Consider the following 72089-nt stretch of genomic DNA (forward strand, 5'->3'; position numbering starts at 1 on the left):
ATTCCTTGTGGCTAGCAGCCCCTGGGTGGTGCAGATGGTAGTAGGATTAGTGGAACCCACAGCCACGGAAACGCTGAAACTTTCCCTGCCAAGTGGGTCGTTCAGGCAGATAATGGGCTAGGAGCAATGCTTAGCCTGCAGATCAGGAATGTAACAGCACCTGGAGAGTGGTGCTGGCTGAGTGTCTGACAGCAGGACAGGAAACCCACCCATGGAATAGGTGCCTAACCCTGTGAAGATGAACCTGTGGCCCTTCCAGAATGGAAGTGTCTAAATGTAGTCACCTTGTTACTCAGTGGCTAGTTAGTCACCTAAAGAAATAGTGCCCCACTAGAGCACATCATGGGCCTCAAATGCTGATGAATTGGACATTCAGAGGTGGCAGCAGCTGGGTCTGCCTTGGCAGGGGGAAGTCAGTGCTTCTGGTCCCATATGTAGCCCCATGCCTGCCACTGTGCTTGCTCCATTCATGAGTCCATCCTACCAGGCCTGGGCTGACCCACGGTGAGGGCCGGCTAACTTCCATTGTCTGTTTGGTTGTTCAGTGCCGCTTCAGACTTGGATGTTTTCTGAAGGTGTCAACATGGGATTCAATTCAACCCAGGTGGGCCATTTTCACCTCATGATGGATGCTGTTGGGCCTGTGCAATCTGTGATTTTGTGGTTCACAAAGGCACTTGGAACCACATAGTTGCCTGGTGTCCTGTGGTCAAGTAGTCTATGAAATCAGGACCAGTATTGTTAAAAGTTGCTTGTAACAGGGTGCTGTGTCTCTGCTGCGGATATTATGATCTTACTCTAGAATTCAGGACCTCCACTGTGACTCTCCCACTGGTGCCTGGCTCAGCTCCATTCTCCGTTTTTCCCCACCACTGGCACCACCAGCACCAGCGGGTCTGAGGGAAGGTGGCTGCTTGCACCATGGCCTGGATCTGCTGCAGGGTCCTTTCCTGTGTAGGCCCCACTTGAAGGTGGCCTCCTCCTATGTCACTTAGAGTGTGGGCCAAGGCAACATACCTAGATGTGGAATGTGGTGTCAGAACTCAAAGATCCTCTTCAGGGGGTGTGCTTCCTTCCTTCTGGTGAGGATGCAAGCTAAGACAGTTTGTATTTTCCCTTGGAGGGAACACATCAGCTTTCCCCTAAACACTCGGCACTTGTTCACCCATAAATGTCACTTCAGTGGCCACTCCTGAAGCTCTGTAAGGTTTATCTTCACCTGCATGTTTTCCAGGAAGTCCTTGCAATGCACTTCATGGACTCCAGTGCACTTTCTAACTGCTGCTCATCTACCACAATCAACATGAAGTTGTCAATGAAATGAGCTGATTTAATATCCTACAGGATACCCAGTATGGCTAATATAGTCTTAAGACTATATTATAGAGGGCAGGGGAGTTATACTAGCACTGAGGCAGACTATAAACACATGTGTTGTGGATCCCACATGAATGTGAATCACTCCATATCCACTTTCTAATTGGAGAGGAAAGAATGCACTCACCAAATCCACAGCTGCATGCTGTGTGCCCAAGGCTTCGTTAGTCCACTCTACCAGTGATTTCAGACAACATAAAAGTTGCAATTATAACTCCTATTTGGCCAAATCTGGAATAATAGAATTCATTCTGTAGGCCTCATCCGGCTTTCTCAGGGACAGTTTGCTGGATTACATAGAGATAATAGAAAGCTCTAACACCACCCCACATCCTTCAGTCCTTCAGCTCTCTAACGGTGGTGTGACCCCCACAATACTTTCAGTATCTTCCACAAGACCCACCCTGGGACACACTATGATTTTGATTTGGCCAGGATGTGGGTAGTGTCAAAGGTTTCCCTTTCTCTTTCAGCACAATGAGAGACCTTATGCCACAGACTAGGGACCCAGTGTGGGGGTGACTCCACTTAGCAGGGCATCAGTGTCAACTAAGCACTCAGAGAATTAGGAGATAACCAGGTTTGGGTCTATGGGTCCAGTGGTTCCATGTGGGAACCACTGAGGTCTAGGCGTTGAGGTCTAGACATTGAGGGTGGGGTCATGACTTTGCATTGGGTCAAACACCTTCACCCAAATGCCGCTCGGTTCTTGCTTTCTTATCACAGATATCAAGCAGTGCCCTTGTTGGCTGCCTGTCCTAATTCTGGGACACCACCTTCCATTAACCTTTTCCACGCTACCTGCAGCTTGAGCCCTCCTAGCTGCTCCTCTGAGGTTGCCATAGTAACCGTGCCCTCTGGCTTTTGCAAGTCACTGCCAATACTTGTTCTTTGTCTCAGCAGGGCCGCCTTATCCCCAGAGATATTAATAAATGCAACTCTGGGACCATCTTTACTACCATCACCCCCAGTCTGCAGAGGACAACACCCGACACTTGTTAGTGATGCAGGTCCCTCTCACCAGCACGTTCCTGAGGCTCTGGTGGAAGGTGTGCCCTCTGGGTCCTCCTGCGGAGCATGGTCCTGGTGGGCCTTAACCACGCCCACTTCCCTCAGCCTTGTTATTCCATCCTCTACACGTTCCACAAACTAAGCCAAAGGATTTTTATTCATCCAGGCAGAAATTCTGGTTCCTTGATCAAGTGACCTCAAATTCCAATCCCTGAAGTGCTCCTCTGGCTCCTATGGGGTCGTGCCGGCTACTTCCTGCAAAACTCCTGAGTGGGATTCCCGCTGCATCCTAGGAGTGAGGCTTCTGCAGCATCTTCCAGCATAGGAAGTGGGAACCATTACTAGAGAAGGGTGGGCTTCCTCTGCATGCCCAGAGGGTCCTGGAGGACACCCATTGGATAACCCTGTTCCAGTTTGCAGAATCTCAGGTTTCCCCACCAGGGCCCTGACTTTCCTGTAACAGGCCTGCCTTGGCTGAGTGTCAAACATCTCTGGAGCACTGTGGCCCTCGTAATGATGTTTTCAACTACAATGTCACACTATCTTTCTCTACAGGAGATAAAAGCCTCTCCATGAGACACTGCAAAGGTTGTCACATGTAGCCAGTGATGGTTCTTAACAATCCTGGGGTTTTCATGATCCTTTTATAGGGCATCAGCACAGCCGAGCAGTAACCAGCCAACTCCACTGTCTTTGTAGGTTTCCTTCCTACCCCATCATTACTGTGCAGGGCATTCTATCACCGCACCTGCCATGGATTCCCCTAACCAGGGCATCTTCTCAGCTCAGCACTGGGGAGACCCACAACAGCTCAGCTGCACCCTGTGCTGTGGACTTTCTGTGTCCCCCACCAACCCATGTGGCATCCTGTTGGCCTGGCAGACAAATTCCAGGGAGTCAGACCCTGGGATCTCAGAGAAGGGGCCACTAGGACCTCAGGTCCAGGAAAGGGATAAACAGTGAGGCTCCTGGGGAAGTGAAGACAGAGGGGGAAGAGGGACATAAGGTGGGTAGAGGGCACCAGGAGAGGAGAAGAAGGAACCAAGGAGAGGGTGGCAGGGGAAGGGCTGGCCTAGGGCATCCCTGGAGGGTTGTGTTTGGAGAGTATTTTCCAGGTCCTGGACCATAGAGAAGGAAGGGCAGGTGTCTGTGCCACACCTGTAGGGACCAAGCCTGCTCCAAAATTTTCAGGGTTTCTGGGGTCCCACTCCCTGCACTAGGACCTAATGGTCATATGTGAGCTTAGCACTGATCAATAAACTGTCATAGACTTCAGCCGTCCCTTTCTTCCCTATGATAATGGGAGCCTTTGTGCCAGGCTGAGGAGCCCTGGACAACTGTACACTGGATATGCAGGGGGGCCAGGTGACATCGTGGGACACAAGGACCTCACGGCAGGACCCAGACAACCAACTACCCATTTCCAAGATTTCCAGGTGCAGCCCCTGCCCTCTTTGCAATTCACTGTCCACAGGCCCAGGGATGCTGTCTCTGTCTTCTTTGGTGACCCAAGCACCTATGACCTCAGTCCAGACCCCTCAGGCCTTCTTTCTGCCACCCCCAACTCTGGAACTCAGAAAATCTGCAACCTCAATCCAAAATTTTATTTCTACCTTGATGACTCATCCAGGGCATTTAGGATCCAGAGGCCTGGGGAGAGTTCCCCAGAGTTCCCCACACTGCAGCTGATCAAAGGCTGCCATCTGGACAGCAGCTGCCCAGGACCCTGCAACCTAGATGCCCCCTTCCTGGGCCCAAGAGACACCAGAGGCAGGTGATCACTGGGGGCTGTTGTGCTGCGGTGCTGGTGTGACTAGACCATGAATGAGCCTGGGGCAGTGCTGAGCATCATGCTTTAGAGGGACTCAGGAAACTGAGACCAATTTATTGGTGCCTGACACACATGCACCTCACGGAAGATCCTTGTTATGCACTGAATTGTGTCCCCCAAATTCATATGCTAGAGCCCTATCCCCCAGTTTGATTGGCTTTAAGGCAATGTAAAACCTTTTAGGAAATAATTTTGGTTAAATGAAGTCATAAAGGTGAGGCCCAAATCCAATAGCACTCATGTTTATAGGAAGAGGAAGAAACACCAGAATCTCTTCTCTCTCTCTCTCTCTCCCTCCCTCCCTCTCTCTCTCTCTCTCTCTCCAACGCCTTGAAGAAAGGCTATGTGAGGACATAGTGAGAAGGCAGCTGTCTAAAGCCAGAAAGGAGGCCCTCACCAGAAACTGAATTTCCTGGTACCTTAATTTTAGACTTTCAGCTTCCAGAATTCTAACAAACAGATTTCTGTTGTTTAAGCCGCCTCTCTGTGGTATTTTGTTATGGGAGTGCAAGCTGACTAAACACACATGAAAACCAAACCCTAGTAACCCCCGCTTCCAGTCTCAGACCCAGCATTAAAGAATCATGGTCACAGATTTTATTCATCCATTTAACAAATGTTTAGTGAGTGCCTCTGTGTAAGGCATCGTTTTAAGCCTGGTGATTAATCAAAAGGGAAAAACACCTGATCCTTGATGCTTCCAATCTGACAGGAAAGAAAGGCAATGAATAAAAATATTATGATAGTTAATTTTATAGTGTGTGCTCCTAATATCTGTTGGTAAGTAACAAACAACCCACAAAACATGCCCAAATAAAATATCAAGCTTGCTATGATTCACTTTCTGTGGGTGACTGGGCTCAACTGGGCAGCTCATCTGCTCTGTGTGATGTGAGCTGGGGCTGGCATCATGTGGAGCCTGCCCGGTTCAGATCATTCAGGAAGCTCCTGCACAGGGCTACACTCAGTGCTTGCCGGCTTTCAGCTGGGAGCTCACTGGGGCTATAACCCAGTGTGTGACTTCATATCCACCTGCTGCTTCATGTGCCCTGGCTCCTCCCAGCACTGTACCTGGGATCAAGGAGAAAGTGTTGAATTGGGCAAGTCACAACCACAAGGCATCCTGTGTCAGAGGCTCAGAAGTCAGGCAGTGTCACCTGCCCCATGTCTAGTCACCAAAGCTAGTCCCAGATCCAAGGGGAGGAAGATTCAGCTCAGATCTTCATAGGGGATGGCAAGGTTGCACTGTTAAAGAGCGGAATGGGAGATGTTAGTGAGGACATCTTTGGACAAAGAAATCTTCACAGTATGTTAGAGAGTCACAGAAGATATAAAGAAAAAAATAAATACAAAGTCAACAATCATGCAAAATAAAAACAAGGCGACACTTTTAAATAGGGTGATCAGGTCAGACCTCACAAAAGTGCCGTTTGAGCAGACTTGACAAGGAAAGAAACAGCCCGGCAGTTATGTGTGAAGAAAGAACCTTCCAGGATCACCCTCTGCACATACCCAGTGCTCTGTGCTGCCACAGGCCCCAAAGCTACAGTGAGAATAAAGGTGGGCACGCTTATGAAAGACATCTGGCAGGGAGTGGTGGGGACCCAGGTCTCCCCTTCCTGCTGGGGTTTTAGATGTCCCAGTGTTGGGGAGGGGAGGGCATTGGCATATGCAGAAAGACTAGGAGACAAGAGGGAACCTCTCTGTCCTGCATCCAGTTCCCCACCCAGGTTTGGGTTATTGGACTCAGAGGACATCACACCTTGCCATGCAGAGCACCTGGCTTCTGACTTGCTAACCTCACTCAGACCTAGCTGCAGGAAGGGAAGGAGCTGACCCTGGACTCAAGACTCACTGGGACTAGACCTGGGGCAGTGTGGGGGGAATGAGACATACCAAGGCTAGTTAGTTTCAGGGTCCTCCCTAGAGAGAAGTTGAGACACATCTGCCAGGAGGGGCCCCTGGGCTTCTCTGGGCTCCTCAGTGTGACTGGGTAGGTGTTGTCAGAAAACCAGGGATATGGATAGGACCGTCTCAACTGGACTTTACCCCCTTCTCTTTTCCTGCACCCAAGTCCTTTTTCTCCCTCCTAAATGGAGATGCTGAGGATGTCCTTAGTCACCCAAGGAGCTCTCACACATCACCCCTCATTTGGATGTCCTTCTCACTCTAACATCCTTCATTCCTACTAAAACTTCTGCCCCAGCCCCAGGATCTGGCCTCTCTCTCCTCTTCTACCGTCAGGGGGTAATGACTGACTTCCCACTGAAGAGCCAGCTCTAGGTGAGAGTCCGGGCTCTCTGTGAGGCTGGGAGAAGGAAAAGGCTCAGGGGTCAGGGGAGGGCAGAGAGAACGGGCACAGCCAGAGCAGAAATGGAAAGTTTGGGGGAGGTGATGAAGGCAGATGTTTCCACATCAACATTTCTGTCTCATGGTCCAAGGGAACCATCTTTCCTCCTGTTCCAGGGACATGGAAAGCACAGCAGGAACAGAGAAATATTCCACAGGAAAAAAAAATTTAAGTGAGCTTCTCTTGCAGCAGCTGCCAGGTTAAGAGGAGCATGACTTTCTCCTGTCCACAACATGGTGTGTGTGGTTGTCTGTTGATATACTCTGAAAAGGAATGTCATCAGGAAGAATGTCACTTTGCCTGCTGTATTCAATGCTCTCATTGAACCAGGTATTATGAACTTTGTTCACATCAACTTGCACAAAAACAACACGCAGGCCTCTGCTGTCAGTGAATTAGCAGGTTATCAGACCAGTGCATGAGTCATGGGATCCTGACAGTGCTGTGTCTGTAATATCCAGAGCACCAGGTGGTGGAACTCACTGTTCTGGCCAGAGTGCTTTTGGAAGTATGTGTTACAGATGCCCCATGTTTGAACTAATCAAAGCCTGTCACCATTGGCACCACAGACTGAACTAATCAAAAGCCTGTCACCATTGGCACCACACAAGCCAAAAACGATATGCCACCTGCTCTGACCTGGATGCCTCAGCCTGACCAGTGTTAGTCATGTCTAAATGTCATCATATTGAGGACATTCCTGTACTTCCTGTGGTGGCCAAAGATATTGTTGAAGTCTACAAGAAGACCAAGGAGGCTCTTTTGCTTCTTAAGAAATGTAGAGCCTGAGATGATATCAAAAATTCTGTGCCAAAAAAAAAAAAAATTCTGTGCCTCCTCAGCTAATGAGTGCTGGCAAGGACTAAATGAGAAAATGTCATTGTAACCAGTGCAGGGGACCCCACATCACCTATAATGAATGAGGTTACATGGTATCAGCAAGGTCTTCAGAAACATCCATGGAATTACTCTAATTAATGTGGCAAGTTGAGCATTTTGAACTCTGCACCTAGCGGGCATTTGGGACATTCTGCATTTAAACTGAAATCGCTTTCTAGAAGTTGGCACTTGGCACAAATCTGTTTCCTTCAAGAGTAACTACAACCTTTCCAGATACAAAATAATTAATACAGACCTCAGCAGAATCTTGAAAAGCCCAAAGATACAAAGAGACCCTTGAGCATTGCACAAGAATATTCACTGAAGAGTCCTGAAGAAGAACCCACCGATGTGTTTCTGAGAATGACATTGAGATTAAACCCGTAGGCAAAGACCATGTGCTGGAATACCATTCTTCCTCAGACAAGGAACCACAAACTCTGGGTGGATAAAGCAGCCGTAATAGCAGCATTAGAGGTCAAATCAGATGAGAAGGGGGTTGCAGGCAAGAAGTCTGTGGCAGGGAAGTAAGGAAAGAAGGCTGTTGGTTCTAAGACGCAGAAGAAGCCACTGGTGAGAAAAAGGCAGCAGATACATAGAAACCAGTAGCTGAAAAGAAGCCAGCAGGAAAGAAACCTAGCACAGAGGAAAAGAAGCCTCCTGCACAAATGCTGTAAGACTCAAATCATTGTGAGTAAGTTACTTTGGATAAAGACCTGATCAAAGGGAGAGTGAAAAAAGAAATAAAGAAAAAAAATAAGTGATCCCTCTCACTGCTTTATTTTTCCTTGTGCTTATTCTGGCAGTTTTGTAAACGAAACCTGTTGCGAAATGTGAAATTCTAATTTGACTAAAGTCTCCAAATATTAGAGAATAAAATTATCAATGTCTAAGCCTTGTAGACTGAAAAAAATAGAAACTCTAGAAAATAAAGCAGTGCATGGGGATCTGACCATCTTGTGGGGGATGTCAAAGGCTGTGCTGAGCAAGCTCTAAGGTGGCACAGAATTTAGAGCTGCTTGGGGGACTATGTGATCTCAGACAGCTCTTGGAACTCCTGTGTCCTCTTAGAAAAGTCAAATGAGGACCCAGTGCCCAGACCATAGTTTATAAATGTCACTCTTCAGTAAGAAAAACCAGGGCACCTTAGAAAATTGCTGATTACAAGGCTAGGATAGAGAAAATACAACATAAGTGTAGAACATCATGTAATTCCAGAAAGGAAGTGCTGCTCCCCACCTAAAAATTGAGAATGTGCCAAAGGGCCACAGGAGCCAACCTGAAATAGTTCCCTATGGACAAACCTAGAATAATTTGAGTAATAACATAAAAACAGTATTGAATTATAACCCAAAATATAAAATGAATATCCATTTTATACTGAAAAAATCATTAATTTAAGAAATAAAGAAATGAGAGTGAAGGGACAAATCTTTCTTACAGAAGAATTTCCAATAATACATGAAGAGAATTCTTTTTCCAGAAGATGAAACTTAATTTCCCTCTTTTGAATGTGGGCTAGACATGGTGACTCACAAAGAATGGAATACAGAATATAACGAATTGTAAACTTACAGAGGAGAAACTTGGCAGACACCACCTTAAACAAGTGATCAAAGTCCTGTTGATATCCTGCACTCCTTGATATGATGTGATGAGAAAGGCACTTACCACTGTGATACTTGTCCCCTAAACCGATAACCCCAATATAATCATGAGAAAACATCAGGCAAACCCAAACTGAGTAACATTCTACAGATTATCTGTCTAGTACTCTTCAAAACTTTCAAAAACATAAAAACAGGCAAAGAAGAGAAACTCACAGATCAGATGAAATATGACTACTAACAGCATTAAAGTGACTTCAACTGAATCCTGGAAGAGACAAAGGGCATTAATGGAAAAATAGTGAAATTCAAGTAAAGCCTATAGTTTAACCAATAATATTATGCTAATATTAATTTCTTACATTCCTAGCCTTAACATGGTTTTATTAAATTGTAACATTAATGGAACTTGAAAGTAGGGTAGATAGAACTCTGTGCTCTAGCTTTATAACTGTTCTGTAAATCTAAACACATCAAAAATCAATTAAAATTAAACAAAATAATCAAAATATCTATTAAAGAAATTTAATTAAGGAAATGAAATTAATTATTCAAGAGAATTAATCTGAGAATTAATCCTCAAGAAACTGCATCAATAATTAATGCCATTCCAGAACAGAAAGCATTAGGCCCAGATGCATTCACTGGTGAATTTTACAAAGCATTTATTGAAAGAATTATGCCACTTCTCTGTAGTCTCTTCCAGAAGATAGACACAGAGGGACTACTTCCCAACTCATCATATTGACACCAGCATTACCTTAATACCAAAACACATAAAGACATTAAAAGTAACAAAAATTACAGACTGATCTCTCTCATGAAAATAAATGAAGAAAATTCTTAACTGATCATCAGCATATAGAGTTCACAATGCATAAAAAGAAGAGTGTACTACAACCAAGTGGGATTGCACAGGTGTACAATGGTGATTCAACATTTGAAAATCCATTAATATAATCGATCACATCAGTAAGTTAGAAAATAAAAATTACATGGTCACATTGATACATGCAGAAAAAGGATTTGAGATGATCCAACATTTATTCATGAAAAAAACAAAACAAAACAAACAAACAAAAACCCTTTAACACACCAGGAATACATTGAGAACTTCTTCATCCTAATAAAGACTATTTACAAAAGTTCACAGTAAACATCATAGTTAATGGTAAGAAAGTGGCAGCTTGTCTGCTAAAATCAGAAACAAGCAAGGATGTCCCCTTTCACCACTGTTTTTCAACATTGTATTGGAAGTCCTGGCTAACACAATAAGACAAAAAAAAAATGGAAATAAAAGGTATACAGAGTGAGAGGGAAGAAATAGAACTTTGTTTGCAGATGTCATGATTGACAATTTAGAATATTTGAAAGAATCAACCACAAAACTAGGGATTATAGAAAGGTTGTATGAAATAAGTTTAATATACAAGTCAATCACTTTTCTGTATACAGCAATGAACAATTGGAATTTGAAATTAAAAAGGCAATATTATTTATGATAGCATGCCCCCAAATGAAAAACTTAAGCATAAATGTAACAAAAAATGTACAAGATCTATATGAGGAAAACTACAAAGCTCTGATAAAAGAAATAAAAGAACTAAAATCAGTAAAGAGGTGTTCTATGTTCATGGACAGGAAGACTCAATATTGTTAAATGTTGGCTCTTTCCAATTCAATTTATAGAATCAACGAAATCCCAACTAGAATCTCAGCAAGTTATATGGATATTGACAAAATGAACTGATCTAAAGGTTTTTTTTTCCCTCAAATTTTATGAAAGCACAAGAGACTCAGAAGAGCCAGCACCATATAGGAGAACAAAGTCAGAGGACTGACACTACTTTACTTCAAGATGTACAGTAAACTCCAGTAATCAAGACAGTGTTGTATTGGTGAAGGAATTGTTAAATAAATCAATGGAGCAGAACGGAGCATCCAGAAATAGAACACTGTAATTATAGTCAACTAATCTTTGACAAACCAGAAAGATGATAAAATGGATAAAAGAGTGTTTTTAACAAATGGTGCCAGAAAAACTAAAAATTAGCACTCCTTGGCCTGAAGCCTCACATGCTGAGATACAGAGTTCCTAGGGTTCTTCCTGAATGTGGCCTTCAAGATGAATAGAAAATTTCAGGCTATGGGATTCAAAAGAGAAACACCTCCCCTGAAATCAGGACCAATTTTAGTACTGGATTCAGACCAAGAAATATATAGAAGGTAAATATAGGGCCACAATTTGAAGACATAAGAAAGGTAAGATTTTAGAGTGTTAGTGCTGAGATGGGGCCAGTTGTACAATATGATCCTAGAATCTCAGTGCTGACATCATTGTGAGTTTCATCTTCCAGTTCTCCAACTTGGAATGTCAACTTTTCCTCCTTCACTCCCACATCACCTACTGTAGTGCACCTTTGCATGGCATGCAAAGAATTTCCTTCGATGGCTATTTTCTGTGCTTGCCTCTGGAGTCTTCTCTGTATTGTGCCTGTGATCACACCATTCTATAACCAGCTTCTTCCCCAAAGGACTGAGGGCTCCCTCCACGTATGTTTAGTACCTAGCACAAAATGAGTTTTATTGCATACTTTACTTCATTTTTATCATATATCATTTACAAATGGTTCTACAAAGCTTATAGTGAAAACTCTAAGTTTTCAGAGACAGGAATTTTACCCTTTCCCACGTCTTCTAATCTGAAAATTTCTGTTTTGTAGAAGCAGTCACTTTTTATTCTTCAAAGAATTTAATATAGCATTAACATATGATCCAGCAACTCCTCTCCTGGGTATGGACCCAAAAGAAGTTAAAGCAGAGACCAAGCAGATATTTGTACATCATATTTGTAACAACATTATTCATAACTGCCAAAAGGTAGAAAAGCAATATCCATGGATGGATTGATGAACAAAATGTGGTAGATCCATACAATGGAATATTTTTCAGAAGAAGGAAGGAAATTATTTTCCCATAATATATATGAACCTTGAAGACATGAAGCTAGATTAAATAAATCAGACTGAGAAGGAAAAATATTGTATGAATCCACTTACATGATTCACCTGGACTAGTCAGATTTATAGAATGTAGAATGGAGGTTACCAGAGGCTGAGAGGAGGAGAGAATGAGATGTTGTTTAACAGATGTAGCATTTCAGTTTGGGAAGATGAAAAAGTTCTGGAGATGGAGGATGGTGATTGTTACCCAGCATGCATACACTTAATGTCATAGAACTGTATGCATAAAAATGGCAAAATGGTCAATTTGTTATATATTTTTAAACCACAGTTTTAAAAAGAAGCAGCTACTCTAAATGCTTTAAATAGCTTCTGCTTATCCTTATCTCCATGTTTCTTGTTCAAACTTTTTTCTTTTTGGAGACAAGGTTTCACTCTGTCACCTAGACTGGAGTGCAGTGACATGATCTTGGCTCACTGCAGCCTTGGCCTCCTGGGCTCAAGTGGTCCTCTCACCTCAGCCTCCCAAGTAGCTAGAACTGCAGGTGCAAGCCTGCCACACCTGGCTAATTTTTCTGTTTTTTTTTGGTAGAGATGGGGTCTCACTATGCTGCCCAGGCTGGTCTTAAACTCTTGGGCTCCCAAAGTGCTAGGATTATGGATGTGAGCCACTGTGCCCAGCCTCAAACTTCCCATCACAGGAAGCTTCAAATACACAAAAACAGAATTATATAATGAATTCTCATTATCCATCATCACATTCAATAATTATTAACATTTTCCCATCATGTTTCATATATTTCCGCTTTTTTCCAGGAGAATTAAAAAAAATAGACTTTAGTTCTAGAACAGTTTTAACTACAGGAAAATTGAGAAGCTGTTAGAGTGTCCATCTACCTCGAACTCAGTTTCTCCTGTTATTAACATCTAACATTTGTATGGTTCATTTCTTACAATTAGTGAATGAATATTGATGCATTATCTTTAACCAAAAACCATACACTACTCAGGTGTCTTTGGGTTTTACCTAATATTGTTTTTCTACTCCAAGGTCCCATTCAAGATACCCTATTACATGGAGTTGTCATGTCTCCTTAGGCTCCTCTTGGTTGTGACAATTCCTCAGATATTCCTTGTTTCTGATAACCTAGACATTACTGAGGAATACTAGTTAGGTATTTTGTAGAATGTTCCTCTATTGGAATTTGGCGGTTTTTTTTTTTTAAATAAGATAGGGGTTATGGATATGGGAGAGGAAAATCACAAGTGAAGTACCATTTTCATTACATCAAGTCAAGAATTCACACTTCCAGAGGAGTTAATGCTCTCCCTTAAGGACAGACTATCTACCTACCTTATTTGGAGCTCTTCTTTGGGGGAGATTTTGCCTCCTCTCCTCCATTGATTTATTTATCACATCATTGATATCATTATAAACTCATCTCTGGAGGACTGTAAAAGCAAATCCTTTACCAACAATTTCAGTTAAATATTTCAGCATGCACCTTTCACAGAATAGGGTTCTTTAGCAAACATAAAACCGTGCTATTCTCACACCAACAAAATTAACAACAGTTCTCTAATTTTACTAAGTATTCAATGTATATTCAAATCTCTCTTGTCTTTTTCAATTGGTCTGTCTTTTTCAATTAGAGAAAGTCCACACATTGCAATTGCTTCTTATGTCTCTTTATTTTCTGTTCTTCTAAACATACCACCTGTCTCACCTATTTTTTTTTTCTGGAGCCTTTGATTTGTTGGAGAAACTGTTACCAGAAAAACAGGTTCTGATCCCAGCTCCAAAAGAGGATTCTTGAATCTTGCACAGGAAGGAATTAAAGGTGAGTCGCAGAATGAAGTGAGAAGGAGATAGTTTATTGAAAGTTACTCAGATACAGAGTAGGTGTCCTCCGAAAGCAAAAGGAGGAATGCACCATCTTTGCTGTAAACTCTTCTAAAAGCTAAGTTATGTCTACATGTGGGTGCTCTGACAGCATGACAAAATTGAGTACTTTGTTGATTTAGAGAAAGTTATCCTTGGCATTTTAGTTAGTAAGTACATCTAATCATGACTATAATAATCTTAAAAGCATTTATTGTATGTGATGTCAGGACATGTGGACATTCTGTTGTCATTGGCGGTTGTTCTTATAGGCATTATTAAGTCGTTTGTTCAGCTGTAAACTTATGACCATGGGTTGTGATTGGCAAGGAATATGCCTTGCTAGTTGAAAGACAGAGTTGATTTTAAAATGGTGTCATCTTGGCTCTCCTATGCTTCTGTTTCCCCAACAAAGCCAGATTACTTGTCCTGTAGAATCCTCCACATTCTGAATTTGGCTAATGGCTTTCTCATAGTGTTAACTTGTTTCTTTATATATTGTATTTTCTGTTACCCACAAAATAATTCTGATACACATTTGTAACCTTACCATGCCAGCATCTGCTATTCATCATGTTACCAAATTTCTGTTCAAGGACCACTAAAGCCACAGTCATGGACATTCTAGACCTCTAGAGGAGGGTGCAGATGCTATCCTTAATATATTCTCACTCAAGCAACCTCTCCACTTGGCATGGTGACGCTAAACAAGCTAGAAGATTTGCTACACCCAGGCCTGCACCAGCCCTCTCCTAAGACCTTAGGCACTCTCATTTCCTCCCCAGTCCTTCCCCGCTGCGTTTTTTTAAAAAGGGAAGTCATAGTTTCTCATAACCTTTGCTAGTGATGCTGGGCCTTGGTTGTTCCCTGAGGCTGTGATCTCCACACTGCTGCCATCACTGCTGGAACAGAGGTGCAGAGAGCTCGAGAGAGAGAAGGGAGGAAAAGCTGGAGATTTTGGGTTGTTGTTGCCTTCCTGTCTCCGGTAAAAGTGCTTTCTCCACCTGCAACCATTTCTCTGTTTCTGTACTGCTGAGTCTTATGTTCCTAAGACCAAGGAAAGCCCATTTTCTTTAAAGCCAATCACAATTTCTGTTGGCTGATGGAATATCTGTTGTTGTACAGTTGTGTTCCTGCTCTCAAATGCAAAACCATTTGATGCCACCCACATTCCAGGACTTAGGCTGGAAATGCTATCCCTTGTCCCTTTGTTATCTGTCGACAGGGATCAGTCCACAGTGTAGTTGGAGTCACAACAGTCTTAAAGAAGCCTTTCAATAGATACCCAAATGTGATTCAAAGGTGCACAGGCACACACCATAGTACCACATGGTGCCTATGTAAAGCAGGTATACCAGGAGTGCTAAGCAGAGAAGTAGCAAAACACACTGATTCCCACGTTCTCATTATATACTTGGGTGCAATTAAGCTGGCACAGTGGACTGTTCCTGTGGCTATTGTTCAAGTAGTGTGGATGCCCCCAAATGCTGAATATTTACTAGGACAACCAGGCAGAGAGAGTCGTGTACTATGATACGACAGTAGTCCCTCTTAGAGGAAGTGAGCTTGTCAGAAGTGGGAGTCCCCGAAGCTCTTCAGAGCTGTCACTGACCTGCTCTTCCATAGCGTCACTCCAGACCTGCTGGCCCAGCTATCCACTCTGATAACAGGTCTGTCTCTGCTAACAGGTCTAGCTCTGTCTCCTCAGTGAATGTTCTAGGCTCTGACTATAAGTGCTTATTTGGGCTCCCAGCCCCACATAGACCCTCTGTTCTATGCAAAGTGCCCCCCAAATGCCAAAGGAGCCAATAAACTAACAAAGCCAACTAACAAAACAGACAAATCTAGTGTGTCAGTAAAGGGTGTTTTATTGGGAAGCTTACAGACAGAAGTGTGGTCTTGGATGGCAGCAAGATAGGTAGGTTTCTGCACTTGTTACCCCCACACTCAGGGCTTATATACCACAGGTAAAGAGTATACATGCTCTGTGCAAGACAAAGGCAACTGTCTAGAACAGGCAAGAATGCTAACATGTCATAGCCTAGAATTTGTGTGATAACATCAAGGTTGACATATTCTTACAATAGGAATTGGGAGTCATTCCTGGGACTGGTACTAATCAGAAGTCAACATGGAGAATTAGCATTCAAGAGGGAGTCACTTTTCTTTCCACATACCACCCCTCTAATCCAGCTCTTGCAATCTCATGGACTCACATTTCCTCCCATGGTCCCTGAGCCTTCGGGAGAGGCTATGGGTGACATTTTGATGGTGTGAGTGACACCTTTTGTCAATTTGTTTTCCACATGTTAAGCAGAGGCCACAGTGATAACACAGCCAACAGGTAATGATAAGTATGCCAGGTATAAGACACAGAATTAAAAATGCCTGTTGCCATGTTTATTCAGGAGCCAAACCAAGAGGTGCAGAGCAGAACAGCAATAAGAACAGAAGACTATGGGTGGAATTAAAAATATTTAGCAGGTACCCGGTGGAGCAGTTCTTCCCCATTAAACAGAATGACTGTGGTAGCTCCATCTCTGTTGGATAGGACATGGGATTATGGGAGAGGAGTGCATACCAAACATGTTGTCAGAGGGGCAAAGGTGCTGGTAAATCTGTAAAGTTACAGGGGCAGCAAAGGACCATGTCAAATGGCAGCCAGGATGCTTCTTTAAGGGGCTGTGTTTATTGGTATGTGGAGTGTTTTGGTCCAGACTTCAACAGGATCAATGGAGACAACTTTAGTAGGAAGGGAATTCCTTGCAGTCTGGGAAGAAATGCTCTGCCCAACATAGGGAAAGTTGCTAGTCCAACCCCGATTCAGGTATCCCCTCCCCTGGCTCAAGATCTTGGGAGTCCTAAATAACCTTTGCCATTGGCCTTTTATCTGCTCCAGTAGAGATGCATCTGGTTGGACTTTCTTTACTACTGTGATTAATGGACCCTCCTCTGTGGTGGTCCTGAGTCATTGATGTGGTGCCAGCACCATATCTGTCTCAACCAAATTAAGGTTTTTAATGGCCTGAGGCAAAACCTTTGTCTAACTCTGCAAGATAGTGCATTTTCAGAGTGCTCATAACTGTGCCTTCAAAATACCATTTTTTTCCTTTCAATCACTGTGTTGCTTGGGGGAGTACACAGTAAGTGAAATATCCATTTATGTCCTTTTCATGCATTTAGTCTTGAACACCATGTCTGGTGAAATGCATGCCTCGGTTGCTATCAGTGTGTTGAGGTATCCATATATGACACTGAGTTGCTCCAAACCCCTGATGGTGGCTGTTTGGTTTGCTCTTATAAGAGAAGTCGTACAACAATCCCATGGCAGTGTATACACGTTAGTGCATACATTTGTCCCGAGATTGCTGCAGGCATCTGATGTAGTCTACCAGTCTCTCACAGGGGTGACTGTCTTCTATGTCCAGGTGTATATGGGATGTGGCAGAGGTACAGGTGGAAACACATGAAGCAGTTTGCTACTTCCACCACTAAATATGCATAGCAGTGAGCTAATCTTTATCTGTTTGCTCTTTGCCAGCCCAGTCATGGAGAAGCCCACTATGGTACGTACCTAATCAACCAACTCAGTATTCTAAGTTTTGCTAGGATATCTGCCTCCATGTTGGTGGGAAGTGAATCTGACCAGTGTGCTGAAGCAATTAGGTCCATAGTGGGTTCCTGTAGACTTTTCCAAATGTCTTTCCACTTACCAGCTCCCTATAAGGATTTTCAAATTATATACCCATTATCTCAGGCCTTTTGGACAAGCCAAATATTAAGACTGTTAAATACTGCCATACTGTCTGTATAGAGAACTATAGGTGGTGGCTCATAGGTACAAACCTGCCATGCAGGTCGGAGTTCTGCCCATTGACTGCTCTGTTGCATTCCCCTCTCAAACTAGATACTATCGGTCTGTCATTGTGCAGGTACTACTGTCCATACACAGAGATATCAGGGCTCAATTCGTCTGAGTACCAAGCATTGTCAGGAAAGGGGACCATGCCTTAATGTACCATTGGAGACATCTCCTGTGGGGGCTCCACAGTAGGGGCAGCACTGGACTCATAATGTGCTGGCCCTAAGACAGCAGGCAGTTCATCTCCTAGGGAATGCATGGAGAGGGCACTATTTAGTTGCATGTATGCATGCCACTTTTGTAAAGTGGAGACTTGGGCAGTAGTTAATGCAGGCCTAGCAAACACTGCTTCTACCCAGTCCTTGATAGGGAGACCTGTTATCTCTGGTACCAGGAAAGCAGCAGGTATGTATTCAACTTGTGGCAAGACCTTCTATACCCCTAGGACCTGTTGTTCAACTGGGAAATTGCGGGTTTCAGTACCCTTCTATAATTGTGACTAAAATCCTAAAGGAACTGCTTCTCTGTTCTGGACTTGTCAGAGGGTCCAATGGTCACATCCAAAGACACTGGTATTCCAGGAAGCAGGGACCCTAAGTCTTGTCTAAGTCACTAGTATTTTATTCTTCTCAAATGCTTCCTCTTGTTCTTTATCCCAGCAACAACTAGATCCCTTTCTCGCTAGTCAGTATAAACATGGGATAAAAACACATCAATTTCACAAAAGACCTAGAAAAATTTAGAGCTATTTAACTGTTTTGGGTAAGACATCCATGAGTGCACTTGGATGTCTAACCCAACCAAGTGACCTCTAGGAACTTTACAGCTGATTCTGGGCCTTGTATCTTTTGCAAATTGATGGCCTATCTTCTGGATTGGAGTAGGATGTACAGTGCAAAGAGATGTTGCTATAGCAATAGCAAGTCTTCAGAAATTAACATAATATCATCAGTATAATGCCTGTGAATCACGGTGTAAAGTAATGCTAAGGAAGGTATTAGCCAAATCTAACACAGCTTGATAAATGCCTGTATCTTGTATTATTTGTTCTATCACTTGAGTTATATTAGGCACAACAGCCTGTATCTTGGGAACCATTTTATTTAATTTTCAGTAGTCTGTGGTTGTACACCAGGTGTCATCTGGTTTTCTTACTGGTCATTGAGCAGGCTCTGGGCTGGCCAGATCCTATCAACTTTTTTCAGTTCCTGTATGGCTATAATTTCTTCTCTCTCAACAGGAAGATGATATCGCTTCACATGAATAATTCACTGTGGCAGAGGGAGGTACCATGTTGCCAATTTGCTTCTCCTCTTGTAATACCTTCTACTGTTCAAACTCATAGGCAGAACTCATCACAGATGTTTCCAAAGTGAATCCTAAAAGGATGTCCATAACCAAGATGTTTTCTAAGATAGATGAGATAAAGACAGTGAAGAAGGAGGGGGGACTCCATCCAACACCAAGGAGGATTATTTTCCCCTACAGTAACCATCTATGGCTGCCCACTTACCAGGCTGTCTCTGGGTTCCCATGAATCAAGGTGCATTCTGCACCTCTGTCCGCTAAAACTAAGGTTCTCTGCTTGTGTTTTCTTTGTAGTGGGGGTAGGGGCTTGCACAGATTATAAGCTCCATGTGGGGCCTCTGGTCACCCCCTATTGCTGGTACATGAAGACAACCTTGGCCCCCAGCCCCAGGCTGTAGGCCAGAGAGGAGTTCATTCCTGGAACACAGAGACTGGAGTTCTTTTACGTAGGGTCTCTTCTCCTTTTCCCTCTTCTGGCAGGGCACTAGGAAGGGAGCCAGGTCTTTCCGGGCATTCTTCTGATTCACTAAAACTGCATTAGGTTGTTAATTAAAATTTTCTGTCTACTTCAGCAGATATCGGATCATACCACATTTGTTTCCCGGTGATCCTAACCTCCGTTTTGACCTCCCTGTTTTGGTCCAGCAGACTTTGTTTCTCATTTTTCCCTCTTTAGTGATCCATAAGACCTCATCTGTTTCTTTTCTGTCTCTCTGAGATGAGTTATGGCTTCTCTCAAATTATATACATCTTGTCTCCAAGGGAGTTTAAAAGGGACATGAGGTCATGCCAACCTGGGAGCATTCTTGTGATAACTTTTCATGCCTGCAGGAAACACAGCCTTATCTGATCCTTCAAATTGTTGGGCATATGTAGTCTGGCACATGTCCAGCCCCCTTAGATGGCTCTGTGCTTCTTCCAAAGTCTGCTGTGGTGGGCTGTGTCCAAGGAAGTCTCCTTCATTTGGCCAAGCTTCTCTCATGGCCATTATAATTAAACCCACGAGGCTATGATTACCCTCATGGTGCTCACATTGTGCAAACACTGTCTCAAAATGAGATGAGTGGCCGTATATTATATTACATCACATTATAATTATTTTGCATACATTTCTTCTATGAGATTTATAGTTTTGGAACTTATATTTATGTCTTTGATCCAAGTTAAGTATTTTTTTCTTTGTAAAATGGTCTTACTCTGTTGGCCAGGCTGGGGTGCAGTGATGTGATGATGGCTCACTGCAACCTTGACTTCCCCAAGGTGGGTGATCTCCCACCCAGCCTCTAAAGTAGTTGGACTACAGATGCATGCCATCATATCCAGCTAATTTTTGTATGTTTGAAGAGATGAAGTCTGGCTCTGTTGCCCAGACTGGTAGCTAGACTAAGAAAAAGAGAGAGAAGACCCAAATAAATAAAATCAGAAATGAAAAAGGAGACATTATAACTGATACTGCAGAAATTCAAAAAATCATTAGAGGATACTATGAGAAACTATATGCCAGCAAATTAGAAAATCTAGAAGAAATGGACAAATTCCTAGACATATAAAACTTATTAAGATTGAAGCAGAAAGAGATCTCAAACCTGAATAGACTAATAGAAAGTAACAAGATTGAAATTGTAATAAAAAGTGTCCCAGCAAAGAAAAGCCTGAAACCCAACGGCTTCACTGATGAATTTTTCCATACGTTTAAAGAAGAACTGATACCATCTAATATCTTTTTTACTTAAACTATTACAAGAAAAATAGAGAAAGGGAGAATACTTTCAAACTCATTCTATGAGGCCAATGTTACGCTGGCACCAAAGCTAGCAAAAGATACATCAAAACAAAACAAAAACCAACAACAAAAACTACAGGCCAGCATCTCTGATAAATATTGATGCAAACATCTTCAACAAAATACTAGCAAAAGGAATTCAACAATACATTAGAAAGAACATTCATCATGACCAAGTGGGATTTATCCCAGGGCTGCAAGAATGGTTCAACCTATGCAAATCGATCAATGAGATACATCCTCTCAACAGAATGAAGGATTAAAAGCCATATGATCATTTCAATTGATGCTGAAAAGCATTTGATAAAATTCAACATTTCTTCATGACAAAAAAATCCTAAAAGCACTGGTTACAGAAGTAACATACCTCAAAATAATAAAAGCTTTATACAGGAGACCATCAGCTATTGTCATACTGAATGGAGGAAAACTGGAAGCCTTTCCTCTAAGATCTAGAACATGACAAGATTGCCCACTTTCACCACTATTATTCAGCTGGAATCCTAGCTAGAGCAATGAGACAGGAGAAAGAAATAGTGGACATACAAGTTGGAAAGGAAGAAGTCAAATTATCCTTGTTTACAAATGATGTGATCTTATATTTGGATGAACCAAAAGACTTCACCAAAAAAGAATTGGAATTGAGAGATCCAGTAAAGTTGCAGGATTTAAAATCAACATACAAAAATCAATAGCATTTCTATATGCCAACCTTCAACAATCTGAAAAAGAAACTAAAAAGTAATCCCATTTACAATATCCAGAAATAAAATTAAACACCTGCTAATTAAACAAATAAGTGAATGATCTTTACAATAAAAACTATAAAAACTGATTAAAGAAGTTGAAGAGGACTCTAAATAATCGAAATATACTTCATGTTCATGGGTTGGAAGGATAAATATTGTTAAAACATCCATGCTACCCAAAGCAATCTACAGTTTCAATGCAATCCCTATTAAAATATCAATGATATTCTTCACAGAAGTAAAAAAAAAATACTAAAATTTATATGGAACCACAAAAGACCCCGAATAGCCACAGCTATCCTAAGTGAAAATAATTAAACTGGAAGAATTCCATAACCTGACTTCAAATGATATTAGAGCTATAGTCACCAAAACAGCATGGCACTGACATAAAAACAGACACGTAGACCAATGGAACAGAATAGAGGACCCAGAAATAGGTCCACACACCTACAATGAACTCATTTTTGACAAAGGTGCCAAGAACACACACTGAAGAAAAGACAGTCTCTTCAATAAACAGTGCTGGGAAAACTGGATATCCATATACAGAAGAATGAAGCTAGACCTCCTGTCTTTTGTCATATACAAAAATAAAATCAAAATTGATTAAAGACCTAAAGGCCTCAAAACTATGAAACTACTATAAGAAAACATTGGGAATATCTCCAGTACATTGGTCTGGGAAAAAATTTCTGGAGCAATACACCACAAGCACCGGCAACCAAAGCACAAATGGACAAATGGGATCACATCAAGTTGAAAAGCTTCTGCACAGCAAAGGAAACAATCAACAAAGTGGAGAGACAACCCCCAGAATAGGAGATTTGAAAATTACTAATCTGACAGGGGATTAATAACCAGAATGCATAAGGAGCTCAAACAACTCCATAGGAAAAAAATCTAAGAATTCGATAAAAAATGGGCAAAAGATTTGCGTAGACACTTCTGAAAAGAAGACATACAAATGGTAGGCAGGCATATGAAAAGATGTTCAACATCATGAAACTACAGAGAAATTCAAATCAAAGCAGCGAATTATCGTCTCACCCCAGTTAAAATGGCTTCTATCCAAAAGACAGGCAATAACAAACACTGGCAAGGAAAAGGAACCCGGGTACACTGTTGGTGGGAATGTAAATTAGTACAACCGCTATGAACAGTTTGGAGATTCCTCAAAAAACTGAGGTAGAGCTACAATACGATCCAGCAATCCTACTGTTGGTTATATACCCAAAAGACAGGAAATTAATATATTAAAGATATGTCTGCACTTCCGTGTTTGCTGCAGCACTGTTCATGGCATCTAAGATTTGGTGTGTCCATCAACAGACGAATGGATACAGAAAATGTATTATATATACACAATGGAGTACTATTCAGCCATAAAAATGAATGAGATTCTGTCATTTGCAACAAAATGCATAGAACTGGAAATCATTATATTAGGTGAAATAAACAGGGCACAGACAGACAAACATGGCATATTCTCACTTATTTGTGGGATTTAAAAATCAAAACAATGAAACTCATGGACACAGAAAGTAGGAGGATGGTTACTGGAGGATGGGAGGGTAGTTGTGGGGGTGGAGGAGAGGTGGCAATAGTTACAAAAAATAGAGGGAATGAATATGACTATTTGATCATACAGCAGGGTGACTATAGTCACTAAAACGTAATTGTACATTTAAAAATAGTTAAAAGCATGTAATTGGATTGTTTGTAGCACAAAGATTCAATGCTTGAGGGGATGGATACCCCAATCTCCATGATGTGATTATTGTACACGGCATCTCTGTATTAAAATATCTCATATACTCCATAAATAAATATATCTATTATGTACCCACAAAAATTGAAAATAAAAGAACAGTGGACATTAAAATAATAATAGGGTCAGTGGGTCAGTCTGCTTCTGGAGTGAAGTAAGTGCTGGGGAGATGTGGCCTGAATTGATGAAGAATAAATTAACTGGAAATCTGGATGAGTAAAGCAAGCATCAACATCTTCTGCCATCTGTGCAGACTGATTGGGGAAGGGAGGTGGGGAGGTGAGATAGCTACCACCTTGTTGTGTGGGCTCCTTCTAAGAGTGTCGGTGAGGTGGTGGTGGAGGGGCTATCAAACAGACTCAAGGCAGGGATGAGAGCTGTCTGTGCAGGAGGAGTGGATGCAGGACCTGCCTGGAAACACCAGAAAGATGAGAGACCTTAGTCAGGTCCTGATACCTGCTGCCTTAGTTCACAGGGCAACCAGTAAAGGAGATGGGGTAGAGAACTCATTTGTGAGCTAACCAGAGATGTGTTTATTGACATATTATTTCATGTTTTTATTCATAGTTGATGTTACATACACATTTATGCATGACTATTTTATGTTAAAGTGTTTTTTATTTTAGTTAACCTATATCATTGCAGAATACAGTTGTCATTAGGCATAAACTTGCATATTCATTGAAGTTTTTGCTTTTATTTTAATCAAATTTATAATTGTTCATAATTGAAAGAGTCAAATATTTGCATAGGATTGCTTGAGAAAAATAAGCGCCTTCTCTGCTTCTTATCAATTTCTACTTTTCTAGGAAGCAACCACTTTCAACATTCTTAGCTGATTTTTTTGACTTGATCTCCATATCTCTAAGTACCATTTGTTTATTAATACTGTGTGTGTTTTTGTTTTGTTTTGTTTTGTTTTGTTTTTTCAGTTACAGCCATTGTTGCACAGCACAGTGGTGGGCGAATGCAATAGTTAGAGCACTTGTTCTCTTTCGCCCTTCCCATTCCTTCCTCTTCCCAGTATATTATATAGTAATTATGTTTGGTTCAGTCATTCCTTGTTTCCTTTTCCATGACTAATACTCTCATATGTCACCTTTAATACTTTTCACTTCTGGCTCATTTGTTCCTCCTGGAGTTAATACTTGCCTTGTTTTTGTTTATCTTCTAGATAACTCTCATTAATTTAACTTTGATATCACTTCTGTTTGTATGACTCTTTTGATAAGTCAGAAACTTTGGGCATTCTATTAATTTTACTTTCTTGGAAATATCACTCCTGGGCCCTTCTGGTATTCTCCCATCTGAAATGGAGGCTGCTACCTATGAGCAGAGCCACCGTCCTAGGATGTCCCTCCACCACCATCTGGGACAGTGCTTCTGTGTGAAGTGGAGCCACCTGGGGTCCTGCCAAAATTCAAACTGATTAAAGATGTCAAGGCTGGGCCTTTGAATCTTTCTGTCTTGTTTCATGAGATGTTGAATCTGCTGGTTCATGGATGATAGCAAGGATCTCTCATGGTTTTCTGTATCACTTTCTTCACGGTAAGCATATGCTAGTGTATTTTTACTGAACTTCTGTGCTCAATTAATAACAGCTTTTTTTTCATTGTGCCAGAAAACACATTACATAAAATTTGGTATCCTAACTGTTTTGAAGTGTGCAGTACTGTGGTGTTATCTGTAAGCACACTGTTGTGCCACAGATCCTGATAACTTATCTTACAAAACTGAAACTCTATGTTCATTGAACAAAAACTCCTCATTAACCCCCATTCGCCTCACCCAGCCTTTGGCAATCACCATACTACTTTCAGCTTCTAAGGGTTCAGACGCCTCATCTAAATGGAATAGTGCAGCGTTGGAGCTTCTTTGTGGCTTATTTCACCTAGCCATGTTCTCCAGGTTCGTCCATAGTGCAGCCTATAATGGGATTTCCTCTTTTTAGGCTGAATAATACTCCATTGTCTGTATGTACCACATTTTCTTGATCAATTCATCTGTTAAGTGATGCTTTGGTTGCCTCTATTTCGTGGCTGTTGCGAATAATGCTGCTATGGACATGGGTGTGCAGATGTTTTCTTCTGTAACGTCCCTCATTTTGCTGGAATTAATCTTTCAGTAGCTACTTCTGACAGCACATATTTAAAGTAAGTTTGTTTTAATGTTGTCCATTATTGTTTTGCTCCTCCCCAGGAAGAGGATAGGAGTGCATGAGGGTGCCCTTTGGCACGTATTTTATAGGGAAGAAAGAGATAGTATAATTGACCAGTGCTCAGTCTGCACATTCTGCAATTTCAGAACTAATGTGGATACAAAAACAATTTAAAAAAAAAAAGTCCTTCCCAGAAGTGGGAGTCATCCTCAAATATGGTGGACCTGGGACAGCAGACTCCCCTGCCAGGCCTCTTCCATGGGGACCCTTTCTGCAGTGACTGGGGTTTCTTCCCATTTTACCCTAACCAGTGTCTTGACTCAAGGGACAAGGTGTGTCTTCAGCTGTGCCCACACTTGGGGGAAACCTGAGTGGTGTCAGTAGATTATAAATATTTGCTTCTTATGGGTTATTTGATTACTTATGAGGTATGTATTTTGATTTCATTTTACCGGAAACACAATAAACCAGGATGTGGTGAACCTAACAATCACATCCACTTTTCTAAGTCAGGAAGGCCTGCCTTGTCAAAAAGACCTGTCTGAGAAAAAGACAGTCCTTGCAGCCATAAAAAAGAATGTTTTCATGTCCTTTACAGGGACATGGATGAAGCTGGTCCATCATTCTCAGTAAACTAACACAGGAACAGAAAAGCAAACACCACATGTTCTCACTCATAAGTGGGGGTTGAACAATGAGAACACAGGGACCCAGGGAAGGGAGCATCATACACTGGGGCCTGTCGGGGCATGGAGCACAGGGGGAGGAAGAGCATTAATAAGTGCAGCAAACCACCATGACACATGGATACCTGTTCTGCACATGTATCCCAGAACTTAAAAAAAAGAAAACATAGCCCTTGTTAGATTGAGGATTCAGGAAGAACCAGATGGGCTGGGCAGGAGAGTTTTTACTTGGAACCTGCAAAATGAGTAATGACATCTTCTCCCCACCCTGCAGCTCAGCCCCAGCAGCCACCTCCTGGGTGCAGGAGCAGCACAATGGCACCACCTGGTGATCGGTGCTCTTCCTTTCCCAGATCAAGCCAGCCCTGAAATCCACCTGTCCCTCCTGTGTGCCTGGGATTTCTTCACTGGACACCAGCCCAGTCAGCTTTCCTGTAAAGCAGAAAAAGCACGAGGTTAAACCATTTTAGGGGAGGAATCGTATCATCTCCACCTCTGGAGAGATCCCTGTCACTGTGTTCAGGGGAAGGGCCAAGCCTCACTACCCATGCAGAGAAGAGGCTCTGGCCATGATGGTACCTGTGGAGAGCTGAGGACCTATGTCTTCTACACTGATGGCCAAAACCTGCAGATTGGGTGATGGCTTCCCCTCAGCTGTGTCCTATCAGGTTCATCCAGGCCTGAAGAAATAGACCACGCCCACTGCCTCCAGTGGTGGTGTTGAAACGGCTTCGTTGTTTGCGATAAATACCCAAGCTTGTTGTCCTGTGATGGTTAATGACAAGGAAACACACGTGGAGCAGGTTAAGGAACGGAAAGTTTAATAGACAAAGAAGAAAGAGAAAGCTTTATCATACAGAGAAAACAGGTTGCCCAAGAGGGTTTCAGGGTTTGGGGTGGGATGCAATCGGCTTTATGGAGAGGCTTCAGGATCCAGTGATTGATTTACATGGGGCTCAGGGGATTGGTTTGACCAGGTGTTTCATTTACATAGCCTGTGAAGAAACTGGCCCTCCCACCCTAGTCTTTTATTATGCAAATGTGGCCTCTACCTACCTGGCATCCTAACCTGCACACTTGGCTTTAACTGACCGGTGCTGTGAAACCCACACATGGGTAGACACAGAAAAGGGAGGGGGAACCGCCACGTTGGGTGTACCTGGCTTTTCGTATAGCTGCCGGCGTTTACATATGCAAGCTTCCAGTTTGCTTGCAGCTTTTCAGGCTGCTTTCTGTTAGAAAAGAAATGGTTTTGGGACTGCTTTTTATTAAAGGAAAATCCCACTGAGAACTCTTTTGTTCTCTCTGTTTAAAATAATTTCTTAGTAACTTCTGTATTATTCCCCTCAGGAGTGATAACCGTAACTGTCGTTAGGAGATGTTGGACAACGATTATTTTTGGCTACTTTCTGCTGAGAAGGGGGTGTTGTGTGGGGGACAGCAGTTGGGGCTTCTCCTGATTTATTTAAGTGTCCTCAGAAGAATGGCATGACCATGTGTGGCTCTGTTTTCAGCACCACTTGGAGTTTGATTGCTTCTAGGTGAAAGGAAATAAATTTTACAAAAGGGTTTAAAATATAGAGTTAGAATACGAGGATTAAGATTACCATCGTTAGTGAGGGTACCATACACCGTAATTATGACAGCAGAGTTTGGCACCTGTTAGTTATTTTAATGGATTGTAACACCAGTTAGCCTCCACTAGATGTCACTGTACATTATTAGAAACCGTCATATAAAAATAACATTTTACTTTGGGAAAAACATACATTTTTCTCCTTGACTTGCCATTAGGTGATAACTTTAGGTTTACTTCATTTTTTATAACTTGCAATATGATTGGGAGACATACATCATTGGGTGGCTAAATACCTGCTTTGGTCCACATAAATCCACTTTAAAAAAATTAAAGACTTTGTCCATCTTTTAACAAATCCATTTTCTTCTTTTATCTCTGTATTCAGTTATTCCTTGCACACCCTTTGTTTAGTATATATTAAAATGTATCAATTCCAGATCTAGCAGCAATTCATGATACCTGCTATGACCTCAGTAGAGCCCTGTTCCTTTAGCACAAGGAAAGTGTTCTTGATTCTGCTCTGAATGATGTAAATCAATTTCTTTTACTTTACTTGTTAGAAATATTGTTCCTCATCTGTAAAATGTAAATGTGGATATGGGCTGAATTACTAAGTGGTTTTATTTCTTCATTCCCCTGATATTTGTTGTGCACCTACTGCAAGTCAAATACATGGCATGACATTGCTTCCTTGTTCACACCAGATCAGATGAGAAAATAAGACATTATAGCCAGTTGTGGGGACACACACCTGTAATCCTACCTACATGAGAGGCTGAGGCAGGAGAATCACTTCATCCCAGGCGTTTGAGGTTACAGTGAGGTGTGATATTACCATTGCATTTCAGCCTGGGCAACAGACACTGTCTCTGAAAAACAGTAAAGACATTGTGAACTGTCTACACTGACTCTGTGTCTCACAAAATCCATGTCCTGTAACTTTTCTAAATGGCATCTCTGTGTCGTTTTCATGAACATGTGTCTGGTATTTTTTTCTAACCTTTTACTTTCAACTTTTCTATACCTTCTACTGAAATTACGGCTTTTGTAAATAGCCTATGGTTATTTATGTATTGACTTGTTTTTCTTCCTATACACTATTTGTCTTGTCATTGGAGTGTGTGAGTCCATTATGTTTAATGTCATTGCTGATGTCACTGGGTTTAAGTCTGTCCATTGTCATTTGCTGCCTTCTAATATTATCTCTTTTTCACTCAACTATTTTTCTTCTGTTGCCTTCTTTAGATGAATAAAAAAACTTTACATTATTGTGGTCTTCTAAATAACTGTTTTACTTACAACTTCTCTTATTATTTCTTTAATTATCTGAGAAAGCACAATAATCCATGGCTTATTATAACTGACAGCAGACCGTAACTTCCCTGACTTCCACCTACCTGTGCAGACAGCCCACAGGAGAATCAGTGCTCTGGCTCTGAGACACAGGGGGCGGAAGCAGGAGAGTAACTGGATGGTGAAGCTGTAGCTGCAGAGGCATCCGGGCCCCTCACCTGCACTCCTCGTAGATGTCTCCTCCACTGAACGCCTGCGATGCCCTCTCCTCCGTGTGCTCCTGCCAGAGTCTCCCCGTCTCCACTGACAGCAGCTCCACCCTTCTACTCACTCAGTCCAACACTGTGGGTGTCCTTGATTCTTCTTTCTCACACCACAGATACAATTCATTAGCAAGTGCTGTGAAGTCCATCTTCAAATTCATCCGGAATCCCATCACTTCCCACCATTTCCTCTGCTCACACCCCAGTCAAGGTAACCAGCGTCTCCACCCTGGAATATTGCTCTCCTTCCCCACCAATTCCCTACTGCCTCACTTGTCCCCACCTCTCAATTCTGTTCTCAGCACAGCAGCCAGAGAGAAGCTTTCAAAGTATAAGTCCCACAATGTCCCACTTTTCAAAACTGTCCTCTGACTCCCCATGTCATTCATAGCAACGGTTGAAACCCTTCCCACACCCTCCAGGCCTCCCTGCTCTGGCCACACCTCTGACCTCATTTCAGTTTCTCTCTGTCCAGCCCTTCTGGCCTCTGCCTCCTTCCAGGAACACAGACACTTCCCTGCCCTAGTGCATCTGCACTGAGGGCTCCTGCCTGAAAAGAGCTTTCCCAGTCATCCTTGTGGACAGCTCCTCACATCCCTCAAGTCTTCACTCAAAGGTCACATTTGCCACAAGGCCCATGCTGACCACCCAGCACAGCAGCCGCCTCCCTGTCCCCACAGCCCACACTCTGATCACCTGCCCACAGCACTTGCCACCTTCTCACTCAAGCATTTTCTGTTCTTACTCTGCTTATACTGTATCTATCATCTGCCTACAGAGGTGTCCAATCTTTTGGCTTCCCTGGGCCACATGGGAAGAAGAATTGTCTTGAGCCACACATAAAACACACTAATGACAGATGATGAGCAGAAAAAAGAGAAAAAAGGAAAAATGTATGCACATAATTTTCATGATATTTCCCACCACAGATAAGCAAAAACGTCCTCGTATTGGAAGCTGTCCTGGGCCACCCAGCCTGTGAACCACAGGCTGCATAAGCTTACATCTAGAATGCATACACTACAAGGCTGGAAATCCTCCTGATTTTACTAAAATGTTTTCTAAATGCAAAAACAGTCACGTACCTAGTAGACAACAAATGTCAGTTGAATGAATGATCACTGTAGGGCACCTCCCTATTCTAAAGGCAGTGTCTTTATTAATGTAGCCTCAGGCCAAATGCTGTTTTGTGGCAGCTACAGAACAACATCATCTCACACTGACATCAGTGCTGCCAGAGCTTTTCTCCCCAGGGCTGCGTGTGTGCCCTCCCTCCCTCCCTCCTCCCACACCAACCCTCCTGCACGCTGCAGCACACAACCATATTTATCTCTTCAGGAAAGATAACCCTAGGCTTATGGGTCCAATTTTCCAACCACATATGAATCTAAGTTAGACTCTGCTTTATAAATCCATGAGTTTGGATTGGAGGGAGCACTAAGATTACTACAGATCAGGCAGGAAGAAGAGTAGGAGAGAGAGCAGAAGGAGTTCCAACAGAAAGTTACCTACGATGAGAAACTACGGGAGCCCTCCTCTCTGCAAGTATCAGAATCTGCTTCATTTAAGAAGTTTGGGGAAAAGATGGAAAATACAATACAGGAAAGAGACCTAGAAGGAGGGCAAGAGGGACAGGGGTCTGAAAATTTCTCTCCAGATACCACAAGGACTTCTATGTGTAGAGACCACCCTAGGTGACACTCAAGTGCCTGTGATCACAGGCCTTGGTGGGACAAGTTTCTACTGAAAGGCCAAGGACAATGGAGCAGCAAACGAGACCCAGCCCAGCAGTGACCACATAAAGCCCACCGTGTCCTGAGCACCCACTGGGCACAGGCCCATCTCCTCCCTCCCCCACAACAAATCAGCACAAGAAACACGTGGACTGTAGAAGGTTCTCAGGTCTTCCATTTATTTTGACTCTCAAATTTCAGGAATCTTCTTTAATTAACCCATCAATGTCTCATGGAAATAATCTGAAGAAGTAAATTATAATAGGAATTTTATAATTTTAATAGGAAAATAGGAAGATTTTAATAGGAAAATAAGAAGTTACAGCTCAGTGCACCATGAAGTTGAGACAGAGATGGAGACATCGCAGCCCCAGGTCTCTGGAACAGGAAAGATGATGGAGAAGGAATGCAGGTCAGCGTGGGGAAGGGGTCATGGTGAACACGGGGCTGGGTTGGTCTCCCCACCTCCTCATTATGCCTATAGGGACACAGACACATCCAGATGCCTTTGCAGTAAGAGAAGCCAGGGTCCTTGAAGTCCCAAATAGAAGGTGTGGATAAATCTTGCCTCTCAGTCCCACACAAGGCAGCTGTCTCACACGATAAAAAAATTCAATAACAAATTTCTATCAGTCACACTTTAAACAACCCATCAACAGCTCAATATATCCAAGTCAAAGAAACCCCCGTAACACAGCTGTGCCCACTGTTGCCCCCAATAAGCAACACACATGAGCCCTCCACCCTCCCCGGGGTCTCGCCTTTACAAGCCGTAGCCCGGTAGCCCGCCCTGGGCGTCACGTTGGCCTAGTGTTGCTGCCAGCGGCTGCACGTGGTCGGCTGAGTCCGCCTCAGACTCAAAGCTGAGCTCCTCGACCTCAACGCCTGGCGGTTATGTTGCTGCTCCTCCCGTTCGCTATGTCAACGTCCACTAGCTGCCCGATTCCCGGGGGCCGGGACCAGCTGCCCGACTGCTACAGCACCACACCGGGGGGCACGTTATACGCCACTACCCCGGGAGGCACCAGGATCATCTACGACCGAAAGTTCCTGCTGGAGTGCAAGAACTCACCCATTGCCCGGACGCCCCTCTGCTGCCTCCCTCAGATTCCCGGGGTCACAACTCCTCCAACAGTCCCACCCTCCAAGCTGGAGGAGCTAAAGAAGCAGAAGGAGACAGAGGAAGAGATACCCGATGATGCACAATTTGAAATGGACATCTAATCCAGTGCAGATGACCCCATGTGTGGAGTTACAGAGGAATCCCTGCTGCCACCACCTCTTCCTGGGGCATCCAAAGGCCAGCTGGCCTCATCTAATCTGGAAGGGAGTGACTTGTTAGTTCCAGGCCTCTTTAGTTCTGAGGCATAGACCAGGGATAGGAGTGGGCAACTTGCCAAGCCCTTAACTCTACTTCCTCTTCGGTCTGTGGGTACTTCTCCCAGCCCTAAACCATCTATATTCAGGGGCTGGAACTGGGGAATGGAGTAAGTCACCTTCTGGCTGCTTAGTAAACATTCAAAGAAAAAAAAAAAATGTCCTGAGCACTATCACTGCCTGGGGTATGACAAAAACAGAACCTGGTCAGAGCCTACAGGAAACGCCACTAGAGGAGGAATTGCGGGTTGAGCGAGCTCCCCCATGGTCTCCCAACCACAATATCCCAACAATTTCAGGGATCAGCCTCCTTCATACTTACTTGCAGCCTGAGAGTAGCTTCCTCCTTTTTTACCTGTGGGAAGAAAATGTCCTGTGAGGGCTCTGAAAGGTGCCAGCAATACCATTACTGGGTATATACCCAAAAGATTATAAATCGTTCAATTATAAAGACACATGCACACGTTATGTCCATTGCAGCACTGTTTACAATAGCAAAGACCTAGAATCAACCCAAATGCCCATCGATGATAGACTGGACAAGGAAAATGTGGCACATATACACCATGGAATACTATGCAGCCATAAAAAACAATGTTTGTCTCCTTTGTAGGGACATGGATGAATCTTGAAACCATTATTCTCAGCAAACTGACACAAGAACAGAAAATCAAACAGCAAATGTTCTCATTCATTGGTGGGTGTTGAACAATGAGAATACATGAACACAGGGAGGGAAACATCATATACTGGGGTTTGTTGTAAGGGAATAGGGGAGGGACAGTGCGGGGTAGGGAGGTTATGGAGGGATAACACTGGGATAAGGGCCAGATATAGGTGATGGGGATGGAGGCAGCAAATCATATTGCCATGTAGGTACCTATGCAACAATCCTGCATGTTCTGCACACGTATCCCAGAACGTAAAGTTCAATTATATATATATATATATATATATATATATATATATATATATATATATGTGAAATGAGGTAGCTTTCACTGCATGCAATGGAGTTCTGCGGCTCCTGGTTGTTCTGGGTGCTCAGTGTCCAGAGAGTGGGATGGAAGGAGGCTTTGTGCAGAACAGTAACCATGTCCTATAATTTATTTTTTTCTTCATTAGCCTTCTTGTCATAAAGTCAAACACAGGTAACATAAAAGAAAAAAGATGTTAAAATGGTGACCTTTAATCAAAGGTAAACATCCTTTAAGAGAGAGAGAAGTTTGTCAACTGACCTAGAAACCCCCTCAATTGTCCCAGCTCAATAATAAATTCTTCCCTATTAAATCAATCACATTCTGACTTTTATGGTCATTACTTCTTTGTTCTATTTTATATTTTCATCATCCATAATTATAGTTCAGTTTTACTTTTTAAAATGTTTTTTGTTCCCATTTGCTCTATAGGTTCTCCCTTTGAAATTAATATTGTCTGGTAGAGTTTCCTGTTGTTTGCATTTTGTGGATTGTACCCCAAGATATGGTTTAATATGTATCTCTATTACCTGTATTTTCAAGTATTTGTAGGTTGGTATAGAGGTTTGCATCTATTCAGTTTATTCCCTATGAGTTTTGATGATACTATATAATATTTTACATCAAGAGGAGTTTAATACTGGTTATTTTCTTTATTGTGATATAAATTCCATTTTTTTCAATGGCTATATCTTTGAATTCATTACATATATCATAAAAGTTGTAGTCTCAGTTTTCTATTTCTTCTTAAGTATTATTTTAATTTCTAAAATAAGAGATTTATCCTCTTCTACTAGTGGCCTATTCATAGATACTTGTTTTTTGAGAGACTAAACCAAGCATCCAACAACCTGTGACCCAGCAATTGCACTCTTGGATATATATATACATATAAATACATGCATTGATGTGCCCAAAGATATGAAAATATTATTCATCACAGCATTATTTGTAAAACTCTGGATACAATACAAATGTCTATCAATAGTGGAGGGACAGGAAATGTGAGCTATTAATAAAGTGGGCCACCTGACAGCCATGGGAGTGTACAGGCTACGACCACACACAGCAAGACCTGGGACATTAGTGACTGTATCCAGAACTGACTCATCTCATTTATGCTTTTAGAAATCAACACAGTGTCTGCTCTAGGGTCAGAGAGAGTGATTTGTGACTAAGCAGAAACCTAGGGTGCTTCCTGGAGGCTGGCAGTGCTGTTCCTTGATGTGGGTGCTGTTTACCTGAGTGTTCACTTTGTGAAAACCCACGGCCCATTTGTGGTTTGTCCACCTTTCTCCATGCATGTTGTCAATATACATTTCTGGTGTTTTGAAACAATTCTCTCTAAACTGATGTAGAGTCTCTTACTGACAGTCCTTAGAAAGGCTGCATTGAAAAAATCAGTGCAATTATTAAAAATCCAGGAAATAAATGCCTATGACTAAGATATAAAGAGAGAATCTACAACAAGAGCAGTCAGGTTGGGAGCTGACATCAGAACACCTTTGGAAACGGCTTTTGAGCCAGGAACTAGAAGTCAAAACCCAAACAGGCCCATGGGAGGTGGGGGTGTGACATGATGTCCCAGCAGTGCATGAATGAATGAAACATGGACAGTGGTTCATGGCTTGGTTGGTCAGTCTGGAACTTGGGGAAAATGAAGTTGGAAAACTGCAGGGTGGAGGAGAGAGGAACACATAGTCTTCTTGCCATGGGCAGAGCATGTGAAGATAGAGCTTCCATGTGAATGCCCACCAGTGGGTCTCTCAGAGAGTGGGGCTCCTTGTAACCAGGTGGGCAGAATGGTGTGATGGTTGATGCCACTCAGCCACACAGGGCTTGCTCATGGAGTTCCTGCACAAAGAGTCCATGGTAGCTGGGATGGACACTTTATGGGCACAGCAATTAAGTCACCATTCACCAAGGCTGACCTGGCAGCTGCCACTGCTGAGGGCACAGTCAGCTAAATCAGATGTTTGTTTGAACAGACTTAAAACAGGCGATGTTCACTGTGAATACAAGTGTTATGACAGATAAAGATGCCACTGCAGATATAGTACAGATTTGCACAGTTTTGAAACTATGAAAAAATTATGTCAAAAGACTTTTTACAGGTAAAGAAATTAAAACCATTGTGGAAATTCTATTTCCCTTCAACCATATCCAGTTTTATAAGTAAGTTCTACCAAACCTTCAAAGAACTTATATCAAGCACATGCTGACTTTATATAAAATATTTAAGATGCATAGGAAAATATAGAGAAAGCCAGCAAATTCACTTTATTACGCAGGAGTAACATTGATCACAAAACTAGTTAGGGAACAAAGAACAAGTATTACAGGAAAATTACTTTTAATTAATTAGATGTGACAATTCTAAGAAAAATGTTACTGGGCAATATTAACCAATGTGTTATAAACAGACTGTCTTGGCCAAGGTATATATTCCAAGAATGCAAAGATATTTAAATTTTAAACCTTTTAATACATTTTACCCCTTAATTAAAGAATGAAAAATAGAGATGATGTTATTTTACTAGAGTAAGAAATTATTCTAGATGAAATTTAGCACTCCATCTGACCCATATTTCTTTAGTCATCCCTACTTTAAAGAAATCATGCAATCAGACTGGGCCACTCACATAATCCAAAATAATCTCTCCATCTGAAGTCTATCCTCTTAATCATATCAGCAAAGTCCCTTTTGCTGTGCAAAGTAACATATCTCAATGATATGGGTCTTAGGGCTTGGTCATATTTGTGAAGCCATTATTTTGGGCTCCACGGTGTATGTGGTGGCTAAATGAGGTTTAACATTAGTCTAATTAAATTCCTAGATGATGAGAAATGAGAAAATGGAAAGAAGCTTTCCATAAAGAGGTTATTTTAAGGTGTTAAAATATCTTAAAATGTATTATGATACATTTTGATACATTGTATCACAAGATATTATGATACTGTGAATAAAAAGAGATCCATATTTACTCATACTGCACTGGAACTTCACATGTTAAAAAGAAGCAGAGATCTTTAGAGTAGCCACAGAAGAAACACAGATCATCTAAGAAACAACCAGGTTAAAATGTAACTGACGTTTTGCTCTCAGCAACAGCAGTCAGAGAATACATCATCATCTAATGTCTGACAGAAAACCAACGTCAAACTAAACACTTGAGGCTGGAAATCTCTCTTCCATGAATAAAGGTAAAATAAAACATTATTGTATAAATGAAATGTTTGCACTCTCCAAAATAGCCACCTAAAAATATCTACAAGAACAGAGACATATATAAGAATGAAAGAGAAAGAAAACAGAAATTTTAATTTGTAGTCATTGGTACATATAACTCAGTACTGTCATTATAAAATATTAATAATGTAGCTTTCAAAGAAAAAAGTCAAATATATAACATATTGTGTTATATGTTAAAACACATAACAAATACATAACATGTTGTGTTATATATTATAATGTCAAATACATAACATGTTGTTTTATTATTTCTTTTTATCCTTGCACCCTCACTCTTGACTTCTATGAAGTCCAAGGAAGTTTGATTCTTTTTCTTGACACTCAGCTCCATAGACTCAACTCCATAGAGCACAGTACCCAGAATTGATGAATGTTTACCATATCGATGAGTTTTGTGAAAGTACTTAGCAGATCAGAAATTGTGGTGCATAGCACATTTCAAAAGTGGCTGAGGAGTGACATCAAAGAACATGGTGGCGTAAGAACTCCAAGGGCCAGCCCTGCACAAAGACAATGTGCTTGTAAAACATCAGTATAGAAAAGTTCTCCTGGAGAGCTGTTTTAACAGCACAGATTCCTGGACTCAGAATTAGCTATTCTGATTGGGTTGATAAAGAATCAACTGCGTTGGAACCCTGAAAAACCATGAAAGATTTATAGCAACCTAGCAAGTCCAGAAAATTTACTGGAACACAGGAACAGAGCTTTGTGATACAGTATCTTTTTTTGTTGTTGTTTCTTTTTATTTATTTACTTTTGAGAAAAAAGAAAGAAAGGAAGAAAAAGAAAGAAAGAAAGAAAAAGAAATGAAAAATAGAAAAAAAGAAAGAAAAGGAGAAAGAGGGAGAGAGAACAGGAATCTTGCTCTATTGCCCAGGCTGGAATCCAATCTAAAAATAGGCATTAAAAACCTCTTTTATGTCGCCAATTGTGCTTAACAGCAGAGACAGGAAGGAATAAGGGAAGAAAATAGCAAACAAACAGCCAACCAATATTTCATTTAAGTCTGTGAAATGCTATGTAAATGCTGAAGAGTGATTTACTTCCAATTATGTGGTCACTTTCTAAATAGGTGTAATATGATACTGAGAAAAATGTATGTTCTGTGGACCTGGGGTGAAGAATTCTATAACTATTCACCAAGTTTACTTGTTCCAGGTCTGAGTTCAAATCATAGATGTCCCTGTTAATTTTCTATCTTGTTGATCCATCAAATATTAACAATGTGGTGTCAAAGTCTCCCGCTATTATTGTGCGGGAGTCCAAGTCTCTTTATAAGTCATTAAAAACTTGTCTTATGTATCTGGGTGCTCCTATATTGGGTGCATATATATTTATGGTCATTGAATCCTGTTGTTACTTTGATCCTTTTATCATTATGTAATGTCCTTCCTTGTTTCTTTTAGTCTTTGTTACTATTAAAGTCCATTTTGTCAGAGACGAAAGTTACAACTCCTGTTTTCTTTTTTTTTTCCTCTCCATTTGATTGGCAAGTCTTCCACCAACCCTTTGTCTTGAGTCTTTGTGTGTCCTTGCTTATGAGATGGATCTGGATACAGCAAACCAATGGGTTTTGACTTTTTATTCAATTTGTCTGTCTTTGTCTTTGATTGGGGCATTTAATCCATTTAAATTTAGGATTAATACTGATATTTGTGAGTTTAGTATTGTCGTTTAATGCTAGCTGGTTATTTTGTCCACTAGTTGATATAGATTCTTCATTATGGAGATACTCTACCTTTTGGTAAGTTTTTGGGATGATGGATACTGGTTGTTCCTTTCTGTGTATAGTGCTTCTTTCAGAAGCTCTTGTAAAGCAGGCCTGGTGGTGATGAAATCTCTGAGTGCTTGCTTGTTCATGAAAAATTTTATTTTTCCTTCATTTATGAAGCTTAATTTGGCTGGATATGAGATTCTGGGTTGAAAATTCTTTTCTTTGAGGATATTGAATATTGACACCCACTCTCTCCTAGTTTGTAGAGTGTCAGCTGAGAGATCTGCTGTGAGTCTGAGAGGCTTCCCTTTGTGGGTAACCTGACCTTTCTCTCTAGCTGCCCTTAGAATTTTCTCCTTCATTTCAATCCTGGTGAATCTAACGATTATGTGTCTTGGGGTTGCTCTACTTGGGGAATATCTTTGTGATGTTCTCTGTATTACCTGAAGTTGAGTATTTTCCTGCCTTACTGGGTTAGGAAAGTTTTCCTGAATAATATCCTTAAGAATATTTTCCAGCTTGGATTCAATCTCTTCATGACATTCAGGTACAACTATCAAACATAAATTAGGTCTTTTCACATAGTCCCATATTTCTTGGAGACTTTGCTCATTCCTTTTTACTCTTTCTTCTCTAATCTTGTCTTCTCAATTCATTTCATTAAGTTGATCTTTGACCTCTGATATCCTTTCTTCTGCTGATCAATTTGACTGTTAAAACCTGTGCATACTTCACGGAGTTCTCATATTGTATTCTTCAGTTCCATTAATTCACTTATATTTCTCTCTAAATTGTCTATTCTTGTTAGGATTTTGTCAAACCTTTTTTCAAGGTTCTTAGTTTCTTTACATTGGGCTAGAACATGTTCTTTTAACTCACAGAAGTTTCTTGTTATCCACTTTCTGAAGCCTAAATTTGTTAATGGAACGCACTCGTTCTCCATCAGGCGTTGTTCCCTTGTTGATGAGGGACTGCGATCCCCTGTAGAGGGAGAGGCATTCTGATTTTGGGTATTCTCAGCGCTACAATGTGTGTGTGTGTGTGTGTGTGTGTATGTGTGTGTGTGTGTGTGGGACTTCTTCTCTTGTTTTTCCTATTTGATTTAAAAGAAACTGTCCATCAACTGATGAATGGAGAAACAACATATAGTTTATTTTTACAATAAAATATTATTTGGCCATAAAAATAATAAAGCAGTGGTACATGATAAAACACTGCTGAAACTTGAAAACATGATAAGTGAAGAAAGCCAGTTACAAAAGGCTACGTAATTTATTAACCCATTTTTGCAAAATATTTAGAAGCAGCAAATCTTTAGAGAAAGAAAGTGGATTTGTGATACGGTCGGGTGGCAGGTGGAAATGGAGGGTGACTGATTAATAGGTGCAGAGTTTCTCCTGAGGCGACAAAAACATTCTGGAACTGGGGAGTGATGATGATTATATAACATTTTGAACCTACTATTTGTCACTGCAGTGTACATTTAAAATGGTTACAGTGTTCACTTTTGAGGTCATGTACATTTTATCACAATAAAAAAGAGGCTGAGGAATATATTCCAAAGTCTTTTGTACGGTAAACTCCTGTGTTTGCTTGAGAATCTGCCTGTCTCTTCTCAGGACGTCAGCTCCTACCCAGAGCTCACCCTTGCTCTTCTGCAAGTAGAAAGCCTTCTTTCAGGACATTGTCCAAGATCAGCCAGGCCCAACCCCAAAAGTGACTTTCTGTCTTGGATCCAAATGCTCAAATGCAACTCTGGGGCTAATTTCTGTAGGAGTAAGAGATTATCTAATGAGAATAATTCATTTGGAGAGAAAATGTTTGGCCTTAGAAAAGTGCTTTGTTTTCCTAAAGAGGATCCTGCTTGCCAGTAAGTACAGAGTTTTCATATGTGTGGGGTGGAGTTCTCAGCAGAGTAGTTAAAGACATCTCTAGGAACACCACACAGTTCATGTGTACCTGACTGACTCACTCATGTGCCACCCCTAACTGAAGGAAGGAACTGTATTCTTACCTTGGCTCCTCCTTCAGCTGCAGTCCACTGGACATGGACCATGACAAGTGTGAAGCTTCCAGAGTTTTCCATTGCTCTTCCTGCTGTTGTGGAGCCTCCACTGGTGTGACTCACACCCAGGTGAGCCTAGAGGAAGCTGAGTGTCTCCTAATTCTCAAGGCCAACATTTTTAGTGAACCCAGACTAAACCTCTAGGTTCTCAGGGACTCAGATTTTCAACTGTGGAAGGGAAGGATCCATCTCACTCTCTCAGGTGTGATGGTAATTACATATAATATGATGTATATATACATAATTATAGTTTATATATCTATAAATGAGATAATCAGTATTCCATAAACTGACGATAATTTTAGTGTTGACTTCATTGCTCAGGTGAACACTGTAACAGAAGGATGAGTCACGGATTTTAGAGGAAGAAGTATTTTTACTCTCTGAAAGAGCCATCAGTAGGCATTTCTGCCATATGGACTTCAAATGAGAAATGTGTTTTAGGCTGAGATTGGCAGGAGATCTGAACTCTTTTTATTATTATTATTTTAAAGATGAGATCTCACTGTGTTGCCAGGCTGGAGAGCAGGCACTACTCTCAGGTGTGATTATAGCCTCAAACTCCTGAACTCAAGCAATTCTCCCACCTCAGTCTCCTGAGTAGCTGGGACTACAGGTTCCCGCCACAGTGTTCATCCACTTTTCATTGTTATTTTACTTCAAATATTTTATTTTGAATGTTAAAATATATGTTTCTACATTAGAAATGTGAAACTATATTTGATCACAGAAGACTTTAAAATGTACAGATCAATGCCTGTTTGAATTTTAAAGAAAATAAAATGCACATAAGAGAGAAATATCACCCAGGCTTCCCCTCAAAAGAATCACTGCCATTATATTACTAAACCTTCCTGGAAGGCAGTGTGAATTGAGGTCCCTCGAGCTGTCTTTTGCAGTGATGCTGATTTCCATTCTGTTGTTTTCTATGTGTGTGTATATATATATATATGTGTGTGTGTGTGTGTGTGTGTGTGTGTGTGTGTGTGTGTATTTATATATGCGTTCATTGTATAAAGTTGCATTCATAAGTTGTGGGTTATCTTTTATTTGATAGAGTCTCACTCCTGTCTGCAGTTCCTGGAGTGAAGTGGTATGATCTTGGCTCACTGCAACCTCTGGATCCCAGATTCAAGTGTTCCTCTTGCCTCACCCTTTTGAGTAGCTGGGACTACAGACATGAGCTACCAAGCCTGGCTAATTTTGTGTTTTTAGTAGAGATGGAGTTTCACTTGTTGGTCAGGTTGATCTTGAACACCTGACCTCAAGTAATCCACTCCCGTCGGCCTCGCAGAGTGGTTATGGGTTATTTTGAATGTTTCTTTTTGAAAGTATTATTATGCAAGTAGTTTTCCATGTCATAAAGTCTGCATAGAGTTTACAGACTTTTACAAGCTGCATCTCATCTCCAACAAAGAGATGTGGCCAGTGTTCTCATTCTTTTAGATCCATCTGCTTTCATTTTGTCTTTAAGTAAGTAATATTTTGACAACCATGTTTGTACATAAAGATTCTTCCATGGTTGTGATTTTAAATATTCATAGACTACTCAGGTTGGGCATGGTGGCTCATGCCTATACTCCCAGCACTTTGGGAGACTGAGGCAGGCAGATTGCTTGAGCCCATGAAATTTTAGGCCAGCCTAGGCAACAAGGAGAAACCCTATCTCTACAAAAAATACAAAAGGATTAGCCAGGCTTGGTGGTGCACGCCTGTAGTCCCAGCTACTCAGGTGGCTGAGGTGGAAGAATTGCTTAAGCCTGGACGATTCAGGCTGCAGTGAGCCTTGAACACCACTGCACTCCAGCCAGTGAGCCCCTCTCTCAAAAAAAATAAATTATACACTATTCAAATGGCAGGTGTTAAACCAGTGTCTGTGAGGGTGTTTCTGGAAATGATTGGCATGTGAGTGGGTGGACTTAGTGAAGAAGATCCTCCCTCACTGGGCAGCCACAATCCAATCACTTCGGGGCCCAGATCGAACAGAAAGGCAGATAGAAGGCAAATTTCTCTCTGCCTCTGTCTTTGTCTCTGTCTCTGTTGCTGTCTCACTTAGTCTCTGTGGAGCTGAGACTGAGACACCCTTCTTCTCCTGCCTTGGATATCAAAACTACAGGTTCAATAGTCTTTAGATTCCGAGTCTTGCACCAGTGTGCCCCTTTATCCTCCTGCTCCCTTTTCTGGGTCCTTGGGCCTTTGATCTTGGACTGAGCCCTGCTACTGGCTTTGCTAGTTCTCCAGCTTGCCGACAGTCTGTTGCAGGACTTCTCAGCCTCTATAATTGTGTGAGCCAATTAGCCCAATGAATCCTCTATCTATCTATCTATCTATCTGTCATCTATCTATCCATCATTTAACTCTCTGTCTATCATCTATCATTGCTCTTGATTTTTTCTTTCTTGATAGTCCTAATAAAGAACAGACAATAAAAAAATAAAATCTGTCATAGTATCAGTGATAATTGCCATTGAGGAAAATGTGCCTAGGCTGGAAGATTGGTGGTGGAGGTGGAAATGGCAGGGGATAGATTTCAGAGATCATTGGACAAGACCTTTCCTAAAACTTGACCATGGGACATTTGGAAAGAGACATTAATGGTGTGAGGAGTGAGCTGTGTGGAAGCCTAGGGAGCAGGTGCATGTGGGAGTCACAGCAGGGGCAGGTGGCAGAGACAGGACAGAGCAGATAAGAGGCTGGTGTGAGTGGAGACGAGTGAGCTGGACTGAGAGTGATGGGATGAGGCCAAAGTGGCCAGAGGGGGTCCCTTGATCAGGAGCTCATAGGAAATGGTGGGAAATTGGGGTTTCATTGTGCCCAAGAAGCGAAGGGGCTGGAGTGTTCATAGGATATGCTCTAATTCCCGTTTGAAAGGCACCCTAGTCTGTTGTATTAGCGTTGGACCATGGGCATGAGAGGCACTAGGCAGCCTAGCTGAGAGGCCCTTCCAGTTTACTGTCCTAGAGAGGATGGTTTTGGTGTGAAAGTGGCAGAGGACTAAGAAGTGATTGGATTTAGTGTTAATATACATTTTTAAAATTGTGACAAAACATACATACCATATAATTTACCTTCTAACAGTGTTTTTCAGTGTACAATTCATTGGCATTAAGCACATTTACAATTGGTGGTGGTTACAAAAACACCAATATGCATTTCCAGAGCATTTCCATCATCCCAACAGAAACTGTGCCCATTAAATGACAGCTGCCCATTGTTCCTACCCTCAGCCTCTGGTAACCTGTACTCTACTATCTATTTCTATGAATTTGCTTATTCTAGCTGCCTCATACAAGTGAAAAATCGTATTTGTCTTTTTCTGGCTTATTTCACTTAGAGTGTTTTGAAGGTTCCATCCAATCCAAATATTATTTACTTTTAAGGATGAATAATATTCCATGCACATGTGCACCATGGCATGTTTAGTCATCCTCTGATGGACATTTGGGTTGGTTGCATCCACTGTTTGGCTATTGGGAGTACAACTGCTATGAGCATGAGTGCACAAATATCTGTGTACATACCTGCTTTAAAGTTTTGAGGGTATATGCCAAAAAGGAATTGTCGGGTCACATGGAAATTCTATTTTTACTTTCTTGAGGAAGCATCACACTGTTTCTGTGGTGGCTGCACCATTGCTCACTCTCACCAGCAGTGCACAGTGTTCCATTTCCTCCACATCCTCTCCAGTACTTGGACTAGTGAAGCTGAGCATTTTGTTATGCCCCTCTTGGAATTCCTTATTTTTATGTCCTTATTGTGTATCTTCTCTGGAGAATTGTCTATTCATGCATTTTACCCATTTTTGAATGTGATTGCTTTGCTATTGTTAAGTTGTAGTTCTTTATGTAGTCTGGATATTAATTCTTTATCAGATACGTGATCGGCAAATGTTTCCTCCTATTCTGTGCATTTTCTTTTCATTCTCTTAATAGTGTCATTTGAAGTAAAAAAGTTTTTACATTTTGAAAGAGTCTAATTTGCCATTTTTCTTTTATTATTATGCTTTTGTTAACTGCCAAGAAACCGCTACCAATTCTAATGTCCCTAAGACTTTCCTCAGCATTTCCTTTTAAGAGTTTTACAGGTTTAACTCTTAAGGTTAGTTCTTTAAGCCATTCTGATGTAATTTTTGTATAGGGTGTAACAGAGGGGCAAGAATTTTTCTGCTCTCATTCTTTTGCATGTGGCTATCCAGGTTTCCAGCACCATTTGTTAAAACACCACTTGCTGGAGTGGGGCTGATCCATTTGTAAGATGCACTGAGCACTAATACATGGGAGCACCAGGCGTTTATTTACCTGTCTTCACTCAAGAGTTGTTTTGAGAAGGTTTTCACTGACAACCCAGAAGAAATACATGCATATGACTTTCTATAAAATAAAATTCAAGTAAAATTATAAATACTAAAATGCTAAGACTGGAGCAAGACTAGAACATCACTAGAAAAGCCAAACATAGGCTGAAATGGAGGGCTGATGTTCACCTTGCTGCACATTCTGTTGACCCACCATCTCTATGCTTATTACATAAGAGAGCCACAGGGTGGGGTGAGAGCTCACATAACCAGTCCCTGGTTTTCTGCTTCAGAAACAATTTCAAATTCTCTGCTTAGACAGAGTAAGAAAATGAATGGGAAGATGTTGAATGTGAAGTTGGCATCTACAAAGTCGGACAGTGAGTAGCAAGTGTCAACATCAGGAAGCCAAGGAGATTGTATCTTTTTACACAGAAATGGCCTCACTCTGCATTGCTGAAGGGAGCAGGTCCCTTCAGGGAACCTTCATGATGAAGAAAATCCCTATATGATGTAGAGGTTTTCTGCTGCAGCCCTAAATTGTACTGTCCTTCTTTCTAACTGAAGGTGTCACAAAGTTTTATAGTTTCAATGGTTTCACCTGGGCCCAACTTTTGTTTGTTTGTTTTTTTGTTTGTTTGTTTTGTTTGTTTGTTTGGGTTTTTTTGATGTTGTTTGTTAGAGCTTCTGGTTGGGGCTTAGAGAAGTGACTTGGATATTTTGCCAAAATGATATTTATTTAACGGAATTTGAAATCCATGAGCACTCTGCTTTCCTGCTGTATACCCAGAGCAGGGTGAGTAACTTGCTTTTCTTTTCAGAACGTCACTAGGAGTGGTACAAGATTTGAAGCTAGGGCCTCTCTCAGGCTCTATCCTTTTTTTAATTCAGAGGATCACGAGCTGTTGGGGGAAGAACTGTGCTTGTGCCCCTCCTGATCTGATTATTGTTACTATTCAATGTCCTGTGAGGAAGTCACATGTGCACACAACATCACTTCTGCACGCAGTGTCATGGGAGAGTGGGTTCCTGGGCCCCAAGTTAAGAGCCTAAGCACTCACTACAGGCACAGAGCTCTGGGAAAGGAGGGATGGCTGGGATGGAAACTGGCAGGGACTGGGAAAGCAGGATTGGAGAGGTAATTAGGGCGGACATTATTTTTTCTGAGTGTAAGTCATGGCTTGAAATGCGGAGGGCCTGAAGGTGTATCTTTCTACCCAAAGCTGTTTTTGCCTTTTCCCGCAAGGCTCATTTAGCCACAGGCCTAGTGTCAACACCAGGGGGCGCCCAAAGACCATGAAGGCACCGCGCAGACAGGATTGTCTGTGATACTGACAAGCAGGAAGCCAAGACTTTGCAGCCAGGCCGCCTGGATTCAACTTGCAGCTCTGCTCCTACTGACACTTTTCCTCCTGCTGCCTCAGTTTTTAAATCTGTGAAATGGTGAGGACATTACAGCACTTACTTCTGGCGCGGGTTTCTCAACAGCAGCACTGTTAACCATTTGGGGCAGAGAGTCCCTTGTGAAGTGGGCTGTCCCGCGCATTTTGGGAGGTTTGCCAGCAGCACCCCACTCACCCCCTCCCGCCAATCCGAATATGACAACCAAAAATGTCCCAGGATTTTGAGGTCTCCCTTGTGTCTAGGAGCTGCCCTTCCGCAGGTATTTTCCCACCTGACACTTGAGCTCATCTCTGCTTTCGTCAACATAAGACCACTTTAAAAAAAGTTGTTTCTTTAAAGATTCTATCCATCTTTTAAACAAGTGCATTTTCTTCCTTTATCTCTGCATTCAGTTAATTCTTCCACACTCTTTGTTTAGTATATCTTGAAATGTATCAATTCCAATTCTAGTAACTAGCGTATCTGACTTGGGTGATACCTGCTATGACCCCTACTAGAGCTCTGGTTCCTTTAGCCCAGGGAATGTGTTCTCAATTCTGCTCTGGATGATGGAAATCAATTTATTATACGTTACTTGTTTGAAATGTTGCTCCTCATCTGTAAAATGTACATGTGGATATGGCCTGAATTACTAAGTGGTTTTATGTCTTCATTCCCTGGATAATTTTCGTGCACTTACTGCAAGTCAAACACATGGCATGGTGTTACTTCCTTGATCACACCAGATCAAACGAGAAGATGAGACGTTACAGCCAGGTGTATTGGCACATGCCTGTAGACCTAGCTATTTGTAAGGCTGGTGTGGGAGAATTGCTTCAGCCCAGAATTTTGAGGTTACACTGAGGTATTTCAGTCTGAGCAATAGACCCTGTTTCTTAAAAAAAAAGTCTAAAGACATGGTGAGCTGTCTACATGGACTCTATGTCTCAGGAGATCCACGTCCTGTAGTTTTTCTAAATGGCATCTCCGTGTGGTTTTCATGAAAGTTCATCTGGTCTTTCTTTTCTACTCTTTTCTTTCAACTTTTTTTGTATATTCTACTGAAATTACGGCGTTTGTAAACAGCCTACAGCTATTTCTATATTGAGTTATTTTTCCCCCTCTCATTATTTGTCTTGTCATTGGAGTGTGTGAGTCCATTATGTTTAATGTCATTGTTGACCTCACTGGGTTTAAGTCTGTACATTGTCATTTGCTGCCTTCTAATATTATCTCTTTTTTGTTCAGCAATTTTTCTTCTATTGCCGTCTTTAGATGAATAGAAAATTTTGCATTATTGTAGTCTTCTGAGTAAGTGTTCTGGTTACAATTTCTTTTATTATTAATGATCTCAGAAAGCACAATAATCCATGGTTTATTATAACCAGCAGCAGACCATAACTTGCCTGACTTCCACCTACCTGTGCAGACAGCCCAGGGAGAATCAGTGCTCTGGCTCTGAGACACAGTGGGTGGAAGCAGGAGAGTAACTGGATGGTGACGCTGTAGCTGCAGAGGCATCCGGGCCCCTCACCTGCACTCCTCATAAATGTCTCCTCCACTGAATGCCTGCGATGCCCTCTCCTCTGTATGCTCCTGCCAGAGTCTCCCCATCTCCACTGACAGCAGCTCCGTCCTTCTACTCACTCAGTCCAACACTGTGGGTGTCCTTGATTCTTCTTTCTCACACCACAGATACAATCCATTACCAAGTGCTGTGAAGTTCATCTTCAAATTCATCCGGAATCCCATCACTTCCCACCATTTCCCCTGCTCACATCCCAGTCAAGGTAACCAGCGTCTCCATCCTGGAATATTGCTCTCCTTTCCCATCAATTCCCTACTGCCTCCCTTGTCCCCACCTCTCAATTCTGTTCTCAGCACAGCAGCCAGAGAGAAGCTTTCAAAGGATAAGTCCCACCATGTCCCACTTTTCAAAACTGTCCTCTAACTCCCCATACGTTTCAAAGCAAAAATCAAAACCCTTCCCACACCCTCCAGGCCTACCTGCTCTGGCCACATCTCTGACCTCATTTCAGTTTCTCTCTGTCCAGCCCTTCTGGCCTCTTCCTCCTTCCAGGATCACAGACACTTCCCTGCCCTAGTGCATCTGCACTGAAGGTTCCTGCCTGAAAAGAGCTTTCCCAGTCATCCTTGGGGACAGCTCCTCACATCTCTCAAGTCTTCACTCGAAGGTCACATTTGCCACAAGGCCCATGCTGACCACCCAGCACAGCAACCGCCTCCCTGTCCCCACAGCCCACACTCTGATCACCTGCCCACAGCACTTGCCACCTTCTCACTCAAGCATTTTCTGCTTTTACTCTGCTTATACTGTATCTATCGTCTGCCTACAGAGGGGTCCAATCTTTTCACTTCCCTGAACCACATGGGAAGAAGAATTGTCTTGAGCTACACATAAATTACACTAATGACAGCTGATGAGGAGAAAATAATCATAAAAAAGAAAAAAAGTACATGTACAATTTTTATGGTATCTGCCACCACAGATAAGCAAAAACGTCTTCACATTCGAAGCTGTCCTGGGCCACATGCGGCCTGTGAGCAGCAGGTTGGAGAAGCTTACATCTAGAACATATACAATGGAAGTCTGGAATTATTTTTGTTTTAACTTTATTGATGTTTTCTAAATGCAGAAACAGTCATATATCTAGCAGACAACAAATGTCAGTTGAATGAATGATAACTGAAGGGCACCTCCCTATTCTAAAGGCAGTATCTTTATTAATGTAGCCTCAGGCCAAATGCTGTTTGTGGCAGCCACAGAACAATATCATCTCACACTGACATCAATGCTGCCAGAGCTTTTCTCACCAGGGCTGCGTGTGTGCCCTCCCTCCCTCTCTCCCTCCCTCCCTCCCTCCTCCCTCCCTCCTCCCACACCAACCCTCCTGCACGCTGCAGCACACAACCATATTTTACTATTCAGGAAAGATAACCCTAGGCTTAAGGCTTCAATTTTCTAACCACACATGAATCTAAGTCAGACCCTGCTTTATAAATCCATGAATTTGGATTGGAGGCAGCACTAGGATTACTACAACTAAGGCAGGAAGAAGAGTAGGAGAGAGAGCAGAAGAGGAGTTCCACCAGAAAGCTATCTACGCTGAAAATCCATGGGACCCCACTTCACTGCAAGTTTCCAAATCTGCTTTCTTTATAAAGATTGGGGAAATTTGGAAAATATAATCCCAAAAAGAGAATGGAAAAAGGACAAGAGGTACAGGGGTCTGAAAATTTGTCTCTTGATACCACAAAGGCGTCTATGTGTACGAACCACACTAGGCGACATCCGAGTCCCTGTAATCACAGGTCGTGGTAAGACAAGGTTCTTTTGAAGGATCAAGGACAATGGAGCAGCAAAGATGACCAGCCAAGCAGTGACCACATAAAGCCCACAGTGGCCTGAGCACCCACTGGGCACAGCCCCATCTACTCCCTCCCCTGCAACAAATCAGCACAAGAAACACGTGGACTGTGGAAGGTTCTTGGGTCTTCCATTTATTTTCTGTCTCAAATTTCAGGAATCTTCTCTTTTAATTAACCCATCAACCTCTCATGGAAATAATTTGAAAAGGTAAACTATACTCAGATTCTAATGTTAATAGGAAAGTAAGAAGTTAACAACTCATTGTACCATGAAGTTGAGACAGTGATAGAGACATCCCAGCCCCAGGTCTCTAGAATAGGAAAGGTGACCGGGTAAGGAATGCAGGTAAGCATGAGAAATAGGTCACGGTGGACACGGGGCTGGGCTGGTCTCCCCACCTCCTCACATTATGCCTATAGGGACACAGGCATATTCAGATGCCTTTTCAGAAAGAGAAGTCAGGGTTCTCGAAGTCACAAAGGGAAGGTGTGAACAAAACTGGCCTCTCAGTCCCACACAAGGCAGCTGTCTCATACTATAGAAAAATATTCATGAACAAATTCATATCACTCACAGTGAGGGGTGACACTTTAAAGAGCCCATCACATGCTCAATACATCCCACTCAAACAAGCCCCAGAGCACAGCTGTGTACACTGTTCTCCCCAACACCCACACACATCTGGGTCCTCAGGGTCCCACATTTACAAGGTGATGTGAGAGACACATCAGAGCCCTGGGCACTGTCATTGCCTGGGATAGAACAAAAACAGGACTTGGTCAGAACGCACAGGAGATGCAGCTATAGGAGGAATTGCAGGCTGGGTGAGCTCCTCACTACGAGCTCCCGACCACAATATCCCAATGATCTCAGGAATCAGCCTCCTTCATACTTACTTGCAGCCTGAGAGTAGCTCCCTCCTTTTCTATCTGTGTGAAGAAAATATTCTGTGAGAAGCCAGAAAGGTGGCAGGTCCATGAGGTCCTAGAGGAACCTCCTAGTCTTAGATGCCAGAGAAGTTTCCAGAAATGTGTGACTGCAGACCCAGGGCAGTATCAGGAAAAACAAGGAAAGCAGGTGTGGGTCTTGGACCAACTGCCCTCCTGAGGACTGTCCTCAGCAGGGACGTTCCCTTGTGACCTGTGACTGCTGGGATCAGGTCCCTATCACCACAATCATCAAGGTGACACATCTGTCCTTCATTGTCACAGGTGCTTTACACAAGAGTAAGTGCTGGCACACAGGGCCCAGGCTGGGTCGGCTCATGAGTGTGGATGATACTTCCCAGTAACCAGGCAGGGCACACTTCTACCTGGGGCTTGGAACCCTCAGTGGGACAAGAAATCTCAGACCCCACTCCTAATCCCTTCTTCACCTAAGCTCTTCTTCCCCCACATCACAGCAGCGAACACAGCTCCAGTGACTACAGCTCCAAGGACAACCAGGCCAGCAATGATGCCCACGATGGGGATGGTGGGTTGGGAAGATGGCTCTGGGAAAGGAGGAGAAGGTGAGGGGCCCTTGATCCCAGGCCTCAGCCCTGACCTGGCTGAAGGGATGCAGAGGGGTTCCTGCCTTCTCTAAGAGACATGACATCCCATCCCCTCCTTACCCCATCTCAGGGTGAGGGGCTCAGGCAGCCCCTCGTGCTGCACATGGCATGTGTATTTCTGCTACTCTCCAGAAGGCACCACTACAGCCGCCCACTTCTGGAAGTTTCCATCCCCTGTGAGCCTGGTCTCTACTAGCTCCATGTCCTGGGTCTGGTCCTCCCCATTGGCTGCCAGGTCAGTGTGATCTCCGCAGGGTAGAAGCCCAGGGCCCAGCACCTCAGGGTGGCCTCATGGTCAGAGATGGGGTAGTGGGTCACGTGTGTCTTGGGGGGCTCTGAAGGGAAGAGTCAGAAACTTCAGGCACTTTGCATCTCTCATGGGACATCGCTGCAGCTCCCATGTGACCATCCTGAGAATGGACAGGACACCTGGGGTGGGGAAGGGAGCACAGAACCCAGACACCAGCCTGGACGTAGGCACCTGGGACAATGTCCTGTTCCTTGGAAAGTTCTAGTCTCCGAGCGGAGGAGGAGGGACTGCTGGTCCTGTCCTGAGTGAAGGCCAAGGGACTCAGAGCAGCTGGAGTCAGACCTCCACACACATTGAGTGTGAAGCAGAGAATCACTCCCTCAGAGATTTCATCCCTCAATTGTATCAGAGAGCAGGGCGGTCCCTCAGAGTCATTCTCTGGCACAGGATCTGGAAACTCAGGAGGATTCCTGAAGACCAGAGGGAGGGCGATATTTGAGTGTTGGTCCCATTTCCCTCCTCTACTTGTGCGAGGCCAGCCTGGGAGGTCTAGAGGAGATCAGGGAGGTTCCCTCTGGCCCCTGGTACCAGCCCGCTCCAGTTTCTCCTTCCCGTTCTCCAGGTGTCTGCGGATCCACTCCAGGCACCTGCCCCCCAGGTAGGCGCTCATATTCTCCGCCACATTGTCCGCCTCCCACTTGAGCTGGGAGATCTGAGCCGCCAGGTCCGCGTGGTCCAGGAGCGCAGGTCCTCGTTCAGGGCGAGGTCATCTTTGCCGTCTTAGGCGAACTGGTGATATCCGTGGAGAAGCGCCCTTCGGGCCCCAGGAAGCAGCCATACAGCTCCTGGAGGGTGTGGGACCCCGGCCCCGCCCCCGCCCCCCGCGGTCACCCCGCACACCGAGCCCTGCCACCGCCCCCACCCAACCTGCGGGGATTTTGGCCTAAACTGAAAAGGAAACAGGGTAAAGGGGTTTGGGGCTCTCCCAGGTCGACTGTCTGGGCGGGTCCCCCAGTCTCGGGGTGGATCTCGGACCCGGAGACCCAGGCCGTCCGTCGGGAACGGGGAGGGGTCGTGACCTGCGCCCCGGACCGGCGTCAGTCACCGGCCTCGCTCTGGTTGTAGGAGCCGCGCAGGTTCCGCAGGTTCACTCGGAAACTCTGTGCGGTGTCCTTGAACATCCGTGTCCCCGGGTCCCAGTACTCTGGCCCCTCCTTCTCCATCCACGGCGCCCGCGGCCCCATCCTCGGACTGTAGGCTTCCCTGTCGAATTGCGCGGTCTGCGTGTCGTCCATGTAGCCCACGGAGACGACGCGGGGTGCTCAAATACCTCATGGACTGGGAGCCTAGGCGCGAGGAGGGGCTGAGACCCCCGACCCTTCTCCCGGCGCGGCTCCCCGAGTCCTGCTCCCCGGTGGGGCGGGCCCCTCGCTCCTCCCGCAGAGGCCTTTTCCCTCCGGACCCCGCACTCACGTGCTCAGGTCTCAGTCAGGGCCAGGGCCCCCGAGAGCATCAGGAGGAGGGTTCGGGGCGCCATGGAGGATTCGGGGCACCATGGGGGGTTTGGGGCGCCATGAGGGGTTCGGGGAGCCATGGGAGACTCGGGACTTTAGAACCGGGACCACGGTGAGCTGATTGGCTTCTCTAGGAAACCGACACCCAGTGGGAGTGGGAACTGGGTCTGCCTCGTGAGTACCCAGGAAGAAGGTCCCGACACAAGTGAGAAGAGGAAGAGAAACTGCGGAGATGGGGAATCCCCAAAGCTGCTCCTCCCCAATCCATACACCGCCTTTGGGTCCTGAGACCCTGAGAGCCACGCCTGGGGCCTGGGACTTCGCCCTGACCCCGCTCCTCCTGTGCCAAGCGCTCTGTCTCAGTGTCTCCCTGAGTCTTGGCCCAGGAGCTGCTGAGAAACCAGAGAGAAACCCTCGGCATGGGCCCCGTCCCTCTCCCTTCACTTTTCATCCCTGCATCCAGGTCCCTGAACTGGACTCCCTGCCTCCCACTCCTTACCTGTCCCCCTAGACCCTTCTAGAATAAAACTCACCCCGTGGAGCTTGATGCCAGTGAGCTCACCCTGGGAATGGAGGTGTAGAGACAGGGTGGGTTTTTTTTTTGTTTTTGTTTTTTGTTTTGTTTTGTTTTGTTTTGTTTTTAATCCGGTAAAGTTGTGCCTGAACGCATGAGATAGCACAGAGACCAGTTTGCCTTTTGTTTATTAACTACAGTGGGTAGCGAATCTTGGTAACCCCTGAATTATCAGGAATCTAATCGGTAAAAAATGTGACTTTGGCCCTTTGATATGCAAATGTCTAAAAGCGTTACAACAGGACTCATAAAGCTCCTAAGTTTCACTTTCCCAGACAGTGTATCTGTGATTCCAGCTTGTTATATTTTAAATTTACCTTCATTCCACAACCCTGAGTTTCTGTGTGGGTCCAGGACATCTCCTCAGTTCAAAGTACACACTGTGTTATGCATGTTGCAACCAGGAGCCAGTACAGACTTCATTAACCTCACAGTCGCAAGTGTTCAAGGCAGTCACAATGTCCCTCACCAGTGCTCATGCACTGCCTGTTTTTAGAAAGTTGCCACATCTAAGTGGTGTGTGCATATTTTACAGGAACACTTAGTATTTATTTAAACCTGATTAACATAAAAAACAATTAGTTTTTGGGCAGACCTACATAAGGTATTAAAGGCCAACTGCAAAGAACACCCTTACAGGCTATGTAGATGGATGTATTAAAAATCTATAAAGCAATGTGTTTAAACCTAAGAATTCTGTTACTTTCGATTTCCTTCCCTCTACTCCTTTTCCTCACCTCCTGCTTCTCCAGCCCTTCCCTCCATCCCTCTCATCCCTCAGGCCGTCCTCTCCCTTAGTCCCTACCACTCTGTCACTCTGAATTGCGGCTCTAGAACTGTCTCATTATCTGCTACATGACTGTCCTCTCCACAATGGTTCTGCTATTGTGAATCAGAGTCTGTCATTTCTCCACCTAAAACACTCCAGTGGCTCCACCTTGGTCTTGTGAGGCTTCCAGAATGTCAGGCATGTGAGCATGTGAGGGCCGACCTGGTTCATCGTGGGCACTAAATTAATTTTTATTGACTGAATGAATGAAATATGAGTGTATTAAGTTGTATCACAGAAAATTATAAAATGTAAAACACTGAAAAAGTTAAGAAAGATTTTATTTTATGTAACTAGTGTGCGTATCAATTCATCAATTCATTCCATAAGTCTGTTGAGCCTGTGTATGAATTTTGTAAGATGGTGTAATTATCAAAAATATCGGCTTTAAATAACATCCATTTATTGTATTCATTGACTTATTTTTAGAGACAAAGTCTGCCTCTGTCATCCAGGGTGAAGTGCAGTCACATGATCATGGCTCACTGCAGCCTCAAACTCAAGGGACCCTCCTGCCTCAGTCTTCAGAGTAGCTAGGACTGCAAGTACCATCATGCTCAACTAATTAAAGAAAAAAAAAAAAAACTGTAGAGATAACGGTCTCACTATATTATCCTGCTGGTCTCAAACTCCTGACTACAAGTGATCCTCCTGTGTCAGCTCCTCGATGTTACCATTACAGGTGTGTGCTACCACGCCTGGCCTAACAACACCCATTTATCTGTTGATAGTTCCATAGTCAGAAATCCCGGCATGATGTGGATAGAATCTCTGTTCTGGGTTTCCCAAAGCTGTGTTTTCATTTTGAATTCTCCTTCAGGCTTACACAGAGGTGGTACAATGCAGTTTTTGGCAGTTGTAAGACTGAGGTTCCTGTTCCTTGCTGGCTGTCAACTTAGAGAACAGGGAGGGATAAGGTCAATTCGTGGTGCCCACCAGTATTCTTGCCTACACAGCCCCTTCATTTTCAAGGCCCACAGTGGAGGAAACCCCTCATGCTGAATCACTCTCACACCATGAATCTCTATGCTCATGAAGAACCCAGTCGTTCAAGGGCTCAGCTGATTAGGACAGTCCAAGCAGGATAAACCCAGCCTAAAGTCAACTAATTGAGTTCCTTAATTATATCTGCTGAATCCCTTCACAGCAGCACCTACATTAGAGTTGGTTGAATAACTGGGAGGAGGTGAATGACCAGGAGGTAGTTGTTGAGGGTATCATAGAATCAGCCTAGCAAGTGTTGGATCTTCCTTTTGTGTTTAATTGAGACACAGTTGGAAATTGAATTTCAAGTAAAGTAATCATTGTGAACGGTAATAAAATACATTCTCTTCAGCCATGGAAATTCTCCTTACCTTTTACAACCAAGTTATATATTTAGTATTTTACAATTAATTTAGGCCAGGTGTGGTAGCTCATGCCTGCAATTTTACCACTGTGGAAGGCAGAGGAAGGTGGATCCATTGACTCCAGAAGTTCAAGATCAACCTTGGAAACATGGTCAAACCCCCATCTCTGCCAAAAAATTGAGAAAATTAGCCAGGCATGGTAGTTCATGCCTGTAGTCCCAGCTACTCAGGAGGCTGAGGTCAGAGGACCCCTTGAGCCCAGGAGGTGGGCACTGCAGTGCATGGTGATCATGCCTGGGTGACAGAGAGAGACCCTGTCTCAAAAATGATAAGATTGATGATGACAAATTTAGAGCACAGGCAAATTAATGTGTAATAATTCATCCTCCCTTGTGAAAATCTATTAGTTATTTGCAATTGCATAGCAAATTATTTAAAACATAGCAGCTCAAAACAACAAATATTCATCATCTCCCACAGTTTCCAATGGTCAGGAATCCAGGAGAGGTTTCCCTGAGTGCTTCTGGCTCAGTTCCTCTCACAAGGCTGTAGTTCAGTTGTCAGCCAAGGGCTGCATAATTTGAGGGCTTCACAGAGACTGGGGATTCACATGAAACATGGCTCAGTCACATGGCTGTTGGAAAAGTCCGAGTTTCTTGTTGCCTGGTCTCAGAAGGCCTCAGTTCTTAGCCACATGGACCTTCCTGCAGGGCAGCTTATAGCACAGCAGCTGGCTTCGCCCAGAGCTCATGATCCCAGAGACAGAGAGAGAAAGTAGAAGACACAGTGAGTTTTATCTTCTACACCCAGTCACAAACTGTTATGTCATCATTACTCTTTCAGTTAGAACTTGCATTAGCTCACTCTCACACTTCTATAAAGAAATACCTGAGACTGGGTAATTTATAAAAAAAGAGGTTTAATTGACTCACAGTTCTACATGGCTTAGGAGGCTGCCCCAGGACACTTACAATCATGGCAGAAGTAGAAGCAAATACATCCTTCTTCACATGGTGGCAGGAGAGAGAAATGCAGAGCAAAGCAGGGAAAAGCCCCTTGTAAAACCATCAGATCCCATGAGAATTCACTCACTATCATTAGAACAGCATAGGGGAATCGTCCCCATGATCAAGTCACCTCCGATGTGGTCCCTCCCCCAATATGTCAGATTGCAATTCATAAGACAATTCAAGATGAGATTCAGATGGGAACACAGAGCCAGGCCATATAGGAAGTGCATCATTAAATCCAAGCCATACTCAAGAGAGGGAATTAAGCTTCACCTCTGGAAGGGAGCAGTATTAAAGGATTTGCGTATATGTTAAAAGCAAAATAAAAACTATTGTTTCAAGATTTTGTAACTCAAAGGCTTTTTTTAATCTAATTGTTTTTCATTAATGCTTTAAGCTTGTCTTTTAATTTAATTAATTTTAAGATCCAGGGTACAGGTGCTGGATGTGCAGGTTTGTTACATAAGTAGACGTGTGCCATGGTGGTTTGCTGCACCTATCAACCCATCATCTAGGTATTAACCCGGAATGCATTAGCTGTTTTTCCTAATGCTCCCGCCACCACTGCCCACCCTCAACAGGCCCCAGTGTGTATTGTTCCTTTCCCCTTGTCCACGTGTTCTCATTGCTCTGCTCCCAATTATATGTGAGAACATATGGTGTTTGGTTTTCTGTCCTGTGTTAATTTGCTGAGAATAATGGCTTCCAGCTTCATCCACATCTTTTTATGCAGCCATAAAAAGAAATGAAATCAAGCAAAGGACTTGATTTCATTTCTTTTTATGGCTACATAATATTCTATGGCTTATACGTACCATCTTTTCTTTATCCAATTCATCATTGATGGGCATTTGAGTTGATGCCATGTCTTTGCTATTGCGAATAGTGCTGTCATGAACATACACATGCATATATCTTTATAATAGAATGATTTATATTCCATTGAGTATATACCCTGTAATAGGATGGCTGGGTCAAATGGTATCTCTGGTTCTAAAATTTGAGGAATCACCACACTGTCTTCCACAGTCATGAAACAAATTTATGTTTCCACGAAGAACATAAAAGCATTCCTATTTTTCTGCAACCTTGTTCGGACTCCCGTGTTCTCAACGGGAAGACTGGAATGTTTCCTTCCAACTTCATCAAGGAGTTGTCAGGGTAGTCAGATAAGCTTGGCATTTCCCAGGATGAGCATCTGTCCAAGTCAAGTTTAAGGGAGACCACAGGCTCCGAGAGTGATGGGGGTGACTCAAGCAGCACCGAGTCTGAAAGTGCCAACAGGACAGTGGCGATGGCAGCAATCCAGCCAAAAAAAGTTAAAGGAGTGGGCTCTGGAGACATTTTCAAAGACAAGCCAATCAAACTAAGGCCAAGTTCAATTGAAGTAGAAAATGACTTTCTGCCGATGGAAAAGATTATTGGGAAGAAGTTAACTACAATTCTGGCAACTCCAGCCTCCTGGAAAACAGAAATGGACAGCAGGACAAAGAGCGAGGATGACTGCAGAGTAACATTTCCATATGAGGCACAGAATAGTGATGAAATGACAATCAAAGAAGGAGATATGGTCACTCTCATCAGTAAGGACTGCACTGAGGTAGGCTGGTGGGAAGGAGAGCTGGCCGGCAGATGAGGCGTGTTCCCTGATAACTTCGTGAAGTTACTTCCACCGGACTTTGAAAAAGAAGGGAATAGATCCAAGAAACCACCACCTCCATCCACTCCTGTCATCAAACAAGGGACAGGTGCCACTGAGAGAAAACATGAACTTAAAAAGATACCTCCTGAAAGACCAGAAACGCTTCCCAACAGAACAGAAGAAAAACAAAGACCAGAGACAGAGCCAAAACTGGATTACAGAAGCCCTCCGTTCCTGCCATACCGCCAAAAATGCCTCGGCCACCTAAGACCAATTCTCTCAGCAGACCTGGCACACTGCCCCCAAGAAGGCCAGAGCTACCAGTGGGTCCGCTGACATACACCAGGGGTGATGGTCTGAAGATTGACTTAGTGGGCAGTTTGATTTTTGGCATCCTGGACAAAGATCTCTTGGACCGCAGCAGAGATATCGACCTAGAAGGTTTTGATTCCATGGTGTCATACTGAGAAAGTCAGTGATCTGACCACAAGCAGAACAAAAGCTACTTGGAGGTGGCCTTCATCCCAGTCCCTCACATCTTCATCGCTTTCAAGCCCTGATGTCTTCAACTCCCCAAGTCCCAAAGAGGATAAAGATGAACACATTCCACTTGCTCACAGAGAAGTGGATGTTCTAAAGAAAACTTCCAATACTGTTACCATATCCCAAGTGTCTGAAAACAAAGCATCCCTGCTGCCCAAGCCGGGGACCATGGCAGCAGCTGGTGGGCCAGCCTCTCTGTCCTTGGCAGCGCCCTCCCCACTGTCATTCTGTTTGGGAACAGCTGGACACAGAGCCAACTCCCTGTCTCTGTTCGGCATGGAAGGAAAACCAAAGATGGAGCCTGCGGCCAGCAGCCAGGCAGCGATTGAGGAGCTAAGGACACAGGTCCGCGAGGGAAAGAGCATCATCGAGAACATGAAGGACCAGCAGAAACGAGAAATTAAACAGTTATTGTCTGCGTTGAATGCCTGTGTAGTTGATGGGCTGTCTCTTGTCTCCTTTTAAGGGTACTTTGGAAACCAGGACCTCCTACCCTGCACAGCCCAGTGTTGGGAGATAAAACATGCAAAATACCTCACTGGGGGAATCTAAGAGGTTGGACATGGAGCCATACCTGCTTCCACCTTTTGGTTTCTGGACCCACGTATTCTTTCTTTTGAGAACACAGCACTGTAGAGACGTTTCTGTTTCAAACAATGCACCATGTCCTGAAAGATGGCACCCACCCCTCAGAGTGCTTCCTCCAGGTTGGCACTGAGTTTTGCCTGTAGAAGGCCTGTCCCACATTCCTTCAGGCTGGCAGCCCCTGAGTGGTGCAGATGGTGATAGGATTAGTGGAACCCACAGCCATAGAAATACTGAAACATGCTCTGCCAAGTGGGTCCTTCAGGCAAATGCCTAGGAGCAATGCCTAGCCTGCAGATCAGGAATGTAACAGCACCTGGAGAGTGGTGCTGGGTGAGTGTCTGAGAGCAGGACAGGAAAACCCACCCATGGAATAGGTGCCTAACCCTGTGAAGATGAACCTGTGGCCCTTCCAAGATGGAAGTGTCTAAATGTAGCCACCTTGTTACTTAGCAGCTAGTAAGTCACCTAAAGAAATAGTTCCCCACTAGAGCACATCATGGGCCTCAAATGCTGATGAGTTGGACATTCAGAGGTGGCAGCAGCTGGGTCTGCCTTGGCAGGGGGAAGTCAGGGCTTCTGGTCCCATATGTAGCCCCATGCCTGCCACTGTGCTTGCTCCATTCATGACTCCACCCTACCAGGCCTGGGCTGACCCATGGTGATGGCCGGCTAACTCCCATTGTCTGTTTGGTTGTTCAGTGCCACTTCAGATTTGGATGTTTTCTGAAGGTGTCAATATGGGATTCAATTCAACCCAGGTGGACTATTTTCACCTCATGATGGATGCTGTTGGGCCTGTGCAATCTGTGATTTTGTGGGTCACACGGGCACTTGGAACCACATAGTTGCCTGGTGTCCTGTGGTCAAGCAGTCTATGGAATCAGGACCAGTAATATTAAAAGTTGCTTCTAACAGGGGGCTATGTCTCTGCTGTGAATATTATGATCTTACTGTAGAATTCAGGCCATCCATTGTGACTCTCCCACTGGTGCTTGTTTCAGCTCCATCCTGCCTCTTTCCCCACCACTGGCACCACCAGCACCAGGGGGTCTGAGGGATGGTGGCTGCTTGCACCATAGCCTGGATCTGTTGCAGGGTCTTTTCCTGTGTAGGTCCCACTTGAAGCTGGCCTGCCCCTTTGTCACCTAGAGTATGGGCCAAGGCAACATACCTAGATGTGGAAGGTGTCAGAACTCAAAGAGGCTCTTCATGTGGTGTGCTTCCTTCCTTCTGGTGAGGATGCAAGATAAGACAGTTGGTATTTTACCTTGGAGGGGACACACCTGAATTTCCCTCTACACTTCGCACTTGTTCACCCATAAAATGTCACTTCAGTGGCCACTCCTGAAGCTCTGTAAAGTTTATCTTCACCTGCATGTTTTCCAGTGAAGTCCTTGCAGTACACGAGGACTCCAGTGCAGTTTCTAACTGCTGCTCATCTACCACAATCAACATGAAGTTGTCAATGAAATGAGCTGATTTAATATCCGATAGGATACCCAGTATGGCTAATATAGTCTTAAGACTATATTATAGAGGGCAGAGGAGTTATACTAGCAGTGAGGGAAACTATAAATGCACGTGTTGTGGATCCCACATGAATGTGAATCACTCCATATCCACTTCCTAATTGGAGAGGAAAGAACGCACTCACCAAATCCACAGCTGCACGCTGTGTGCCCAAGGCTTTATTAGTCCACTCTACCAGTGATATCAGACAACATAAATGCTGCAATTATAACTCCTGCTTGGCCAGACCTAGAGTAACAGAATTCATTCTGCAGGCCTCATCCGGCTTTCTCAGGGACAGTTTGCTGGATTACATAGAGACAATAGAAAGCTCTAACACCACCCCACATCCTTCAGCCCTTCAGCTCTCTAATGGTGGTGTGACCCTCACATTACTTTCAGTATCTTTCACGAGACCCACCCTGGGACACACTATAATTTTTTATTTGCCCAGGATGGGGGTAGTGTCAGAGGTTTCCCTTTGTCTTTCAGCAAAATGAGAGGCCTTACTCCACAGACTAGGGACCCAGTGTGGGGGTGACTCCACTTCGCAGGGCATCAGTGTCAATTATGCACTCAGGGAATTAGGAGATAACCAGGTTCGGGTCTATGGGTCCAGTGGTTCCATTGTGGGAACCACTGAAGTCTAGGCACTGAGGATGGGATCATGACTTTGTATTGGGTCAAATACCTTCACCCACGTGCTCTTCAGTTCTTGCTTTCTTATCACAGATATCAAGCAGTGCCTTTATTGGCTGCCTGTCCTAATTCGGGGACACCACCCTCTATTAATCTTTTCCATGCTACCTGTAGCTAGAGTCCTCCTAGCTGTTCCTCTGAGGTTGCCATAGTAACTGTGCCCTCTGGCTTTTGCAGGTCACTGACACTACTTGGTCTTTGTCTCATCAGGGCCACCTCATCCCAAGAGATATTAATAAATGCAACTCTGGGACCATCTTTACTACCATCACCCCCAGCCTGCAGAGGACAACACCTGACACTTGTTAGTGATGCAGGTCCCTCTCACCAGCACGTTCCTGAGGCTCTGGTGGAAGGTGTGCCCTCGGGTCCTCCTGTGGAGCATGGTCCTGGTGGGCCTTAACCACACCCACTTCCCTCAGCATTGTTATTCCATCCTCTACATGTTCCACAAACTAAGCCAAAGGATTTTTATTCATCCAGGCAGAAATTCTGATTCCTTGATCAAGTGACCTCAAATTCCAGTCCCTGAAGTGTTCCTCGGGCTCCTATGGGGTTGTGCTGGCTAGTTCCTGCACAGTTCCTGAGTGGGATTCCCGCTGCATCCTACGTGTGAGGCTTCTGCAGCATCTTCCAGCACAGGAAGTGGGAACCATTGCTAGAGAAGGGTGGGCTTCCTCTGCATGCCCAGAGGGTCCTGGAGGACACCCATGGGATAACCCTGTTCCAGTTTGCAGAATCTCAGGTTTCCCCACCAGGGCCCTGACTTTCCTGTAACAGGCCTGCCTTGGCTGAGTGTCAAACATCTCTGGAGCACTGTGGCCCTCGTAATGATGTTTCCAACTACAATTTCACACTATATTTCTCTACAGGAGATAAAAGCCTCTGCATGAGACACTGCAGAGGTTGTCACATGTAGCCAGTCATGGCTGTTAACAATCCCGGTGTTCTCATGATCCTTTTATAGGGCATCAGCACAGCCGAGCAGTAACCAGCCAACTCCACTGACTTTGCAGGTTTCCTCCCAACCCCATAATTCCTGTGCAGGGCATTGTATCACCACACCTGCCATGGCTTCCCCTAACCAGGGCATCTTCTCAGCTCAGCACTGGGGAGACCCACAGCAGCTCAGCTGCACCCTGTGCAGTGGGCTTTCTGTGTCCCCCACCAACCCATGTGGCATCCTCTTAGCCTGCCAGACAAATTCTGGGGAGTCAGATCCTGGGATCTCAGAGAAGGGGCCACTGGGGCCTTAGGTCCAGGAAAGGGATAAACAGTGAGGCTCCTGGGGAAATGAAGACAGCGGGGGAAGAGGGACATAAGGTGGGTAGAGGGCACCAGGAGAGGAGAAGAAGGAACCAAGAAGGGTGGCAGGGGAAGGGTTGGCCTAGGGCCTTCCTGGAGGGTTGTGTTTGGAGAGTATTTTTCAGGTCCTGGACGATAGAGAAGGAAGGTCAGGTGTCTGTGCCACACCTGTAGGGACCAAGCCTGCTCCAACATTCTCAGAGTTTCTGGGGTCCCACTCTCTGCCCTAGGATCTAATGATCATATGTGAGCTTAGCACTGATCAATAAACTGTCAGAGACTTCAGCCGTCCCTTCCTTCCCTATGATAATGGGAGCTTTTGTGCCAGGCTGAGGAGCCCTGAGCAACTGTACACTGGATATGCAGGGGGGCCAGGTGCCATCGTGGGATACAAGGACCTCATGGCAGGACTCAGACAACCAACTACCCATTTCTCAGGTTTCCAGGGGCAGCCCCTGCCCACTTTGCAACTCAGTGTCCACAGACCCTGGGATGCTGTCTGTGTCTTCTTTGGTGACCCAAGCACCTATAACCTCAGTCCAGACCCCTCAGGCCCTGTTTCTGCCACTCCCAACCCTGGAACTCAGGAAATCTGCAACCTCAATCCAAAATTTCATTCCTACCCTGATGACTTATCTGGGCATTGGGGATCCAGAGACCTGGGGACAGTTCCCCAAAGTCCCCCACACAGCAGCTGATCCACGGCTGCCATCTGGACAGCAGCTGCCCATGACCCTACAACTTAGATGCCCCCTACCTGGTCCCAAGAGACATCAGAGGCAAGTGGTCATCGGGGGCTGTGGGGCTGCGGTGCTGGTGTGACTAGACCATGAATGAGCCTGGGGCAGTGCTGAGCATCATGCCTTCGAGGAACTCAGGAAACTGAGACCGATTTATTGGTGCCTGACATACATACACCTTACGGAAGACGCCTGTTATGCACTGAATTGTGTCCCCAAAATTCATATGCTGGAGCCCTATCCCCCAATTTGATTGCCTTTAAGGCAATGTAAAACCTTTAAGGGAATAATTTTGGTTAACCGAAGTCATAAATGTGAGGCCCAAATCCAATAGCACTCATGTTTATAAGAAGAGGAAGAAACACCAGAGTCTCCTTTCTCTCTCTCTCTCTCTCTCTCTCTCTCTCTCTCTCTCTCTCCTCTCTCTCTCCACAAGGCCTTGAAGAAAGGCTATGTGAGGATATAGTGAGAAGGCAGCTGTCTAAAGCTAGAAAGGAGGCCTTCACCGGAAACTGAATTTCCTGGCACCTTAATTTTAGACTTTCAGCCTCCAGAATTCTAACAAACAAATTTCTGTAGTTTAAACCACCTCTCTGTGGTATTTTGTTATGGGAGTGCAAGCTGACTAAACACACATGAAAACCAAAACCCGGTAACACCCCCTTCCAGTCTCAGACCCAGCATTAAAGAATCATGATCATAGATTTTATTCATCTATTTAACAAATGTTTAGTGAGTGCCTCTGTGTAAGACATGGTTCTAAGCCTGGTGATTAATCAAAAGAGAAAACCACTTGTTCCTTGATGCCTCCAACCTGACAGGAAAGAATGACAACGAATAAAAACATGATAGTAGTTAGTTTTATAGTGTGTGCTCCTATTATCTGTTATTAGATAACAAAATATGCCCAAAATAAAATATCAAGCTTGCTATAATTTCACTTTCTATGGGCTCAACTGGGCAGCTCATCTGCTCTGTGTGATATGGGCTGGGGCTGTCTTCATTTGGAGCCTGCCCTGTTCAGAGCATTCAGGAGGCTCCTGCACAGGGCTACACTCAGTGCTTGCGGGCTGTCAGCTGGGAGCTCACTGGGGCTATGACCCAGTGCGTGACTTCACATCCACCTGCTGCTTCAGTTGAACCTGGCTGATCCCAGCACTGTACCTAGGATCGAGGAGGCAGTGGTTGAATTGGCCAAGTCACAGCCACAAGGCATCCTGTGTCAGAGGCTCAGAAGTCAGGCAGTGTCACCTGCCCCATGTCTAGTCACCAAAGCTAGTCCCAGATCCAAGGGGAGGAAGATTCGGCTCAGATCTTGATAGGGAATCGCAAGGTTGCATTGGGAAAGAGCAGAATGGGAGATATTAGTGAGGACATCTTTCGACAAAGAAATCTTCACAGTATGTTAGAGTGTCACAGAAGATATATATATATATATATATATATATATATATATATATATATAATGCAAAGTCAACAATCTGGCAAAATAAAAACAAGGTGACACTTCTAATAGAGTGGTCAGGTCAGGCCTCACAAAGGTGCCATTTGAGCAGACTTGACAAGGAAATAAACAGCCCGGCAGGTATGCGTGAAGAAAGAACCTTCCAGGATCACCCTCTGCACATACCCAGTGCTCTGTGCTGCCACAGGCCCTAAAGCTGCAGTGAGAATAAAGGTGGGCATGCTTATGAAAGACATCTGGCAGGGAGTGGTGGGGACCCAGGTTTCCCCTTCTTGCTGGGGCTTTTAGATGTCCCAGGGTTGGGGAGGGGAGGGCATTGGCATATGCAGAAAGACTAGGAGACAGGAGGGAACTGAGCGGCATCCCAGCCTCATTCCACCTCTCTGTCCTGCATCCAGTTCCCCACCCAGGTTTGGGTTATTGCTCTGGAGGACTCAGAGGACATCACACCTTGCCATGCAGAGCACCTGGCTTCTCACTTGCTAACCTCACTCAGACCTAGCTGTATGAAGGGAAGGAGCTGACCCTGGACTCGAGGCTCACTGGGACTAGACCTGGGGCAGTGTGGGGGGAATGACACATGCCAGACCTAGGCAGTTTGAGGGTCCTCCCTAGAAAGAAGCTGAGACACACCTCCCTGAAGAGGCCCCTGGGCTTGTCTGAGCTCCTCAGTGTAACTGGGTAGGTGTTGTCAGAAAACCAGGGGTATGGATAGGACTGTCTCATCTGGACTCTACCCCCTTCTCTTTTCCTGCACCCAAGTCCCTTTCCTCCCTCCTAAATGGAGATGCTGAGGATGTCCTTAGTCACCCAAGGAACTCTCACATATCACCCCTCGTTTGTAAGTCCTTCTCACTCTAACATCCTTCATTCCTACTAAAACTTCTGCCCCAGCCCCAGGATCTGGCCTCTCTCTCCTCTTCTACCGTCAGCGGGTAAAGACTGACTTCCCACTGAACAGCCAGCTCTAGGTGAGAGTCTGGGCTCTCCGTGAGGCTGGGAGAAGGAAAAGGCTCAGGGGTCAGGGAAGGGCAGAGAGAATGGGCACAGCCAGAGCAGAAATGGAAAATTTGGGGGAGTGATGAAGGCAGATGTTTCCACATCACCATTTCTGTCTCATGGTTCAAGGGAACCATCTTTCTCCTGTTCCAGGGACGTAGAAAGCACAGAGGGAACAGGGAAATATTCCACAGAAAAAAAAAAAAAAGTAAGTGAGCTTCTCCGGCAGCAGCTGCCAGGTTGAGAGGAGCATGACTTTCTCCTGTCCACACTATGGTGTGTGTGGTTGTCTGCTGATAGACTCCGAAAAGAAAGTGTCATCAGGAAGAATGTCACTTTGCCTGCTGTGTTCAACACTCTCATTGAACCAGGTATTATGAACTTTGTTCACAACAACTTGCACAAAAAGAGCAGGCAACCCCATGCTGTCAGTGACTTAGCAGGTTATTGAACCAGTGCTGAGTCATGGGATCCTGACCGTGCTATGTCTGTAATATCTAGAGCACCAGGAGGTGGAACTCACTGTTCTGGCCAGAGTGCTTTTGGAAGTATGTGTTACAGATGCCCCATGTTTGAACTAATCAAAACCTGTCACCATTGGCACCACAGAGTAAACACAAGCCAAAAACAATATGCCATCCAGGCTCTGACCCGGATGCCTCAGCCTGACCAGTGTTAGTCATGTCTAAGAGTCATCATATTGAGGACATTCCTGTACTTCCTGTGGTGGCCAAAGACATAACTGAAGTCTACAAGAAGACCAAGGAGGCTCTTTTGCTTCTTAAGAAATGTAGAGCGTGGGATGATATCAAAAAGTCTGTGCCTCTCAGCTAATGAGAGCTGGCAAGGACTAAATGAGAAAATGTCATTGTATCCAGTGCAGGGGACCCCACGTCACCTATAATGAATGAAGTTAGATGGTATCGGCAAGGTCTTCAGAAACATCCCTGGAATTACTCTACTTAATGTAGCAAATTGAGCATTTTGAACCCTGTACGTAGTGGGCATGTGGGACTTTCTGCATTTGGACTGAAAGCGCTTTCCAGAAGTTAGATGAATTGCATGGCACTTGGCACAAATCTGTTTCCCTCAAGAGTAACTACAACCTTTCCAGATTCAAGATGATTAATACAGACCACAGAAGAATCTTGAAAAGCCCAGAGATCCAAAGAGACCCTTGAGCACTGCACAAGAATATTCACTGAAGAGCCCTGAAGAAGAACCCACCAATGTGTTTCTGAGAATGACATTGAAACTACACCCATAGGCAAAGACCATGTGTTGGAATATCATTCTTCCCCAGACCGGGAACCACAAACTCTGGGTGGATAACGCAGCCACAATAGCAGCATTAGAGGTTTAATGAGATGAGAAGGGGGTTGCAGGCAAAAAGTCTGTGGCAGGGAAGTAAAGAAAGAAGGCTGTTTGTTCTAAGAAGCAAAAGAAGCCTCTGGTGGGAAAAAGGCAGCAGCTACACAGAAACCAGTAGCTGAAAAAAAGCCAGCAGGAAAGAAACCTACCACAGAGGAAAAGAAGCCTCCTGCACAAATGCCGTAAGGCTAAAATCATTGTAGGTAAGTTACTTTGGATAAAGACCTGATCGAAGGGAGAGTGAAAAAAGAAATAAAGAAAAAATGATCCCTCTCTCTACATTATTTTTCCTTGAGCTTATTCTGGCAGTTTTGTAAATAAAACCTGCTGCTGAAATGTGAAATTCTTATTTGATGAAAGTCTCCAAATATTAGAGAATAAAATTATCAATATCTAAGCCATGCAGACTGAAAAAAAAATAGAAACTTTAGGAAATAAAGCTGTGCATGGGGATCTGATCATCTTGTGGGGGATGTCAAAGTCTGTGCTGAACAAGCTCTGAGGAGGCACTGAAATGAGAGCCGCTTACTGAACTATGTGATCTCGGGCAGCTCTTGGAATTCCTGTGTCCTCTTAGAAAAGTCAAATGAGGACCCAGTGCCCAGATCATAGTTTATACATGTCACTCTTCAGTAAGAAAAACCAGGGCACCTTAGAAAAATAGCTGATTATAAGGTTAGGATAGAGAAAATACAACATAAACTTAGAACATCATGTAATTCCACAAAGGAAGTGCCGCTCCCCACCTAAAAATTGAGAATGTGCCAAAGGGCCACAGGTGGCAACCTGAAATAGCTCCCTATGGACAAACCTAGAATAATTTGAGCAACAACATAACAGTATTGAATTATAACCCAAAATATAAAATGAATATCCATTTTATACTGAAAAAATCATTAATTTAAGAAATAAATAATTGAGAGTGAAGGGACAAATCTTTCTTACAGAAGAATTTCCAATAATACATGAAGAGAATTCTTTTTCCAGAAGATGAAACTTAATTTCCATCTTTTGAGTGTGGGCTGGACATGGTGACCCACAAAGAATGGAATACAGGATATAAAGAATCATAAACTTACAGAGGAAAAACTTGGCAGACACCACCTTAACCAAGTGATCAAAGTCCTGTTGATATCATGCACTCCTTGATATGAAGTGATGAGAAAGGCACTTACCACTGTGGTACTTGTCCCCTAAACCCATCTCCCTAATCTAATCATGAGAAAACATCAGACAAACCCAAACTGATTGACATTCTACAGATTATCTGTCTAGTACTCTTCAATACTTTCAAAAACATAAAAACAGGCAAAGACGAGAAACCCACAGATCAGAGAAAACATGACTACTAACAGCATTAAGGTGACCTGAACTGAATCCTGGAAGAGACAAGGACATTAATGGAAAAAAACTAGTTATATTCAAGTAAAGCCTATAGTTTAACCAATAATATTATGCTAATGTTAATTTCTTACATTCCTAGCCTTAACATGGTTTTATTAAATTGTAACATTAATGGAACTTGAAAGTAGGGTAGATAGAACTCTGTGCTCTAGCTTTATAACTGTTCTGTAAATCTAAACACATCAAAAATCAATTAAAATTAAACAAAAGAGATAATCTATTAAAGATTAATAGATATCTATTAAAGAAATTTAATTAAGGAAATTAAATTAATTCTTAAAGAGAATTAATTTGAGAATTAATCCTCAAGAAAGTGCATCAGTAATTAATACCATTTCAGAACAGAAAGGATTAGGCCCAAATGCATTCACTGGTGAAATCTACAAAACATTTAAGGAATAAATTATGCCTCATCTCTGTAGTCTCTTCCAGAAGATAGACACAGAGGAGCTACTTCCCAACTCATCATATTGACACCAGCATTCTCCTTATACCAAAACACATAAAGACTTTAAAAGTAACAAAAAATACAGACTGTGATCTCTCTCATGATAATAAATGAAAAAAATTCATAACTGATCATCAGCATATAGAGTACACAATGCATAAAAAGAACAATATACTACAACCAACTGGAATTGCACAGATGTGCAATGGTGATTCAACATTTGAAAATCCATTAATATAATCGATCACATCAATAAGTTAAAAAAGAAAAATTACATGGTCACATTGATACATGCAGAAAAAGCATTTGAGATGATCCAACATTTATTCATGAAAAACAAAACAAAACCAACAAACAAAAACCCTTTAACACACTGGAATACATTGAGAACTTCTTCATCTTGATAAAAAATATTTACAAAAGTTCATAGCTAACATTATAGTTAATGGTGAGAAATTCGAAGCTTGTCTGCTAAAATCAGAAACAAGCAAGGATGTCCCCTTTCACCACTGTTTTTCAACATTGTATTGGAAGTCCTGGCTAACACGATAAGACAAAAAAAGAAAAAAGAAAAAAAAAAGGAAATAAAAGGTATACAGAGTGAGAAGGAAGAAATAGAACTGTCTTTGTTTGCAGATGTCATGACTGACAATTTAGAATATTTGAAAGAATCAACCACAAAACTAGGGATTATAGAAAGGTTGTATGAAATAAGTTTAATATACAAGTCAATCACTTTTCTATATACAGCAATTAACAATTGGAATTTGAAATTAAAAAGGCAATATCGTTTATATTAGCATGCCCAAAAATGAAAAACTTAGGCATAAATTTAACAAAAAATGTACAAGATCTATATGAGGAAAACGACAAAGCTCTGATAAAAGAAACAAAAGAATTAAATCAGTGAAGAGGTGTTCTATGTTCGTGGACAGGAAGACTCAATATTGTTAAATGTTCATTCCTCCCTGCTCAATTTATAGAATCAATGAAATCCCAACCAAAATCTCAGCAAGTTATATGGATATTGGCAAAATGAACTGATCTAAAGGGTTTTCTTTCCTTAAATTTTATGAAAGCACAAGAGACTCAGAATAGCCAGCACAATATAGGAGAACAAAGTCAGAGGACTGGCACTACTTTACTTTAAGATGTACAGTAAACTCCAGTAATCAAGACAGTGTTGTATTGGTGAAGGAATTGTCAAATAAATCAATGGAGCAGAACAGAAAGCCCAGAAATAGACCAACATAATTATAGTAAACTAATCTTTGACAAACCAGAAAAGTGATAAAATGGATAAAAGAGTATTTTAAACAAATGGTGCCAGAAAAACTGGACATCCACATGCAAGAATAGTGAAATGAAAAGAGCTCTCTTGAAAGGTTGCTGTGAAGGTCACCTGCGACAGGAGCAGAAAATGCTCATCAGGATCTCTGACACTTAATAAGCTCTCACAGTAATGGAATGGTTAGATTTCAATATCCCTCAGCCACCATCTTCATAAGACTTTCCATGAAAGCTACAATGATTACTGTCAGTGATCTGGCCCTACCAAACTGCTAGGTGGGATGCAATTTTGAGGGGGCCATCAGCACATTGGCCTCAGGACGCTCTGCAGCCCCTTGACCTTGAGGATGATGCTGACCTTAATCCCCGGCTTGTCTCTGGCTAAAGACAGCCTCCTTCTGCAGAGGCCAGAACAGGATGCCTATCTATTTAAGATTATATTAAGATGCAGGAGTAACAAGAACAAATAAATATACACAGTAACATAAAACTAGGTAATCTGCTTTATGCATATTTATCATTATTTGTTAATTTTTATGATTATAAGACTCAATTCTCATTTTAGGGATTCAAACTGACCCAAAGCCCAGCCCTTTCTTTAGTTCTGAAAGGTAAAAATTCAAATACACAAACTCTGTTGTAACTTATGGTTTAGGACTACTTACTGTAAATTATGGGGGTTAGACCAGTTTGAAATAGCCTACATCAGAAACTCAGATGTTTGGAATATCCAGTTCTCAGGAAGCATACAGAACATCCTATCCAAAAACCGCAGAATACAAATTCTTTCCTTCAGCACATAGATCATTCTCAAGAATAGAGCAAATGTTAAGTCACAAAACAGGTTTTAAAACCTTAAACAAATTGAAATAATACCAAATATCTTATCGGACTAAAGTCTAGATAAAACTAGAAATCTCTAACAAGAAGAATTTGGAAACTATATAAACACAAGGAAAGGAAACAATATGCTCCTGAATGACCAGTGGATCAATGAAGAAATAAAATTAAGAAGAAAACTAAAAAGTTTCTTGAAACAAATGATAATGGAAATATAGCATACCAAAACCTATGAGATACAGCAAAAACAGTACTAAAAGGGAAGTGCCTAAATCGAAAAAGAAAAAACCTCAAATAAACAACCTAGGCCAGGTGTGGTGGCTAACACCTGTTATCCCAGTACTTTGGGAGGCTGAGGCAGGCAGATCACCTGATGTCAGAGTTCAAGACCAGCCTGGCCCACATGGTGACATGCCATCTCTACTAAAATTACAAAAATTAGCTGGGTTGTGGGTGCCTGCAATCCCAGCTACTCGAGAGGCTGAAGCAGGAGAATGGCTTAAACCTGGGAGGCAGAGATTGCAGTGCACCAAGGTTGCGCCCCTGAACTCCAGCCTGGGCAACAAGAACAAAACTTCGTCTCTTAAAAACAAAAACACAAAGCAACACAAAAACATTCTACTGATGCA

At 43.2% G+C, this 72089-nt stretch overlaps 1 protein-coding gene and 3 pseudogenes across 1 annotated transcript; 3 read left to right on the forward strand and 1 right to left on the reverse strand.

The window, feature by feature from the left end:
- Positions 1-31883: 31883 nt before the first annotated feature.
- EIF4EBP3 (eukaryotic translation initiation factor 4E binding protein 3) lies at positions 31884-32612 on the forward strand. Its single transcript, XM_039467211.2, has one exon. The coding sequence runs from the start codon at positions 31980-31982 to the stop codon at positions 32307-32309; it is 330 nt and encodes a 109-aa protein (XP_039323145.2). The 5' UTR covers positions 31884-31979; the 3' UTR covers positions 32310-32612.
- A 17298-nt stretch (positions 32613-49910) lies between these two features.
- LOC141584366 (patr class I histocompatibility antigen, A-126 alpha chain-like) lies at positions 49911-52878 on the reverse strand (annotated as a pseudogene).
- A 36-nt stretch (positions 52879-52914) lies between these two features.
- On the forward strand, positions 52915-59267 carry LOC141584204 (SH3 domain-containing kinase-binding protein 1 pseudogene; annotated as a pseudogene).
- A 7408-nt stretch (positions 59268-66675) lies between these two features.
- Positions 66676-67664, forward strand: LOC101031574 (large ribosomal subunit protein uL4 pseudogene; annotated as a pseudogene).
- Positions 67665-72089: the final 4425 nt, after the last annotated feature.

The sequence above is a fragment of the Saimiri boliviensis genome, chromosome 4, assembly GCF_048565385.1.
Source record: "Saimiri boliviensis isolate mSaiBol1 chromosome 4, mSaiBol1.pri, whole genome shotgun sequence".
Taxonomy (NCBI): Eukaryota; Metazoa; Chordata; class Mammalia; order Primates; family Cebidae; genus Saimiri; species Saimiri boliviensis.

Excerpts from the sequence above, each read along its gene's own strand:
- EIF4EBP3 (XM_039467211.2), top strand. The coding sequence starts at position 31,980 with ATGTTGCTGCTCCTCCCGTTCGCTATGTCAACGTCCACTAGCTGCCCG.